The sequence below is a fragment of the Nicotiana tabacum genome, chromosome 13 (genome assembly GCF_000715075.1).
Source record: "Nicotiana tabacum cultivar K326 chromosome 13, ASM71507v2, whole genome shotgun sequence".
Lineage (NCBI taxonomy): Eukaryota > Viridiplantae > Streptophyta > Magnoliopsida > Solanales > Solanaceae > Nicotiana > Nicotiana tabacum.
The window spans coordinates 79750942-79823030 of NC_134092.1; the positions used below are offsets into that span (position 1 = coordinate 79750942).

At 39.0% G+C, this 72089-nt stretch overlaps 5 protein-coding genes across 11 annotated transcripts in view; 2 read left to right on the forward strand and 3 right to left on the reverse strand.

Moving 5' to 3' along the window:
• Nucleotides 1-4646, forward strand: part of LOC107766173 (ATPase GET3B-like) — an 8010-nt gene extending 3364 nt beyond the window's left edge. Inside the window, exons 8-14 of one of the 4 annotated variants that reach the window (XR_012698042.1) lie at nucleotides 347-424; nucleotides 511-609; nucleotides 1692-1826; nucleotides 2413-2584; nucleotides 2970-3093; nucleotides 3528-3624; nucleotides 3699-4646. Coding sequence is in view for 2 of the 4 variants with exons in the window: in XM_075228059.1 (XP_075084160.1) it covers nucleotides 347-424; nucleotides 511-609; nucleotides 1692-1826; nucleotides 2413-2550 (450 nt within the window). In the remaining 2 variants the exon portion in view is untranslated. Of the gene's footprint in view, nucleotides 1-346; nucleotides 425-510; nucleotides 610-1691; nucleotides 1827-2412; nucleotides 2585-2969; nucleotides 3418-3527; nucleotides 3625-3698 lie in introns of those variants that run through there. The other 3 variants (XR_012698043.1, XM_075228059.1, XM_075228060.1) reach the window with 3 other exon arrangements.
• A 1711-nt stretch (nucleotides 4647-6357) lies between these two features.
• LOC107766170 (pentatricopeptide repeat-containing protein At4g22760-like) lies at nucleotides 6358-8621 on the reverse strand. The gene has a single exon (XM_016584915.2). The coding sequence runs from the start codon at nucleotides 8562-8564 to the stop codon at nucleotides 6837-6839; it is 1728 nt and encodes a 575-aa protein (XP_016440401.1). The 5' UTR covers nucleotides 8565-8621; the 3' UTR covers nucleotides 6358-6836.
• Nucleotides 8622-16207: 7586 nt separating this feature from the next.
• On the reverse strand, nucleotides 16208-19006 carry LOC107766172 (uncharacterized). Its single transcript, XM_016584917.2, has 2 exons — nucleotides 18849-19006; nucleotides 16208-16890 (listed from the first exon to the last, which is right to left on the reverse strand). The coding sequence occupies exons 1-2, from the start codon at nucleotides 18922-18924 to the stop codon at nucleotides 16385-16387; spliced, it is 582 nt and encodes a 193-aa protein (XP_016440403.2). The 5' UTR covers nucleotides 18925-19006; the 3' UTR covers nucleotides 16208-16384.
• A 13810-nt stretch (nucleotides 19007-32816) lies between these two features.
• On the forward strand, nucleotides 32817-33725 carry LOC142168183 (uncharacterized). Its single transcript, XM_075228842.1, has one exon. It carries the CDS (start codon nucleotides 32817-32819, stop codon nucleotides 33723-33725), a length of 909 nt encoding a protein of 302 aa, XP_075084943.1.
• Nucleotides 33726-42105: 8380 nt separating this feature from the next.
• On the reverse strand, nucleotides 42106-54373 carry LOC107760789 (N6-adenosine-methyltransferase non-catalytic subunit MTB). 4 transcript variants are annotated; one of them, XM_075228065.1, is made up of 9 exons: nucleotides 54221-54348; nucleotides 53176-53622; nucleotides 50543-50597; nucleotides 47695-50343; nucleotides 47217-47300; nucleotides 46836-46940; nucleotides 46633-46741; nucleotides 43122-43273; nucleotides 42106-42619 (listed from the first exon to the last, which is right to left on the reverse strand). In XM_075228065.1, exons 4-9 carry the CDS (start codon nucleotides 50284-50286, stop codon nucleotides 42179-42181), a joined length of 3483 nt encoding a protein of 1160 aa, XP_075084166.1. In that variant the 5' UTR covers nucleotides 50287-50343; nucleotides 50543-50597; nucleotides 53176-53622; nucleotides 54221-54348; the 3' UTR covers nucleotides 42106-42178. The 4 variants fall into 4 exon arrangements, with proteins under 4 accessions (XP_075084166.1, XP_075084165.1, XP_075084163.1 ...); XM_075228064.1 differs by having other exon boundaries at nucleotides 47695-50435; XM_075228062.1 differs by lacking the exon at nucleotides 53176-53622 and having other exon boundaries at nucleotides 47695-50435; nucleotides 54221-54373.
• Between the last annotated feature and the right edge of the window lie 17716 nt (nucleotides 54374-72089).

Genomic DNA, 72089 nt, shown 5'->3' on the forward strand with positions numbered 1-72089 from the left:
AATGATGTGGGAAGCACCGCTCCTTAATCTCATGCTAGCAGCTCAAGTAATTAAAGACCTTGGAAGCAGAAAGAACTCTGCTATTGTGCTTATAGCTTCTCTTCCTATGTTTTCCGAGTTGACCAAATTACTTGGTTCCTTGGTGATGCTTTTTAAATTGTTTGCTGCTTAAAGTTTCTCTTCCTAATTAGAGGCAACTTTTTCATTTATGCTTCTCATTTGGACAGCTTATTTCTTTCTGCAATTGAATGAAGGCTCTAATTTTCTTTTGCTCTTCCAGCTGTCCTGTTATCATCATATTTAAAGTGCTACTGATCTGGTTCTACTCTGTAATCTCTCTTTTCAGTTGAGACAGAAGATAGCTTCAGCCACTTCAGCAATAAAGTCTGTCTTTGGCCAGGAAGGAACGCCCAAGCCAGATGCTGTAAGCTTTACATAGTTAGGAATATGTAGTGTAGGGAGTTAATACGTATAACTCCTGTCAATGTCACATTTTCCTTCCGTGTGCAGGCAGAAAAATTAGAGCGGTTAAGGGAGAGGATGATAAAAGTAAGAGAGCTTTTTCGTGACACAACCTCAACGGAATTTGTCATAGTAACAATCCCCACGGTAATGATGTAGTAATATTTGGTTTGTCTGGTGTTGTGCGTGTTTTCCTAAGAATTTGCCTGATTGAAATCTGTCCTGTACTCCTGTAGATTTCTAGCGTGTTATATATAGCTCTCATGTAAGTTAGTATAAGCCAATGTGTTAGTATAAGCCAATGTATCATTTTATTTTTTGAATATCCTTCTAGCAAAATCTTACTGTATAAGCGAGTAATTTGCTTTATATATCTTCTTTCTTTGAGCCAAAAAGTTAATATTTTTACCAAAAGCTAATCCACTTACAAGTGAACTCATGTAGCACAAGCATGGGGACTTCCTCTGGAATTGGACAGGTCGGCTGAAATGGATTTCTGGGTTTCCTGACCTTTTCTTGGGACTCCTGGAAAAACAATAGAAATGCTCTCAAACATCACACAACTTTTTTCTATAACGGTGGTGTCCGGGCCAGCTTGAGCGCACCTCGACTATTCCATTCCACTGGGTACCTGTTACTTCTCATCAACACAAGAATGGGATAACTTTGTTCACCAAGGCTTAGATAGATGAGGAGAAATCACCTAGCGTTTTTTGCTTCCGCTGGGATTTGAACCTTGGTCTCCAAAGTTTGCATCATGCAACTATTATATTTGGTCTCATAGATGAGCTTAAAATTAAAAATCAAAAAGAGCCGTAGTGTAATTCTTGAATCAGTCTCAATTAAATTTTGTAGCAAGTAATATTTTCTAATGGCATGTTGTAGAGTTCAATCATTTTTCTGAATCCAAAAGGATTTCAAGGCAAAGCAGGCAGTTTCCTGTACTGCCTAAAACAAACTAAACTCTAAATTACCCCACAGGAAACTAAAACTTGTTCTCCTGAATTATCTACCAACTACAACAAGTATTAAAGTTTTGAAAAATTGCCTAGACCTAACTTTTGGAATATGAAAAGTCTGAAATTAGAAAATGTTATAGAAATACACTTGGTGTAAACTCTTTAAAGTGCAAAATACCTTGGTTTTGTGGCCACATGAAAAAAAGTGATCTGCTTGTTGACTCATGATTCTCACTGTTTTTCCCATGGGCATCACTGTATGCCCTTTAGGTTATGGCAATTAGTGAATCGTCAAGGTTGTGTGCTTCCTTAAAGAAGGAAGATGTTCCTGTAAAGAGGCTTATTGTTAACCAGATTCTTCCGCCATCAGCCTCAGATTGCAAGTTCTGCGCAATGAAAAGAAAGGTATTCCATCTCAAGTTTTACTGTTTGCCTTTTCATGTTACTGTGGATGAGCTTGGGTCCAAACTTCTAGGTTGACTTGCAATACCATGTACAAGCAATTATGAACTCAAGCTATCTATTTTATCATATGAATTGTCATGCATCACAGCAGATTACTCATATAAATTAATATACATTGATATGTTGCCGAGATACCTATTCTACATATAGTTTTGAAACTGTCTCCGTATATGATGTCCAACGTGGTTAAAGCATTGACTTCGCTCCTCTTCAGGCATTCTCCCTGTTTTCTTTTCAATTCATAATTTGCAAATTCCAAGTCTCTTTCTTTTTGCTTTCTTTTTTCTTTTAGTTTATGCAGTTAATTTTCTCGTTTGAAAATTACATTCAAGTTTTCTGCTGAAAATTACAGCTGAAAGATTACTAATTAGCAACTTCCAGTTTAGTCTAATATGAAATGCTTACTGAGAATTTTCTCCATGCGGAAGATCACTTTATTTTTCTTTAATATGCATTTGAATTGACACCTTCCTGGACTCTTCGACATATTTCTAGCTAGGAAAAACTGATGGTTGAAGTATCACAGGACCAAAGTCGTGCTCTGGATATGATCCAGAACGACCAAGAGCTCTCTAGCCTGATGTTGGTCCAGGCACCCCTTGTTGATGTTGAGATAAGAGGTGTTCCAGCTCTTCAGTTTTTAGGGGATATCGTGTGGAAATGAAGAAAAAGAACTTCACACTGCATCAACTGATCAGGTACATTCTCCTATAGACTATCCATGTTATGCGATTTACCTGTTTATCCATTATGTTACTTGGACTCTAGAAGTTCTAGTGGTATCCAGAAATCCCTTCACTGACATTTTGATAATCTCCGCTGCTTTCTACCTTAGTTGCCTCTGGGGATTAACTGGTTCGACACAGAACTATTGCGTTGGATCTTGTCCTTTTCTTCTTTCTTTGGGATGACCGAGATGACATTTCTTTTATCGCATAGACAAAGTATTAACTAAATTATGATATTCTAGAATAGTGGAAATGTAAATGAACATATGCTACAACCATGATCATTTTCTTTTCCTAACGTCTTTTGGTGTAATCTGCACTTTGATTTATGCAAGCCTTTTTCTGAATGATACAGATGTTGCAGGTGGCATTTGTCAACGAACTGCGTTCATGGACTATGTTGTCTATCATCTTTTAATGCTCTTGCTCTAACATGTGAACAAAAAAATCATGCAATACAAGTGCTTTTTGCTGCTGAGGTACAGGTTAATACTATCTCGTCTACATTGGTATCAAGAAAATACACTAGGAGTTGCGGTTGTTCCAAATGACAAGCCAACAAAAAGAGAATGAAAAGAATAACTCTTTCATTTTAGTGAATTGATATTTGAAGTAAAAAAGAAATGTGGCAAAGCACTACTGTAACAAGTAAAATGGATGTTAGTTACCTGTTAGTACCAATGAAAACAAAAAGTTACCTGTTAGTAATATTTTTCTTTTTTTTCATACATATTGAACTTGCTTTGTGTATAAATGAGCTTTACCATGCTTTTTATTTTGTTGATTCCATAACTACAAAGAAATTGTCTTTGTGCGTGTATAAGTATGCCTTTGCTTTTATATTCTGTCAAACTTGGTTTACTAGATTCTTCCAATAACCGATAATATACTATAATGCTTGCCTTATTCCCAGATATCGTGCCCTCTGCCTCAACCTTTTGCAGAAATGTATTAATGATAGTTTGTTTGGTTGAAGGTGAGCTCTCGCTTGCATAAGCCGAATGGATACGGTAAGATTTATTCCAAAAGAATATAATAAAAATTGTATTCACCCATCCAATTTACGCGATTTTTTGCGGAACAGATTTTATATGCAACAAGGACAATCCCCAAGAACCAGATTTTATAAGTTTTCCCAGGTTATTAGTTGCAAGCAGAGGTAGTATAACCTTGGTCTATCTTTTTGAAGCAGAGGTACCAAAAAGTGTTTTCAAACTTTAAAAGAAACAGAAATATCTTCAAGATGAATGTGCAGCATATGCGATTTCTATCGACTGACATGAGACAGATCTCTCGTAATCTCCCAGGAGATAAAGTATGATGGAATTTGTACTGCTCTGCCCTGTAATAGGACAGAAGATTTATCGAGATGCATGCAGACCAATTTACTATGTCACCAGCGCGCTAACAGAGGCAGGGCAGATGAAATGGCCAAGGTCTGCTTCCACTAATACCAGACTTGGTAGGATCAGGAGAATGTTTTATAGCTCATCTATGACTTTTAATATGTTGTTGAAGTACAGGCAATTCAAGATCCATCTCATGGCATAGCCATCCGTGCAATATCAGATTTCAACTTTAGTCACTTAATCCACAGGGGTGGCAATATCACATCCCTCCCTTTGTTGTAACTTGTACCAATATCTGCGACACTGACATGGTAACTTCGGAGCTAGATACTCACTGTAGTTGTGATTCCATACCTGTTTGCGCACTCTGCCTTACATACAGATGCAAACTGCAGCATAGGCTCTTTTACAAGCTAGAGCAATAAAATACGCCTGCATTTGGCCATCAGATCAACATTTAATCGTGGTCTCTGCACTTTTTTTGGTTGAGGAATTGGTCTCTGCATAGTTTAAAGAGGTCATAAGTTCGGGAGTTCTTGCTTCACAAAGGCTTTTCCCACAGCCACAATTTGCCTTTGGAGGTGCATTTAGATTCCAAAATTTTGGTGTTATGCCAAAACTGTGTATCTGAATCACTTGAGATACTGTTTACGTTTCCCTGCTAATGCCATAGAAGGTTGAACTCATCTTAGCACAATTAATACAATCACTCATGTCCAGAACCTCGCAATCTATGACAAAATATAGAACAGTCAGTTGAGTTTGGGTATTGTAACTGTTAAAAAAGGTTTGGGTATTATAGCTGATTATGGCAACGAAAAGTTGTAATCGGCAGACACGGTTTATAGCTCTGTGAAGCATATGTAATGGCTAATATCATGTATTATCACATCAAACAGCTAGTTTTAAGTTTTGACACACTATCTTTCCAACAGAAAGCATTTTTTACCCATATTGGGCCCAACAAAGAACTTTTGCCCATGTGGCACTTTTTTCATAGTATGTAGTTAATATGGCACCAACGGAGACAAATTTATATTTAAGATTTCAGTGATGGCTTCTCTTTCAATAATGATTCACCAGTTAAAAAGAATTAGGTGTCTCCAAATCTTGAAATCAAAGAGTCCCATCTTTTACTCTTTTCAAGGGTACGAGGGAATGGCAGAGCACTGAAAACTATCCTAACCACTACGGAAGACAAACTTCCAGATAAGAACTGGAATTTTTGCCACCTAATCATTGATAAGTGCAGGTCTAAGTTTTTCAAGTTGAGAAGGACTAAGACAGAATTATTTGGAGTGCAAGTTCAGCAACGTTACCCAGGAAGCGGATATAGAGGTGAGGTTTGATACACAAGTCATCCCAAGAGAGGTAGTTTCAAATATCTTGGATCTATAATACAAGGTACCGGGGAGATTGATGAGGATGTCACGTACCGTATCGAAGCAGGATGGATGAAGTGAAGGCTCGCTTCCGGTGTCTTGTGTGATAAGAATATGCCGATGAGACTTAAAGGTAAGTTCTACAAGGTTGTAGTTAAACCGACTATGCTGTATGGAGCGGAATGTTGGCCTATCAAGAACATTCATCTCCAGAAGATAAAAGTAGCTGAGATGAGGATGTTAAGGTGGATGTGTGGGCATACCAGGTTAGATAAGATTAGAAATGAAGTTATTCGAGATAAGGTGAGAGTGACTCTTGTGGAAGATAAGATGTGGGAGGCGAGGTTGAGATGGTTTGAGCATATTAAGAGGAGAAGTATAGAAGCCCCAGTCAGAAGGTGCGAGAGGTTAGCCTCAGTAGGTATCAAGAGGGGTAGAGGTACGCCTAAGAAGTCTTGGGATGAGGTTATTAGGCGGGCCATGGTGCGGCTGGCCATAGATGGGAGGATGTGGAAGTCGAAGATTAGGGTAGAAGACAAGTAGGTAGTCGAGTGTTTCTCTTTATCTTACTCAGTTCGCTAGCATTAGTGTTAGTATGATATCTTTTTATTCGTAGATTGTTATTACTACCTATACTTTAACTATTTTCTTGACTTGGGTCTTATTTTATCTTGTTGTTATTCGTACTTGTTGCCATTACATTTTTTTCATCCGTTCTCCGGCCGAGGGTCTATCGGAAACTGCTTATCTGCCCGTCCAAGGTAGGGGTAAGGCTGCGTACATCTTACCCTCTCCAAACCCCACTTGTGGGAACTTACTGGGCTTCTTGTTGTTGTTGTTGTAATCAAAGATAAGTGCAGGTTAAACCAGTGAGTTCTATCAAATTCAGTGAAGCAGATCTATGAGGCAAAAGTATCACTAGACACTCATGTTATTTGAACTCCGCAAATTTGAGCTATTCTAGTTTGGACATCAAAAATGCAAATTCAAGATCTATATATCAGAAACATACCTCCAATTAACAGTCATCTCAATCAAGTTATTTCATGGTGGAAGGAAAGACATCTTAACCAGTCATTAACAGCCAAAATTATGAAGCTGGATATGATAGGCAGTCAGTAAGGGCCAAAATGAAGAGGCTGCATAAAAGCATTCATCTTGAATTTTTTTTTTTTTTGATAACCGTGGTGTCCGGACCAGCTTGCGCACACCTCGACTAATTCCACGGGATACCTGACACCTCCCACCAGCATCAGGTATCAGGTAACTCTATCCATCAAGGCTTGGATAGATGGGAAGAAATCATCTAGTATTTGCCTCCACTGGGATTTGAACCTGAGACCTCATGGCTCTCACCCACTTCATTGACCACTAGGCCACACCCTTGGGTGCAAAAGCATTCATCTTGAATTGAAACTGCAAAAGATGAAAACTGTTAACAGTATGAGCAAAGTACTACAGTTGGAATCATGTCCTTGCAAAGAAGACATTCTAAGCTTTTATTTCCATCCAACTGCAACCAGGCAGCTTGCCATATCCCTTCTCTTCAACCCCTTTTCTCAACCTCTCAGCATCATCCCACCTTCCCGAAGAAGCATAGATATTTGCTAGAAGAGAAAGATAGCCCGAACTCTCAGGTTCCAACTCAATACAATGCCTGGCTGCAGTCTCCCCAAGCTCTAAGTTGTTATGCAAACTGCAACCGAGAAGCAATGCTCCCCAGACACCAGCATGAGGCCGCATTGGCATGCTTTTGATCAACCCATGTGCTTCTTCTAACCGCCCTGCCCTACTTAAAAGGTCAACTACTATAGCGTAATGATCAACTGTGGGAGAAAGTCCATACTTTTGCAAGGAGATAAAGCAACGGTATGCTTCTTCTACCATACCAATGTGACTGTAGGCAGTCAATATCCCTGTGACTGTGACTATGTTTGGGTTAATTTCAGCATTCATCATCTCATCAAACAATTTGATAGCATCATTAGCCCTACCATTTATTCCACATCCCAGTATCATTGCAGTATATGCTACCAAATCCTTCTTTTTCAAGCCGTGAAAAAGCTTGTAAGCTTTATCGACACTTCCACATTTTGCATACAGGTCGATCAAACTGGTAACCAAGTAGTCATCCATTTGAATTCCAGTTTCATTCAAGAAAGACTCAATCCAAGAACCAAACTTTAGATCTCCCAGCTGAGAACAAGCAGAAAGTGCACTTGCCAAGGTCATTTTATCAGGTTGTAAATCTAACTGAAGCATTTCATTGAACAGCTGCAGAGCTTCTTTTGCCTGGCTGTTTTGAGCATAACAAGCTATCATGGCATTATATACGAGATGGTCTTTCTTCTTTAATCGTCCACAGAGTTCCTCAGCTGATTCAACATCTCCACGCTTTGAGTATCCAGAAATCAATATGATATATGAAACATTATTCTTTTGGTCCATTGCCTCAAAAAAACTGCGAGCTAATTCTACATTCCTACAATCTACATATCCGCTGATCATCGCATTCCATGAGGCAGGACTTCTCTCTGGCATCTCTCGAAATAATGCATATGCTTGCTCCATATTCCCCACCCTCGCATACCCAGAAATGATTATGTTCCAAGAAATGACATCTTTCTCTGGCATTTCATCAAAAACCCTTTGTGCCTTTGCTAAGTCACCAGATTTTACATATCCACCTAGTATTGAATTCCATGATACTATATTTTTCCCGACCATCTCCCTAAAGATATTATGGGCAAAGTCCATATTACCCACTTTTGAATAAAAATCTACTAGAGCTGTCTGCACATAGACAGCATTACAGAAGCCATACTTGTAAACTTGTGCATGAATAGATGTCCCACCAGACCTGTACAAAATCCTAGCACAAGCCTTTAAAGCAGATGATACAGCAAAAGTGTTGGGACTAACCCCACATCTCTGCAACTTTCCATATAAATCAATGGCGTCCCTGAACTGACAATGCCGAGAAAAGAAGCGGATGGTGGAAGCAACTGAGAAGACATCTAAATTTTGCACATGGTTGAGGATTAGCTTAATATACCGCGAGGTATTCCAAGAGTAATCGCTTGTAGAGTTAATTATGTGCTGAACTAGTGAGGACTCAAGATTCAACAGACCGTTAACAAGTATTGCAGCATGGATTTGCTTTGTTTGATTAACAGACAGAGGCTTAGCCAATAAGGTAGTAACTTTAGAGGCCAGCATTCAAGGGCGGCTCTAGGGTAAGGCAGGTGAAGTCCTTGCCTCTAAGATTCCCAAATATTTAAGCTTTGGTTTGAAGTACTACTATATTATTATATAATATATATTTATTAATAAAAATTCAAATTTTAATATTTTTTAAAAAGTTGGTAGAGATAGGATTGAGTTAGTTAATATGATAAATTTTTCTCTTTCATTAAATTAAACAATATATTTACCTTTCAATTCTATTTTTTCTTCCTCTAGGTATAACCTTTTTTTTATATTTCTCACGATTTTACTTTCTAATTTCAACTTAAGTTTTCTAAATTAGCAATTATTTTTTATCACATTTGATTGATTCATACATCAGAAAGAAAGTTTTATGTCTCTTATTTTTTAACTAAGAAATCCCTTAGTCAAGTGTCGAAGGTACAAAACTCAATGAATTACGGGCTCACCAATTTACCATTTTCACTTCGTATCATATTTTGTACAAGAGAGAGTTCAATATCATCACGTGTTCCTAACCCACGCATAATGCATTACGCTCTCACGACTAGATCAAGGCCATGTATGATTTTTAGTGTCTCATTATTATGTAAATTTTATAAAAGAAGTTTAAGGATCTTTTAATATATTTTAGTTTTTAGACCACAGGTTATGTTGAGACCACATGTTATGTTGAGACCACAGCCTCCCGAACGTGTTGTTCAACTAACTTCATTCACATTTGATAACTGAATGACACGTTCGCTATCTTTAATGTTCTTGTCATTTATTGTCTTATCTTATTTGAGATTCTAGAAAATTTGATTAAAAATATCATGGATGGATGGGTGGCTTAAGGGGGGAGCTAATAAAGCCTTGATTTAGGCCCTCAAAAAGTTGAAGTCCCAAAAATTTTTAATAGTGAATTTTATATTTTTCGCTTTGGTTTAGACAATATTAAAGTTTGCAGAAAAAATAAAAAAGTACAAAAATTTCTTAAAAAAAGAAAGAAAGAAAGATTGTATACTCTTCAACAATAAAAATATTTTATAACTTCGAATTAAACTACTTAAATCATCATATAAGTAAATAATATTTTTACAACAATATTATCACGACCTGATTTTTGACTGAGTCATAACCAACACTCAGTGCATTAACTTGACCAAGCGAACCTTCTAGTCTATTGTTTCTATTTTATTATGCTGGTAGAGACATTTAAATATAGAAAGCCTCTATTGTTTCTTCAAAAATAAAACAAACTTCTTTGAAAACATTCTTTATAAATGCAACGTAAAATTTCAAACATTTGATAAAACAATAAAACATCTAACTTTAAATTTTCACTCTGAAATGTCTACAAAACCTCTAAAGGATATGAGCGGATTGGGGGATATAACTCACTGGATAATCCTCAACTAAACAACAACAACAACAACAACAACAATAATGACCCAGTTGAATTCCACAAGTGGGATCTGGGAAGGGTAGTGTGTACGCAAACCTTACCCCTACTCCGGAGGAGTAGAGGAGTTATTTCCGATAGACCATCGGGTCACGACGATGGTAAAGGACAGTGGAGCAGTAACATCAAAGGAAGTCAGACAGATAACACTAACAACATGATAACCAGAAAGCAAAAAAAAAGTAATAACAATAATATAATCCTCAACTACAAATAATGAAATTAAATTAGAGGGCTGGAATCAAAGTAATGAACTCCATATCCTATAACTAAGCTCGCCAAAAGTCTGCTGGAATGGAAAGAGGTCTTAGCTCTTAGCATGCTTATCTGTAAAACCTGTGCCTACATTGACATACGCCAATATAGGTTCCAAAGAAAATAATGAAACGTTAGTACACTATAGCGGCACTCAATAAGTAAGACAATCCCCCCATTAAAGCTAGAATGAGACTCTGAAAGAATTATGCATGCATGATCATGTATTATTCTAAATAAAAACGTATTATCAACGGTTGAAGAAAACATCTCATGTTTCCTTTCTAAAACCTTCTTTAATTTTTTTTAATGAAAAAACTCTTCTTTCTTGCTTTTCTTTTTGGGGAATACCAAGGACTCTGACATAATTCTGATTCTTGAAGAAGTACCACCCAACCCGATTTTCTAGGCCCTATTCCTGTGGTGCCACACAACTTAAGTTTCTAGTATACTCGCGTTCTTGTGTCTTACCAGGGCTATTTTTATAGTTCCCAAACTAATGATGCACTAATAAACCTACTCAAGCCCGAATAGTGTCTTACCAGGGCTATTTTTAGGAATAATTACTACGTTAGCTAGCCAATCAGGATAATTTACCTCCCGAATTGAACATATATTCAGTAACTGTTACCTTTTCTTTAACAAACTTGTTCCTGACCTCAGCTATTAGCCATTTCTTCTGTTTTACCGGAGGGAAGTTAGGGTCCAAACTTAACTTGTGGAAAGCTACTTCCAACAGAATACTTGTCATATCTTTATGAAATCATGCAAAACAATAAATGTTAATTTTAAAAAAATCAATAATCTTAAGTCTTAGTTCGAGGTTGAACCCCATTCCCAAATGGAACTTTCTTTCCACGAATTCTGCGAACAAAGCAACTTATTCGAGCTCTTCTACGATTGACTTCGTCACATCCATTTCTTTCAGTACCTGGAAAGATCTAGGTACCTGATAAAAATCTGATTGTCCTCTTCCCCATCACCTTCAATCGGAATGGGAGCAGGCACCGAATCTTGTAGTTATTATTTACTTGTTCCTCCGCCTTGCTGCTGGATGGAGTTACTACATTAATTTTCCTTGTTGCAGGTTGATCACCTCTGATCTGCTTGATCCTCTCTGGCATTGGGAACTTTACCAACTGATGATATGTTGATGGCACAACCTTTATTTCATGAATTCATGGCCTACCAAGGATCCCGTTATATCCCATATCGTCATCCACCACCTTGAACAAGGTGGTATTCATCACGCCTTCGAGATGCGTGGGTAATAAAATCTCCCCCGAGTTATTACACTTGTTAAATTTAACCCGGCCAGAAGCTTTGTTGCTAGAATTATGTTCCTGGTTAACTTTTCTTGTTCCAAAACTCTCAACTGGATGATATTAGTTGAACTACCTGTATCAACCAACACACGCTTAATTTTAAAATATAAAATATTAAGTGATATTACCAGAGCATCATTGTATGGTAAAAGAAGGCCATCAACATCTTCTTCCGTAAAGGTGATTTCATCATATTCTGATGCTTCTCGTATCCTCTTGCCATGAGTTACAGATATCTTTATCTTCTTTGCTGCCGAAAATGTCACTCCATTTACTTCAACACCATCAATGATCATACTTATTATTAGACGAGGAGACCCTGTAGCCGGTTTGGCTGGTTCCACAGCACCTCGATTCCTCCCATAATTTTTCTTGGCCCGATTACTTAGAAATTATCTAAGATGACCATTCTTCACTAACGTTGCAACCTCTTCACGAAGATGCCGACAGTCTTCAGTCCTGTGGCCATGCGTCCTGTGGAATTCACACTATAGATTAGGATCCCTGTGACTAGGATCTGACCGAATTGGTTTCGGAAATCTTGCCTTCTTGATGTTTCTCATAGCGGAAACAAATTCTACCAAGATAATGTTGAACTTGTAATCCGACAACCGAGGATATCCTGAATCCCTAGACCCTAAAGGTTCCTTATCTTGCAAAGTTTTGTTACTCCAACCACGATCCACTCTTCTATCTGATACAAACATGTCCGATGACTGCAAACCTTTATTTCCACACCCATCCGTCCTTTCGTGAGGCTAAACACGACTCTTAGAAGACCTTTGGTCTACATCAAAATCAGTTTTGAAGTTTTCATGATTCCGATCATGATTGCGACCTTTGGAAGACACCGAGAACTCAATTAATCATCTTCAATTCTGATTTTAGATTCATAACGATTATGGACATCTGCCCATGTGGTTGCCCAAAACTCCAACAGGCTTTCCTTCAATTTTCTGGAGATATCGGAACTCCTGGATTGAGACCTTTGGTGAATGCTTCAGCTGCCCACTCATCCGGTACTGCCGGCAACAACATCCTCTCCTTTTGAAATCGGATTATGAACTCTCGCCATAATTTAGATTCTCCTTGAGCAATTCTGAATATGTCTGTTTTCCTAGCTTGGACTTTCCTCGCCCCAGCATGAGCTTTAATGAAAGAACCTACAAGTATTTCAAAAGAGTCAATCGAATGCTCAGATAAAAGAGAGTACCATGTTAAAGCACCCTTTGTTAGAGTTTCGCCAAATATTTTTAGTAGGACGGATTCAACTCATGGGGGGCCAAATCATTTCCCTTCACAGACGTAGTGTAAGTTGTGATATGCTCTTGTGGATCGGAAGTTCCATCATACTTCAGAATATCGGTAATCTTGAATCTTTTTGGAATCAACTCCGGGGCCGCACTTGGTTTGAACGGTAACTGTGTATATTTCTTTGAATCAGGCCCCTTTAATATATTGGTGGTGCTCCCGGGATCTGATCCATCCGAGCATAAAATTCTTTAGCATTTTGATCCATTCGTTTATTCATTTCCCTCATGAATATCACGAGCTCGATTTTGAAAGGATTATTTGTATTGTCATTTTTTTCGGATCCACTACCTGCACCACCTGCTTGATTTTCATTAAAACTAAACTCCTCCCTCGAGGTGACGTTATCGGTTCTTTGTGCTATTTGATTTGCAGGCATGCCGGGAGGGGCTCGAACCCCTCCATTGGAATTATTGGAAGCAACCAAAAGTGCTTGCTTCTGCTCCGTCATTACACGGTCTTGTTTTGAGAGATGATTCATGATTTTCCTTTGTTGCGCTCTCAAAACTTTTACCGTTTCAACGACAAGTTCATCATCCATCAGGAGTTGGACTTCTCACATGCCGAGGATTTCGTTCTTCGCATACCGGAGTTGTCTCATCTCCTTCGTTACGAGTTTCACTGGTTGAATCATGACGCTGGAATATATCCTCACGCTCGTTGTTTGTTCCAACATTGAAAGAGTTGTTCACATCGTTAGTTGCCATATCTGATTTTTCTTTGACTAAAGAAAAGTGTCAAAATCTGTTAGTAACAGATGAATGGATCAAAGTAATAACACAATTGTCTATGCCCCACGATGGGCGCCAAACTGTTTATCCGTAAAATGGTACAGTTAAATTTATAACGTGATTTATAGACACGTGAATTTGATCCAAGGATATAAATAACTAAGAACAGAAATAAATTAATTAAACAAACTTGAAGAAAATACAAGCCTGACTGTGGGCTCAGTTTCTCCGGTAGCAATAACAAGAGCAATATGAAGAACAAAAAGAGAGAATGTTGTTTAATAGAATAAGAGCAGATTTTGCATTTTGTGTACAGATGATTTTTCGTATCCAACAATGAATACAAATTCTCCTATTTATAGCTCAATTTAGGGAGATAAGATATCCAAATCAAGCTCCTCTTTAATATAAATAAAATCCCTCTTGATGGTTATTTAATGGTTGTGCGTTATTGCAAAAATTCTGTGTAACGGTTGCTCATTGAATATTATATTTTCCAACCGATATCTTCCTTTCACATCTTCGTCCCCTAGTGCCAATGCCTTCGAATTTATTCAATACCAGTCACATGTTTGTAATCGGTGTCAACTATTCACTGACTCATATCTTACTTATCTTTACTTTCACGTGTCAACTCGACAAGAGTTCATATGTAATTCATCAATTTTACCTCATACAAGGAATAACCAACTTTAAGCTGCCTGCAAAAGTCTTACTGAACCAGCAAAGAAAGCATGTCTCAAAAGGATATAATTTAATATAATATAATATAATTTAATATAATATAATATATCATACGATATGAAATATCTAGGATAAGTACAAACAAGAACCTATTTGTAAAAAGCTAGTACTAATAAATAAGCAATGGTGCACTTAGGAAACAATGGTTTCTATTCCATTCCATGAGCTAATCTTGTGGGTCGATAACCAATTGCTTCACATCACCAATAAAATCCCTCCAAGAAAATTTCGAGTTGGTTTCAATTATTCTTTTGGATACTCAAGCACATCATTCACCGGCATCGTTCCAAGAAATTACCAAGAAAGAAGAAAACGAAAAGATCCAAAAGAAAATCTTTAAAACAGTCTATTGGAATAAGGAGTTTGGAGGTATCGTCGTCAATTCCATGGAGAATAGTAGCAGGGTGGGTGATTCAGTATATTCAGTTTGAGGAATTTGGGGTCAAGACGAAGGCAGGAGCAACTCGACAATATTGGTGGCCTAAAGTCAAACGCCAATAAGTATTGACGCCTTAAATTTATTTAATGAAATTTAATATATTATTTTTATATTTATTTTTGTATGGATAGTATACCAACCATCTTGTACGTATATTGGTTATTCATTCATTTACCTACCAGTTCTCACCATTGCAAATATTTGGTAACTTGACTCACTAAAGCTTAGATAAATTTTTTTTTTGAGAAACATACATTGACGATTAAGATAATATTTTTATAAATTCTCACAATTTAAAAATCTCGAATTTGCATTATTAGATAGATGTGAGTATAATTTGCATACATTGTTCAAGTCTATTTTGAAGTGACAAATGGCTCAATCAGTTCTTTATAAGAAATAATCAATTCTAAAAGATACTATAAGAGACTTTGTTCTTCGATATCAAAATCGTCATCAAATTGCATATATTCATTTATTTGAATAACATTTATCACATTACAGAAAAAAGTATAAAATCTAGTATCTTTTATTAATAATTTAATATGTTATATATATTGAAAATTTTGGGGCTCTTCAATTCTTGGGAGTTTAAAGCAATTGTTTTAGCAGCTTCCCCGGTAGCCGGAACTGGATTAAGGTTATTATAGATTTTTGTCCTTAACCGCCAATCAGTACAACTTTTGTGGCTAATTTAAACTTTTGGTGAAGTAAATTGAAGCCCTTTATTAGGTGAAGTGAAAAATGTAGAAGTAATGGCCAATGCACCAGCCAGCCAATGTGATAGCAAACACGCTGTGCTCTAAGCTAAGCTGTTTAGCTGGTAGACCGGGGACACATAGAAAGTGTGCCATAATTTATGTAGAAGATTGACATTAGTTAAAAATCACTTCCTCCGTCTTTAATATGATAAGATCATGACGGACCTTCCTAATCGCGCATACACCAAGGTCACTTAGCTTAGAGCTCATTAGAATATTGAGATTAAATTTTTTCTACCATATAAAATTTTAAACTTTTCAACTACTACTTCCCTATTTCACTTGCTTTAGTAAATATTTTATCTTGTTTTAAATTCCATTCGTTTTTAATATAAATGATTATTAAGAAATAGAGTAAAAAAATATGACATTTGATACTCTCCCTCTGCTTCACTCAATATGGCAATACTAGACTGAGCATAATGTTAAGGGAAAAAATAAAAAAATTTAAAACTTGCGATCTAAATTATGCCATGACATTTGTGTAACTTTAAAAGTATCTCATTTGAAGAAAAAAAAAATATATCATTTGGTACTTATGTAAACTTAAAACCATGTGCTTTCCTCTCCTCCTCCCGCTGAACACAAAAATCGTAACAGTATCTTCCTACATATAGAGCAATCACCTGACCATAGAACTGAAACTGAAAGTCAATAAATTCTCCATTCTATTCCTTATAAATCGAAGTATAGACGAAATTTAAGCTTAAAGATGGGTTGCTCGACTTTATTACAGAATCAGCTTTCAATTCTAGCCATCTTTACACTGCCTAGTAATTACACAGTGCTTTCCAAACACACCCTAAATCTAAAATTTGGATTCTACTTCTCCCCAATTTCTTCCAGGTTCTTCCCCGCCAGATCTTCGGGTGTGAAACTTAATGTTTCAGCACAACCCTTTTTCACTACCTCTCCACGAGCAGCCAGGAAGTCTTCCACGCTACCAGGTTCTCCGAACCACCCCAGTCGATCAGCCATCAGGTGTAAGTTGTTACAACCATCACATCTCGCCACCACTACACCTTTCTCGTATGACTCACGGCAAGTTGTTTTCATTGTTCTGGTCTCGCATACTTTGCATGTGAAGACCATCACCATATCATGCCTTGGGGAGATTTTCAGATTAGATTGCACAGTATACTTGTTGTATGTGGTCTCATTCTTGATACTAGAGACAGCTGTAGCAGCAGAATCACAATTTTTACTAACTTCCCCTACTCCAACAGCCTGCTTGGTGGTTTCTGCAACTGTTTGAAAGCACCTTCTTGAACATATTTCGTCTGTGCCAAAAAATGACCTTGCAGGAGAAACAGAATGCCATCCTGATCCTGGAATAATTAAGAAACACGGTAGAACCTCAATAACAAACAACTTCTGATATAAGAGAAGTTTGTCCCAAAGCCATTGTAGTAAACTGCTTAATGCAAGTTTAGGGGGCCCTTCCCCCAAAAGAGGAATAGCCTGATGTTCTTCATAATATCAGAGCGAGAGAGAGAGAGCGTGAGAGAGAAACAGAAGTTTATATAAGAAAATACCAATACTTGGGTGATTCTTTGTAACTTGAAAAGAAAAGGCCATGTTACTCTAGTTACTATATCAATCATTAGAACAAACAGCAGTATTCACAACTATTTAAAAAAAGTAGGAAAGGCAAACTCTTTTAGAGAAAAAGTAGCTTTCCTCACTCTCCTTCAATGCTCATAGCCAGAACAGTTACCCCACTTCCTAAATAGCCCCGGGCCAAAAGAAGCATGTCCTTTCACCAGATAGCAGGGTGGTATTTCGTTTCACTGATTCACAATCATATACAACTTAGTGATGCTTTTTTTTTATAAGATATACAACTTAATGGCTTGTGAAACTTTATGATTGTCAATACTGCATTCTTTCAGATCCGTGAACACAAAATCTGACCAAGAGCAACTACAGCAATTACCATTCTGAGAAGAAAAAGAATAACGAAACTCCTCTCCCTTCACATATGACAACTATTAGACAATCTCACATAGCTGAAAAAAGGCCACATGGAATTCTCCAGATTATACGAGGCTACTTCCCTCGGAAATAACCCCAAAAATCATGAATTGAATGCACATGACATTTCAAACAACAGCTAATCAAAAAATCACCGCTAAATCATAGGTCACTCTCAAAGTTTCTTGACAGATTAACAGACCAACTATGGATAGAGAAACTCCCCAAGTTTAACATTGAGTTGCCTTCCCAAGTGCTTCCTATGTGTTATACTTTCTTAAAGCACATGTGCCTTATTTTGACTAGAACTAAATTTCAACAGATATTTCAAGTTCTCTAAGCAAGCGCAGAGGAAAAGCAATAAGGAAACTTTAATTTGGATGCTGGATGTATAACAAGATAGTCAAAACTCTTCAATATCTCAGGATATCTTCTCACAAAGCTCAGGTTTGATTTTACAGTGCGCATATCACACGAATTCATTTTATCTTGCATATGAGAAGAAGACTGAAGAATGGATACTTGTGGTAGTTGGGGAGTGTGATCGTATCTAGAAGGTTGGGTGAAGAATATCGATGCCTTCGAGCTTAACCCCTAGGCAATCTCAAGTACCCTGACTCTTCCGGATTGCTAAATCGACACTATCTCAAATTATTTGCAATTCAGAAATCATCCATAAAACTAAGTTCTACACTTCTCTTCAAATCCAAATCCCCGATGCTTTCACCAGTGTTATTAGAAACTATCACTTTGTCGCTTAAAGCAATGAAGCATGAAGCTACAGAGACGTGTGCGCTTTCAAACAATGATTCTTTAAATATCAGCTTTGATGAGTTGGATTAATATCAGTATTATTGTATACGGAATGCTGAGATAAATTGTTTTAATTACCATTTGGTTATTATAGTACTAAACGTATATATGTTTGGTAAATTTCCCTAAATTGTGCGCTTCACTTCTTCCCTTTTGCTTCAAGACCCATGAACCTTGGGTTCTTTTAAAGGGCTTTTAATAACATTGGTTTTCAGTTTCAGACATCCAAAACCTCAATCATAGAATAATTAAGACATCAAAGCATGAATTCAAACGATACCTCAAATTGATTGCCCTTTGCATCTATACCTCCCTAGCTCAGGCTATCATGTCATATTCAAAAATATAAAGAAAAAAATATAATCTTTCTGGGCGTATATTAATTGCGAAGAATATTGGAGTAAAGAATGAGAAGATATATGCAAATTATTACAGGTTCCCAAACTATGCTATAGTCCAAGAATTGGGGCTCTGTGTAAAATATAGAGGGGACGCATACCTTTAGAGATGTAGGTTTGAGGTTGCTTAGTAGCGAGAAGACTCAGAATTCGCCTCTGCATTTGCCGAGCCGCCATCGCAATTTCTTTCCTTTGTTCAGGGTTTTCTAGATTTCTTAATTTACAAGTCAAGTCACTGCATACAATTAAAATTGGGTGTCAATTTTTTACGGCAGTAATATGTGTACTGTAAACTTTTCATATAAGGGTTATAATAGTGGGTGTAATCTAAGTTGGGTCAATTTGGACTGAATACTCATTAGAGAGTTTTGAAAAAATACAAGGAAAAAGAATGTATAAATATTTATAACGCATGATATAATTTTATTTCAAGTATATAAACACATTATATTTTAGCAATTCACATTACACAAAGAAGAAAAAAGAAAATGATGTTTTAGTTTGGAGAGGGTTGGGTTATGACCACTCCTTAACCCATCTTGATTCTTGATCCATTCCATTTTGATCAAAGGAGACGATAAAGTTATTTTTCCCTAGAATTTAAGCAATAAGACGTTTGCGGTTCGTTAATACAAATTAAGCCCGAGATGTCATCTTCCTAGAGGTCTAGATTGGTGCCACATGTCAAATGACGTGGCACACCAAGTCAAACCGAAGAGCCAATAGGATCATGCCACGTGTCAAAATGACAAGACATGCCAAGTCAAATTAAAAGGCCAATGAAACTGTGCCACATGTGCACGTGACATGTTTTGGCTAATTAAATGCGGTCTTGTCACATTTCAATCTGATTGGTTGGAAAGAGTCTATTCTTATCACAACTCTTCTCTTCCACAATTATAAATAGGGGTCTTTATAATTCAGAAAAGACACCAGAAGTTATAACATGAATCAAGAAAGAGCTCGTGGATCAAACGCCGCAAATTTCTCTACAAGTTTTAAGCAATCAAGTTCAAGTTCAAGAAATCAAGTCCAAGCTCAATAACGAAGAACAAATCAAGGTTTAAGGAGTACGAGTTCAAATCAAAGTTCGAGCTAGTTGAATTCAAGATCATCGTTTGTGACAACAAACATAGATTCAAGATCAAGCTCAAAGGCCCTTGAATTTATTTACTTTTGTAATCAGAGGAATCATAAAGATTATAACACTCAAACTATTTGAAATCAAATATTATGATTGTTGCAATATTTTTCGATCTCGATTATTTTTTTGACGCAAATTTATTGTTTACAAATTCTGGAATGCCTAGTGGGATGGTGCGGCTACTTTGTTGAGACACACCACAGAATCAAGAGCTCCAAGTGGGCCATTTTTAATAAGCAGAACTGGCGATACGGGATGAACCGAAAGCCGGGTTACGGTGCCAAATTGCGCGCTTACCTAGATCCCACAAAGGGTGTTGGTCGATTAAGATAGTAGGTCGGTGGTCATGGAAGTCGAAATCCGCTAAGGAGTGTGTAACAACTCACCTGCCGAATCAATTAGCCCAAAAAATGGATGGAGTTTAAGCGCGCGACCAACACCCGGCCGTCGGGCCAAGTGCCAGGCCCCGATGAGTATAAGGGCTTGGCGGTCACTGCAAAATCTTGGGCGTGAGCCTAGGTGGAGCAGCCGTCGGTGCAGATCTTGGTGGTAGTAGCAAATATTCAAATGAGAACTTTGAAGGCCTAAGAGGGGAAAGGTTCCATGTGAACGGTACTTGCACATGGGTTAGTCGATCCTAAGGGCAGGGGAACCCTGACAGATAGCATATTTCGCGCGTACTCCTAAATGGAATCGGGTTAATATTCCTGAATCGGAACGTGGCGGTTAACAACAATGTTACGAAGTTCGGAGACGTCGGTGGGGACCTCGGGACGAGGTATCTTTTCTGTTTAACAACCTGGCCCACCCTAGAAATAAGTCAGTCGGAGGTAGGGTCCAGTGGCTGGAAGGCTGCCATCCATGCCCCATCGTACTCATAACAGCATCAGGTCTCCAAGGTGAACAACCTCTAGTCGATGGAACAATGTAGGCAAAGGAAGTCAACAAAGCAGTCGCACCATCACCTTGCAGTCAGGAATGGTCGTCTTGTTAAGCAATCTCAAAGGCACTTTTGGCCAGACTTGATTCCCATGATTGAAAGTGAAGTTAACAAACTCAAGAAATGGTGAAAAATGCTTCATCTATGGAGGAGCAGTTGGCAAACTTGACAGAAGCAATTGCTGGCTTGACCAAGTGCATGCAAAGTCAAGATGCTAGAATTGACAAGTTGACAAATAGAGTGAGAATCTTGATGGAAGAAGAGTCCAACCATACACCTGGCAAGCTTCCATAAGTTCCAGAGAATGACCCTCCCCCAAGACACGTAGCATCCTCTAAGGCTATCCCTGTCTCATCTGAAGGGATGATCCCAATCGATCAACTAAAGGAGTTCATTGAAGGGACTATCAAAAATAAGTATAAAGTTGCTTCCCAGTCCTCCCTTGTATACGCAAAGCCGTACACTGCAAGGATCTATATGTTGAAGATGCTTGTTGGCTATCAACCTCCAAAGTTCCAACAGTTTGATGGCGAAGGCAATCCAAAGTAACATGTGGCACACTTCGTTGAGACATGCAATAATATTGGGACTTATGGAGGTTACCTCGTCAAGTAGTTTGTCTGCTTGCTAAAAAGAAATGTTTTTTATCGGTATACAGACCTCGAGGCCAAATCAATTGATAGATGGGATCAACTAGAGCAAGAGTTCCACAATCGCTTTTATAGCACAAAGCGCATTGTGATCATGGTGGAACTTACAAATACTCGGCAACAAAAGGGTGAACTTACTTTGATCGACTTCATCAATCGTTGGAGGAATACAAGCTTCAACTACAAAGACAGGCTTAGTGAATCTTCTGGCATAGAGATGTGCATCCAAGGCATGCATTGGGGATTACACTACATCTTGCAAGGTATCAAGTATAACACATTTGAAGAACTTGCAACTCGTGCCCATGACATGGAATTGAGCATGGCCTCCGCTGGAAATGAAAGGTTGCCCATCTATGAGCCTCGCAAAGGGAATGACAACCAAGAAGTCAGGAAATGGAGCAAGTTTGTACCCAATTATGAAAGGAAAGAAGCTATGAATGCCAACATGTCACCTGTGAAGTTCGCAATGAAGGTGAGCAAGAAGCAGAGTACGAAATCCACTTTTTTTCAAGATAAGCCAAGTGGAAAGTTGACTCTAAAAGAAATGCAAGAGAAGGAGTACATGTTTATGGATTCTAATGTGCCTGCAATTTTTGAAGAACTCCTCAAGTTAAAGCTCATTGAGATTCCGAAAATGAAGTAGACAAACGAAGCTGGGAAAACAAATAACCCAAATTACTGTAAATTTCATCGACTTGTGAGTCACCTCTTGAGAAGTGCTTCATTTTTAAGAACAAAGTTATGGACTTGGCTCGTGAAAAGAAGATTGTGCTTAAAGATGAGAAGGCAAGTACAAACCAAGTCTCTATCACCTTTGGCTCATTCAGTCCAGATGAGCTATGCAGTTTAAAAAAAATCAAAGATGAAGAATTATTGGAGAATTACAAAGTCGACGTAGATCAGCCTGATGATGACGAAGGTTGGACGTTGGAGGCTCGTCGTAGGCGCCACAAAATAAGCCCACAAAAAGAATCAATAGAACAACCAACAAGGAAAATGATGGTAAAACGACCAAGGAAACAGAATCCAGTTAAGCATTTGAAGAAAGAAAATATGGAGGTGCACCATCCTCAAAAGTCACGACATCCAGTGACCTTGGAGGAGTTCTTGCCAAGTTGGTTCCGCACGAAGATTTCCCATGATGGTATTGAGGCCGCTTATTGCAATGCTGATAAAGAGGAAGAAAAGAGTGATGAACTACTGTTGGCACCATATTCAGAAAAGCTCATCGAGTCCATTCCTCAAGAATTTAATGCTTTCCAGGAAAAGGTTACGTTCACAAATGACAATCTTCTACTAGGTGACACTCCCCATTATACTAGATTGGTTATATGCGTGATGAAAGGGTAAACCGAATTTTGGTTGACAGAGGATCCTCAGTGAACATCTTGCCTATTTGAACTATGAAAGAACTTGGCATTCCTTTGAACGAACTCTCGAAAAGTCATTTGATGATTCAAGGATTCAACCAAGGGGGGAAAATAGCCATAGGTGCGAGCAGGTTGGGAATCACCATTGAAGATATGTAATCAAGTGCATGGCTGCATGTGATCGATGTGAAGACTTCATACAACGTCTTGCTTGGGAGGCCTTGGATATATGAGAATAAAGTGGTTCTATATACCTACCATCAATGCTTGAAGTGCTACGAGGGTGAAGTCGAGAAGAAGATAGTTGCTGATGACAAGCCATTCACCGAGGTTGAGTCACACTTCGCCGATGCAAATTTCTACTTGAATAACCACATTGTGAAGGAGCTAAAATCTGATGATGTCATAAAGAGCAAAAATGACGAGTCCATGACTAAAAGAGCAGAGGTGACTGCTGGTAAAGCCAAAGTTGTTGCTGAGGAGGTACACCCTAACTCGAATAAATCTTATAGAGGGGATATTGTGTCTTATGGCAAGAAAGTAACTTATGTGCTCCACTATGTCCCTAAAAAGAAGAAATAGGAAGTTGAATCATCCAATCTCCAAACAAACATGCTAAATGGGTTAACTCTTCCGATCAAACAGATTGAGGCGCCAAAGTTGTCCTCAAAGCTACTTAGAAAGTCTGTGTCTCAGAATTTTCCATAAGATATAGCACTCATTACGAAGCATACGGGTGAAGGTTTTGATCCCAATGTTTACAAGTTATTTACAAAGGATGGATACAATCCCAATGAGCCGTCAAAGTTAGGGAAGCTCCCATCAAAAGCTACTATGAGTCAACCACATGAAGGTTTGGGATATAAACAACCCTCACCAGTGTGCATCTACGTAAAAAGGGCAAGCAAAAATTATATCATTATAGAAGATGAATCTACCGCTTCTACCAGACATTTTGTCTTTGATCAACTTGGAAAATCAACTGTGAGGACTTCCGTATTTGAGAGATTGGTTCCATTAAAGAAGGAAAACAATTTTTAGAGAAATTTTCGAAATACAAGAACACCCATTTCGCCTAGAATCAAGAAGATCTCTAAGGATTTCCAAAGTCTGGTTCCTTCTAGGATGAGGCGACAGAAAAAACTCGTGGTTTCATGTGATGAGGTACTGAAGGTAAAGCCATATACTATGGTCTACAGTAAGGAACGTGATGAAGATGAAGAAAGTGTGGGTTCTTCATATTATGTTATTGCACAAGGCGAGCATGGTGTTTCATCTCTAATGGAGGATGACGAGAAATTGGAGAACGTTTCACCGTGTTATCATATATCCTTCAACGAGGGGGACCCTCAAGAAAATGAAGATACAAAGGATGATCCACCTGAACTTGAAGAAGGGGTAAAGACAACAGTTGATGCTTTGAAATAAGTAAACCTTGGCACTGACGAAGAACCGAGGCCCACTTATCTAAGTGCTTTACCAGCAGTCGATGAAGAAAGCAATTATATTGAGTTACTCAAGGAGTATAGGGATGTATTTTCTTGGAGTTATAAAGAGATGCCTGTCTTGGATACCAAAGTAGCAGTCCATCACCTTGTAGTTAGGAATGGTGATTGTCTTGTTAAGCAATCTCAAAGGCGCTTTAGGTCGGACTTGGTTCCCATGATTGAAAGTGAAGTTAAAAAACTCTTTTAATCTAGCTTTATTCGTGAAGTTAAATACCCAATATGGGTTTCAAGCATTGCTCCCGTAAGAAAGAAGAATGGCCAAATTCGAGTGTGTGTTGACTTTAGGGATCTCAACAATACATGCCCTAAGGATGAATTCCCTCTTCTTATTCCAGAGCTCATGACTGAAGCTACCACTATGTACGAGGAAATGTCATTCATGGATGGTTCATCAGGCTATATCCAAATTCATAGCACACCAAAAGATGAAGAGCTTATTGCATTCTGCACCCCAAAGGGTATTTATTGCTACAAGGTAATGCCTTTTGGCTTAAAAAACGCTGGTGCTACTTACCAAAAGGCTATGCATAATATTTTTGATGACCTTCTCCACAACAATATTGAATGCTATGTTGACGACTTAGTGGTAAAATCAAGAAAGAGGAGCGACCACTTGAAAGGCTTGAGAATGGTATTTGAGTTGCTCCGGAGGTACCAACTTAGGATGAATCCATTGAAATGTATTTTTGAAGTTACTTTTGGAAAGTTTCTTGGTTTCATTGTCCGTCATCAAGGGATCAAAATTAATCAAGCCAAAGTTGATGCAATTTTGAAAATGTTTGAGCCTCGAGATATTCATGAATTGAAAAGTTTGCAAGGAATGCAAGCTTATCTTAGGAGATTCATCTTGAATCTATCTAGGAGATGCCAACCATTTAGTCGACTTATGAAGAAAGGTGTCCCTTTCAAGTGGGACCAAGCGTGTAGCAATGCCTTTGAGAGCATTAAATCCTACTTGATGAAGCCTCCAGTTTTAGCAGCCCCTATATCTAGAAAGACATTGATATTATACATTGCAACACAAGAAAGGTCTTTTGGAGCACTGTTGGCCCAAGAAAATAGTGAGGGGAAAGAAAACTCTCTTTACTACTTGAGCAGGATGATGATACCAAGCGAGCTGAATTATTCGCCAATTAAAACGTTGTGTTTGGCAATAGTTTTCTCAATTCAAAAGTTAAAGCACTACTTTCAAGCTCATATTATTCGTCTTGTTTCTAAAGCAAATCCCCTCAAGTTTTTGATGTCAAAACCTGTTCTTAGTGATCAACTATCGAGATGGTACCTCTAATTTCAACAATTTGAGATTGTGTACGTTCCTTAAGAGGCTGTAAAAGGACAAGCATTGGTAAACTTCTTGGCAAATCATCCAATACCTGATGATTGGAAAGTAACTGATGAACTACCTGACGAACACACAATGGTCGTTGAAGTACAACCTCCATGGAAGATGTACTTTGATGGTGCTGCACATCGCGGAGGAGCTGGTGTTGGCGTAGTATTTATCACTTCTCAAAAGGAATTTCTTCCTTAATCCTTTACGTTGACATAATTCTGCTCCAACAATGTTGCTGAGTATCAGGCATTAATACTTAGGCTTGAGACAGTTATCAAAATGAAGAAGTTACAAGTGACTCCAAGTTAGTGATTAATCAGCTTTTAGGTAGTTACGAAGTCAAGAAATCTGAACTACGCCCATATCACGATTATGCTAAAAGATTAATAGGGTGGGTCGATGATGTGACTATTCAACATGTGCTTAGGAAAGAAACAAGAAGGCTGGTGTTTTAGCTGCTCTAGCTTCATCGTTAACTCTGCCTGATCAAGCGCAAGTTACTATTTGCCAAAAATGGGTAGTACCGCCGCCGAATGACCATGAAAGTAAAGAAAATGAGCTCGAACAACTTGTTGCTATTTCTGAAGCTGAGAGGGAAGAATGGAGACAACCCATTATCGACTACTTGAGTTATGGGATACTTCCAGAAAATCTAAGAAGAATGACCGAGATCCGCTGTCGCGCGCCACATTTCCTTTACTACAAGAATACCCTATATAGAAGATCATTCGAGGGAGTACTCTTACGATACTTAGGGGAATATGAAGCACTCTAAGCTTTGAAAAAAGCACATTCTGGGGTATGTGGATCAAATCAGTCTGAACCAAATCTCCACTTACATATAAAAAAGACGAGATATTATTGGCCAATGATGGTAAAAGATTACTTGGACTACACTCAAAGATGCAAGGCTTGCCATTTCCACGCAAATTTTATTCATCAACCTCCTGAAGTGCTACATCTGACTGTTACATCATGGCCATTTGACTCTTGGGGATTAGATATCTTTGGACCGCTATCAAAATCTTCTGCAAACATTTGTATATCTTGGCTGCAATCGATTACTTCTCAAAATAGGCAGAAGTTGTTGCTCTCAAGGAAGCAAAGAAGGAGAATGTTGCAAACTTCATCCGAGTAAATATCATTTATCGCTTTGGCATTCCTCGTTACATAATAACAGATAATGGAAATCCATTCGATAATAAGTTGATGAACAAGTATTGTGATCTCTTTGGCTTCAAGCAACGTAACTCTTCTATGTACAATGTTGTCGCCAATGGTCTAGCTGGGGCATTCAATAAAACTCTATGTAACTTATTGAAGAAAGTCGTCTCCAAGTCCAAACGAGATTGGCATGATCGTATGGAAGAAGCTATGTGGGCATATAGAATAACTCACCACACACCAACACAAGCAACCCCTAATTCACTTGTCTTTGGAGTCGAATCCGTTTTGCCACTCGAGCGTCAAATACCTTCATTACAATTAGCTATTCAAGAAAGGATCACTGATGAAGAAAATGTTCGACTCTGACTAGCAGAGTTTGAGGCTCTTGATGAGAAGAGGCTGGAAGCCCAAAAGAGTCTTGAATGTTATCAAGCTCGATTGTCTTGCGCCTTCAATAAAAGATTTTTCCCAAGATCCTTTCAAGTAGGAGATCAAGTCCTTGCCATACGAAAACCCATTATTACTTCCCATAAACTTGTAGGGAAGTTCACTTCAAAATGGGATGGGCCATATGTCATGCAAGAAGTTTATTCAAGTGGGGCTTGTAAGTTGGTTGATGCAGATGGCATGAAAATCAGCCCTATCAATGGCAAGTTTTTGAAGAAGTATTGTCCTTGAAGTTGCTACGCTCCTGGACGCACGAGCCTAAACTGCATGTTATGAAGCTCTTCAAATTTGAGAAAAATCATCATGTTGTAAAACTCCTCAAAATACGAGCATAAATTTCAAGTCGTTATGCTCCTTAACGCAAGGGCATAAATTGCATGTTACTCATGGCCCACAAGAGTATAAAATATGTACGGCCCAAAAAAGAAATCAAAAAAGCTTGCTAGGTTAAAAACCTCGAGAGAGGCGGCTTAGGCAAAAGTTAGGACATTAAAAAAAAACTCACTCATTCCGAACTACGGTATGATTTGATCCTCTTCACCGAGGTACGTAGGCAACTTAGAGTTTCATTCTAAGTTCAGTCGCATGAGTTCAAAAGATATATAGTGCCCCAATCGTCATTCGAGTGAAGTATGATGGAATGTATTCCATTCAATCAACACTTGAAAATCTAGCTGAAACACCATTCTTCTGTTGAACTTTAGATCCCATTTGATTTAAAAGGGGCAAGCCTCTATGGTAAATTGGTATCTTCAATGGGATGATTCTAAATGTGTTTGATTCCAAATTTTAGATATTTCTTAAATTTTGAAGTCTAGTTTCCAAAAAATCGAACGCTTCGTAATTTTGACGTTTCTACACCAAGATACGAATTTTTTGATGAGACTGTGCAAATATGAAATTATTAACGTAGTGCAATATAAAGTTGGTTTCTCGGACGATTCTAAAGATGTTTGATTTTGAATTTTGGATGTGTCTTAGATTTTAAAGTTTAGTTTTCGAGAAATCAAACGGTTCATATTTTTGACGTTCTCACATTGAGATATATATTTTTTGCCACAAAGGTGCAATGTTGATGAATAATATTATCTTCAAAGATAAATGAGGATGTATATTGATATACAGAGAACTTCGAAACATGCACGACAACAATGTTTAAAAGAAAGCAAAGTTCTATTATACAGACGTCAATACATCATGCTAAGCAAGCAACTATTGATATTGAACCGCAAGAACAATAAAAACATCAATGAGAATGTGATAAAGTAAAATAGATAGAGTTTTCATTTCTACGAATATCTGCTAGTTAATCAAATGCAAGAAAAAAAAAAGACAAATAAAATACTCTATATAGGCTAATCTAAATACAACTTGTAATTAACTAAGTCTTAAAGGGTAGACTCTAAGTGTTGTTTATTCTTCTCCACATCGACCAAATCATTAGCAATCGCTAAGTAAACATCTGAATATTTACGGTACTCCTCTTCAGCAGATGAAACTTTGGATTCAATTTCTTCGACTTCTTTCTTAGCGGCATCTCACAGAGCTCTTAACTTCTTTACCTTCTCCTTCACCTCTTTAAGATATTGACTGGTGGTAGACAGTTCCTTGAGCTTCTCCCTATTTTCAGTTAAGACAAGATCAATATATTTCTTGGCTTTCAAAACTGACTTTGATTGTTCAACGTCCAAAACCTTATCGAAAAGTGTTGATCGTACCTGGTCGTATGAAGTAGCAAGATGAAAGAAAGACTTAAATAGGTCTTTCAAATGGGAAATATCTACACCTTTTCCATCCATCTCCTCAAGAATTACTTGGACCTCGAATTGAAGAGTAGAAGCACGGTATGCAATAAGGTCAGAGAGTTTAGCATGAATATTTACCCAAACATCCAAGATGAAATTCTTGTGAAGAGTCAAGACAACCTTTCTTCCATAAAAGATATACATGTTGATGCTAATCATTTGTGAAAATTGGGCCATAGTTTTGCTTTAGCTTCACCATGAGTAATGGAAGTCGCCTCGAGATCGGACTTAGATATTAGAAGTGATTTCCTCGAGTCTGGCTCCGCCGTTGATTCACTACTACCTTGTGGCTCACTTTAGTGTGACGCTATTGAAATGTCAACACCATTTGGCTGCGTGGGAAAGATAAATAGTTAGTAAAGTCACTGGGGCATCATGTGATAACAAGAAAGTTTTGATCATTACCTCGTTAATGACCGTCAAAGTACTTGAAGCACTGCTAATTTTGTCAGCAATCTCAACTACAACCAAATCAGTGTCTCTTTGTTTGTTAAATAGGGCTTCACCCGATTGAAGTTTTGATCTCCATGACTGCTACCACTATCATTTTGAGATGATCGTTTGTTGGAGGTAGAGACAGTGAACCCTAATGGAAGGGAACCCCTATTAATTTGGTGAGCCAGAGCAGGGGTATTTTTCTTTTGAACTTCTTTATGTGGAGGTTCCTTGATTTTGCATAGCGCAACCACCTTAGATTTTAATGTAGGGGGCTTATCTTCTTTGTTGTGCTCTCGAGATATGTCCTTCAAAGGGGTAATAAAGTTTGGCCCAGCATTATCCACCAAAGTTTGTAGATTATCCTCATGAAACTTCCCATGCATTGTTTCCCACCAAGATGTGTAATTTGTGGAGACAAGCTTCTTTGGTGAAGCTCATGTTGGGGGAAACGTTTTCCGTGACATAGATCGATGCAATGTACAAATCCACCAAAATTTGAGTCCTTCATCCAAAGAGGAACTGCGGATATCATTTTCCAAAGAACCAGGGATGTTTTGGTTAAATCCAAACTGACGCCCAAACCGATACGGACTATAGGGCTCGATAATGAAAGAGTTACCATACCTCAAAGGGAGATAGTTAAAATGTAAGCTCATGAAGTAATTTGACTCCAACTCTGGTGCAAGCTCGTTGTCCACATAATAATAGGGATGCGACTTAGTTAATATGGTTGCGGTCCAAACTATATTTTCCCTATCATGGATGTGTTTTCTTGCTTCAATCTTGTCACAGTATCTCGCTGCACCCTCTCCCGAGTATGCCACCATCAATGGAACAGATGGACCATTGGGTAGTGTATAGTGGGTTTTGAAGAAATAGGCAAGCCAATTGTAAACATAATTGATAGGAAAACATACTTTGACTTGATCAAGGTGTGAAGAACATGAAATCTTATTCAAACCATTATATATGCTTGCCAAAATTGGAACTACAAGACTAAACTGTCGTCTGATTACCATCATACTTGCCATTTTAAAAGTCTCTGGGCGAATAAAGTCTTCTGCCTCATGGGGAAATACGAAAATGTACAACCAACATGATAAGAAAGTAGCGAGATATGTGTCATCTTTCTTTTCAGACTTTACCCTAAGCTTGGAAAATATCATTTCTTCATCACCGGACCATCCAGTCGTCTTGAGTATGGCCCCATTGGGATTATGTGTTGACCTTAAGCGCGCGGTTTTCTTTTTCTTCCTAGGTGGAGCAGGTCTATATCTTAAAGCTTTCTTATACCAAAATTTTACCCACTTGCTCAAGGAAGCCTTTTGGTTAGCACCCGTACCTTGTTTAAGATGGTGAAAGGCAGCAAATAAGTTTTTGCAAGACTGAGGAATGAATCTCAATTTCTTTTCATTTTCACCGGTGAGCTCCTTGGCTTCAGGTATTACTTCCTTGTAGGTGAACCCTCGATAGGTAAGCCTCCAAGGGTATGTAAGTCCCAAAGAGAGATAAATAGTTTATCGGCTGATGTAAGGTGTGTGTTCGTCTTGGGATACCAAGCTTCGAAAAATGCTTGTAGAATATTTGAATTTCGATCTTAAGTGAAAAGCAAGGCATAGACGGCATCATAAATCTTTGTTATATTCAAGGTTGTTGGCTTCTACCAAGTATGTCTTCAGCCTTCCCAATACCCTGGAATGTGATGATACTCACCCTCGATTATTACAGTATTTTCCTAACGTATTTTTTCCTTAGATTATGCGACGTCCTAAGCTCGAAAGGGTGCTAGCAATATTTACATGATGGATCAGCATTTGGAGGGACCATGTCTTAGATGATCAGCCGGAATTTGGTTTATGCTCCAAAGTTCAATTGTCTACATGAAGCATATTCCTCAAGGAAGGACACAAGCTAGCATATTGTCCGACTTGTGAAGTATGAGTCAAAAGCTTGGTTTGTTCTATGCCATCTTCAGCCTCAACTATAAGATATCTAAGTTTGGAGGAAGAGGAAATGTAATCTCTGAAATTTACCATCTTTTCGAGCTGCAAGGTACCCAAAAAAAAAGTCATCAGAGTCCAAATCATGAATATAGGAATGAGTACGAAGATCTAAACGGATGAGCATGTTGCCCATCTTTGGATGGGGATGAGTTACCATCCATGTGTGCCCAAAGATTATCCCACCGATTTTTGGAAGGGGATGAGTTGCCATCTCTTTGTGCCCGAAGATCATCCCACTGATTTTCGGATGGAGATGAATTGCCATCCCTTTGCACCCAAAGATTGTCCCACCAATTTTCGGACGGGGATGAGTTGCATTCCTTTGCGTCCAAAGATTATTCCACCGATATTCAGGCGGGGATGAGTATCCATCTCTTTACATCCTAAGATTAGCCGTCTTCGTGCGTGGATTATCTCGTTAGACAAGAATATATCCTTCTTCTTTGACCTACAAAAAAAGATGATAGAATAAAGAAAGGATAAGAAAAGACGAAGAAATTAATTTCGCATCAATGCTTCCAAGTCGTCAAAAGTATACTCAAAAGTGGTTTGCAAAAGCTGAAAGTGATGCTAAGAGAATAAACAATATACGGTATTTATAGGTGTCAAAAGGCAGCTATCAAGAATCTATATTTCGATGTAGGATGATTATTGTAGTCGGATTCCTAGAGGAACTTAATTTGTTAAGGGCGGTGGAATTTCTAAGTCCATATTGGAATTGGAATAGGTTGCAGCGTCTAGTTGTGCTTGTATCTGATTAGGTTGGCTATGAAATAACGACACTATATGCCCAAAGTCACTAATTTGACTATGAAATCTCTTGCATGGGTTTAATCCAATTCCTTGCAAACAAAATTCCATTTGACCAAGTCTTTAAAGATAATGACATACAGCCAAAAGTTGATATCTTGAAGGCTATTCAGAAAGGCTACATGTAGCCTATGGTTACTTTTGTGATAAAAGATAGGTACCTATGTATAATTAGTAAGACTTAGAGGATAAAATTGTAGTATATTAGAAGAAGGGAAGTTAGGTTGTTAAAAAGGTTGTTAGTGCTCTAATAGTGTTAACAGAAAATAATGAAATGAACACGAGTTCTTCTCTCCCTTCTCTCTAACTTTCTCTCTCTACAAATCACATGCAAATTACTGTCAATTGGTAATTTCTCTTCTTAGATAGTGCAAATTCACATAGTATCAGAGCAACAATCGCTGTAATTGTGTAGATCTGCAGCTCGTTTCTGAGAATTTGTAGCTCAACAATGGCGGACACTGAGGTTGATCAATTGCCTCATAACCATCCTCTATTCCTTCGAGATTCTGACATGCCTGGAGCAGCACTGATATCGCTAAAGCTCACAGGGCCAGAGAACTATACGCTATGGAGTAGGGCGATGAAAGTTGCACTCTTGGTGAAAAACAAGCTAGGGTTTGTGGATGACACTTGCCTTAAGAGCTCTTATAGAGGCGAGTTAGCTGCACAATGGGATAAGTATAACGCGGTAGTATTATCATGGCTCATTAGCACAGTATCAAGCGAATTGGTACCGAGTATTATGTATGTTGCGAGTGCAAGGAAAGTTTGGGATGGGTTCAAGAAGAGGTTCGACAAAGATAATTTGACCAGGATCTATCAACTTTGGACTGAAATTGCAACACTTAGGCAAGGTACAAACTCAGTTACTTCCTATTTTTCAAAGATGAAAGATTCGTGGGATGAATTAGACATACTATCACTTTTATCCTCGTGTGATTGTGAGGAGTCAAGGCCATATGTCGATCATATGGTGAGACAGAGGCTACTGCGGTTCCTTATGGGGATGAATGAGAGTTATGGCCAGATAAGAAGCAACATTTTGCAGAGAAGGCCAGTACCTACTGTAAATCAGGCATATTCAGCTGCAGTACAAGAGGAAAGTCAAAGAGCATTAGGAGTTGTTGAAACAAATAAGGATCCTCTGACTATGTTAGCAAGCAAAGGACAGATGTTCAAAGGAAATAAACCAGGCCTAATTTGCAAACATTGTGGGTATAAAGGCCATCTAAAGGAAAATTGTTACAAAATAATAGGGTATCCAGATTATTTTAAGAGTAAACCTTATGCCAATAGTGTGAATGCAGAAGGAGGAACAGATGTCAAAGTGCAGTTTCCAGGAAGCTTCATGACATAGAAGCACTACAAAGACTTAGTCAATTTGTTGACCAAGTCCTCTATAGAAGAAAGATCTGTTGCTGCAACAAGTTCATCAAACATGGCAGGTATAGTGTCATTGCTATCTAATGTGTCCAATGGTAGGGTATATGATTGGATAATAAATACAGGTGCAACACACCGCATAACATTCTGCAAAGAAGTGTTAGAAAGTCTTAAAGAAATTGAAGGAGAAAACAACTATGGAGTAGAGATACCTACAAGAGACAAGTCAAAGATCACACACTCAGGAGATGCATTCATTCTGGGAAAACAAAAGATAACAAATGTGTTACATGTGCCAGATTTTAAGTTCAATCTGCTTTCAGTATCCAAGCTAACTAAATAATTGTGTTGCTTAGCTACCTTCTACCCTGATTTCTGTGTGTTTCAGGGGCTCTAAAATGGCAAGGTGTTGGGGATTGGTAAGAAAGACAGTGGATTCTACATAATAAGAAGGGAAGGAGTGGTAGCAACTGGAACTTTTAAAGGGGAGACAGTAGATACTACATTGTGGCATCAAAGATTAGGACATGCACCACTAAGCACTTTACAACAACTGGAGGAGCTGAAGAATAAAATTGATGCAAGCTTGCACAAAACATGTAAAGTTTGTCCACTAGCTAAAAAAAATAGACTTAAATTTCCAAATAGTAGCAGTAAGTCTAGTAGTATCTTTCAACTTGTGCATGCTGGTGTGTGGGGCCCATATAAGGTTCCAACTTATGACATGAAGCGTTATTTTGTGACAATAGTTGATGACTTTAGTCAATATACTTGGATTTGCTTGTTGCATTCAAAGAGTGAAGTAATAGTGGTGTTAAAAGACTTCTTTACCTTGGTTAAGAACCAGTTTAACAATATGATTAAAACTATAAGATCAGATAATGACACAGAGTTCTTCAATACTCAGTGCAATGATCTGTTTGCATCACTTGGTATTGTGCACCAAAGCAGTTGTCCATATACTCCACAACAAAATAGTGTTGTGGAGAGGAACCATAGATACATTCTGGAGATGGCAAGGGCTTTAAGATTTCAAAGTGGTATGCCAGTGAAGTTCTGGGGAGACTGTGTGAAGACTGTTGTGTACTTGATCAATAAGTTGCCTTCAGAGGTTTTGGAAGGCAAATCCCCCTTTGAAATGATGTATAAGAAGCTACCAAAAATTGATCATTTAAGGGTGTTTAGTTGTTTGTGCTATGTAAGCACACTACCTAGAGGTGACAAGTTTGCCCCAAGAGCAAGAAGGAATGTCTTCATAGGGTACTCAGAGACTCAAAAAGGCTACAAGTTTTTTGATTTATATACTAACACCTTCCTTGTTAGTAGATATGTCAGCTTTAGAGAAAACATATTTCCTTTCAAGACTGATCATATGGAACAGAAGGATCTGTTTCTTCTTAAAACCACATACACTATCAATTCTAGTATTCAGCATGGTGATACCACAGACAAAGCTGGAATGATAGAAGGAAATAACATGGTTATGCCACCTGAGTCACCTGATTATGCTAGTGACCACAATACTGATCAAGCTGAACCATCCCAGGAATATGAAGTCATTCTAGAAATTGGAAATTCAGCTCTTGAATCAGGGGAGATGACAGAACATGAGACACATGATCAAATGCATCATGCACTGCCAGAGTCTGTTGTAGATCCTTCAGTAACTCAGACCAATGATCAGATGCATCAACCAGAACCTGGTGCAGAACCTTCTGTGATGCAAATTGCACCACCAACTGGACTTAGAAGATCAGCTAGAGGGGTCAAACCTGCTATCTGGCTAAAGGGTTATGTTACTACTAGGAAACCATCAGGACATAGTTCCTATCCCATCTCCCAATATGTGTCATACGATTATCTTCCAACCCATTATCAAGCCTATTTAACAGACTTTTCAACAGAATTAGAACCAGTTTCCTTTTTAGAAGCTTCATAAGATACTAGGTAGGTTGAAGCTATGCAGAACGAGATCAAGGCCCTAGAAGATAACAACACTTGGGAAATAGTAAACTTACCCTGTGGTAAGAAAGCTATTAGCTCTAAGTGGATGTACAAAATCAAATACAAGGCAAATGGAGAGATAGAAAGGTTTAAAGCAAGACTTATGGCTAAGGGCTATACACAACAGGAAGGTCTAGATTACCATGAGACCTTCTCACCAGTGGCAAAAATGGTAACAGTTAGAACTGTAATTAGTCTGGCAGCCTCAAAGAATTGGCACCTCTTTCAAATGGATGTCAATAATGCCTTTATGTAGGGAGACCTATATGAGGAAGTTTACATGCATCTGCCCCAAGGTTTTCATAGGAAGGGGGAGTCCAAAGTTTGTAAATTGTCAAAATCACTTTATGGTCTTAAACAAGCATCTGCGCAATGGAATATTAAGCTGACTGATGCCTTCACAAAAGCAGGATATTTGCAAAGTGCCTATGACCATTCACTCTTCACAAAGAAGAATGGTGCAGATGTGGTGATTATATTGGTGTATGTTCATGACTTACTGATCACAAGGAATTTTGCATTTGAACTTCAAAGTTAAGGATCTAGGGGAGTTAAAATACTTCTTAGGTATAGAGATCATGAGGTCACAAAAGGGAATTCTTCTCAATCAGAGGAAGTATGCACTCAGTCTGATTTCTGAAGTTGGATTGAGTGGGGCAAAACCTGCAGGTTCTCCCCTTGAACAAAACCAAAAGCTGACAAAAGTAGACTATGACAAGTATAGCTTATAGGAAAACTAATATATCTGACCATAACTAGACCAGACATATGCTTTGTTGTTCAGATGCTAAGTCAATTTATGCAGCATCCAAAACAGTCCCACCTAGAGGCAGCATTGAGAGTTGTAAGATACATAAAGGGGCGTCGAAGAAGAGGAGTAATGCTGAAAAGGGAACCCTTGGAACAAATCACAGCCTTCTGTGATTTAGACTGAGCAGCATGCCTAAATACAAGAAGATATGTTACAGGGTACATAGTAAAGATGGGAGATTTCTTGATCTCATGGAAAGCTAAAAAATAGTGGACTGTGAGCAGAAGTCTACAGAAGTTGAGTATATGAGTATGGCAGTTGTGGTATCTGAAATAGTTTGGCTTACAGGGTTGATGAAAGATCTTGGGATTGAAGTTCAAACACATGTGAAGTTGTTTTGTGATAGTAAAGCAGCTTTGCAGATTGCTGTTGATCCAATCTAACATGAAAGAACTAAACACATAGAAATAGATTGCCATTTTGTGAGGGAAAGGATCAAAGGTGGCCTGATTGCACCAGAACACATCTCAACAAAAGAACAAGTTGCAGACATGATGACCAAAGCCTTAGGTACTACACATCACCAGATTCTTGTGCCCAAGCTGGGAGTGTTAGATGTTTTTCACTCTCCAGTTTGAGGGGGAGTTTTGTGATAAAAGACTCTACTAAGAAGATAGGGACCTATGTGTAATTGGTAAGACTTAGAGGATAAAATTGTAGTATAGCAGAAGAAGGGAAGTTAGGTTGTTAAAGGGTTGTTAGTGCTTTAACAGTTTTAACAGAAAATAATGAAATGAACACGAGTTCTTTTCTCCCTTCTCTCTAACTTTCTCTCTCTACAAATCACATGCAAATTACTGTTAATTGGTAATTTCTCTTCTTAGATTGTGCAAATTCATAGTTACTTTATCCAACATATAGGAGTTTGATAAGTATTACTTTTTTATGGTAAATTAAATTGAGGAATAATATGGACAATAACTCAATGATTTTCCAAGTTCATGAAAGCCACGTAATAGTTGCTAAAATAATGGAAAGCTATTTTACCCATTTGATAATTTAAATTATAAATTAGTTGGATGAAATCATGTCAGATGAGCTTGAGATTTCGTCCTTATCGAGTCATTATGTATTGAGATGGACAATAAAATCTCCCTCATGAATGCATCTGAATAAGTTCATTAATGAAGTAATTTGTCAAGAAGAAACGAAAATGGACTTCATGGTACTTCAAGCCTTGCCTCTATACTCAGACTAGCCTTGAAGTAGGGGACATTTGTAAGTAATTAAAATTATTGAATGTAAATTTATAAAATAATTTGGATTATAGATTAATTCAAAATATATTAGTCAAATTAAATATTATGCGCTAATATAATTGAATTAATTATATAAGTTCAATATATATGGATTAAATAAATAAGGCCGAATCCATAGGGCTAACCTACTTAATTGGGCTACAAGTGATGAGCTTACTTCATTAAGCCCAAGATGTCATCTTCCTAGAGGCCCAGTTTGATGCCACGTGTCAAATGACATTGCGTCAAGTCAAGCGGAAGAGCCGATATGATCGTGCCATGTGTCAAAATGACAAGGCATGCCAAGTCAAATTAAAAGGCCAATGAAACTGTGTCACATGTGCAAGTGATATATTTTGGCCAACCAAATGTGGCCTTGTCGCGCTTCAATCTAATTGGTCGGAAAGAGTCTGTTCTCATCACAACTCTTCTCTTCCACAACTATAAATAGGGGTCTTCATAAATCAGAAAAAATACCATAAGTTATAACAGGAAACAAGAGAGAGCTCGTGGATCAAATGCCGCAAATTTCTCTACAAGTTTCAAGCTTCAAGCAATCAAGTTCAAGTTCAAGAAATCAAGTCCACGATCAATAATGAAGAACAAATCAAGGTTCAAGGAGTACGAGTTCAAATCAAAGTTCGAACTAGTTGAATTCAAGATCATCGTTCATGGCAACAAACATAGATTCAAGATCAAGCTCAAAGGCCCTTAATTTATTTACTATTAGAAAGAAGAGTCATAGAGATTGTAACACTCAAACTATTTAAAATCAAATACTACGATTGTTGCAATATTTTTCGGTCTCGATTATTTTCTTGACGCAAATTTATTGTTTACAAATACATTTGAATATATATAATTGTGATATAGTACATTGATGTTTTCATCTAGTATTAGTTTGGTCATGAGGTTTCCGTCTTATCTTAGCACTCGTACCCTATATTTGTGCCACCTTTTAACATGTACCCTATTTTTAAAAATTATTGATTTGGTAGCCAGTTGATAAAAAATCCGTAATAATATGACAATTACACCCCTGATAGTATTAGCATTAGTATGCTACTTTGGAGATGACCTCATTCGTATTAGCATACTGTAAAACAAGCCCTGATAAACGTAGCAGCATGCTAACATTTGGACTTTGGAGATGACGTTGTTTTATAGTACCATGGGTTATTCATTAGCATGTGAGATGGTGTAAAACTTCAGCCAATTACAGTAGCAGCTGAAGTTGTTTTACATTGAAGCTAAAACTTCATGCGAATGCATGCTGAAGTTATTTATCCTGCAGTCAACAGTTTTGTCATGAGTTTTATCCAAAACTTCAGTCTAAACATGCTGAAGTTATTTAGTTCATTTGCTAAAACTTCAGACTAAATATGCTGAAGTTATTTAGTTCATTTGCTATAACTTCAGTTTAAACATGCTGAAGTTATTTAGTTCATTTGCGAAAACTTCAGATTAAACATGCTTAAGTTTTTGTCTTGCAATATGTAATTTTCTAATGAATTTTTGCTAATGCATGCTGAAGTTATTTAGTTCATTTGCTAAAATTTCAGACTAAACATGCTTAAGTTATTTAGTTCATTTGCTAAAACTTCAGACTAAATATGCTTAAGTTATTTAGTTCATTTGCTAAAATTTCAGACTAAACATGCTGAAGTTATTTAGTTCATTTGCGAAAACTTTAGACTAAACATGATTAAGTTTTTTTCTTGCAATACAGACTAAACATGCTTAAGTTATTTAGTTCATTTGCTAAAATTTCAGACTAAACATGTTGAAGTTATTTAGTTCATTTGTAAAAACTTCAGACTAAACATGCTTAAGTTTTTATCTTGCAATATGTAATTTTCTAATGAGTTTTTGCTAATGCATGCTGAAGTTATTTAGTTTATTTGCTAAAACTTCAGACTAAACATGTTTAAGTTATTTAGTTCATTTGCTAAAACTTCAGACTTATCATGCTTAAGTTATTTAGTTCATTTGCTAAAACTTCAGACTAAACATGCTTAAGTTAATTAGTTCATTTGCTAAAACTTCATGCCAAAACATGCTGAAGTGTTGTCATGCAGTCTACAGTTTTTTCAATAGTCCTGAAGGGTAAAATCGTCTGTTTAAAACGCTTTTAACAACACAAAAAATGGGTACGGATACAAACAGAAAAACAAAACGGGTATAAGTTAAAAGGGAGTGACCAAATAGGGCACCCCATGCAATTTTTACGCTTGGTCATTCTCATCAGTGTTTTCATCCATTTTGCTACAAATAAATATAAGGAAAAGGTTCGAGTTGTCAACTATATTATCCGAAATTGCTCAATATTACTCCTCCATTATATTTTGGGTCCACTCATACCTTGTCATCTGCAAATTGTCTCATATTTGTTCTTGTCATTTATGAAACTTCGGGTGAAATTGTGAATATCATATGTCAAGTCACGTTAAATAAAATTGAAATTTATCCATCTACTTTTGACAAAAATTTAAAAGTACTTTCCATTAGGGGGTCTAAGTCTCATCTATGATTGCTACTAAGATATGCTTCACCATACTCTAGTCTCACTAATTTCTCGTTGTCAAGTTTGCCACCATCCAATTCACTATCTTATTACTATTATTTCTTAGTACTTATTATGAAGTAATAAAAATACAAGAAAAGGGATACGACCAAAGAATCTGGAGAGAGAGATATTTTTTTTGAATGTACAAAATAAATTAATTTAGCTCCCTATTTATAGAAGAAATGAAGTTGATGCAAGGCTTTTCAAGGAACAACTTATAAGTTGCCTGCATAAGCTACTGCTTGATTGCAAGCCTCTTCAGGAAGTTGCTGCTCTTCAGGAAGTTGCTGCAAGGCTTTCCATTGCAAGCCTCTTCAAGAAGTTGTTGCTCTACAGGAAGTTACTGCAAGGCTTTCCAGAGCAGCTTTTAAGCTGATTGCATGAGCTACTTGCTTAATTGCAAGCCTCTTCAGAGAGCTGTTGCACGGCTTCGCATGAGCTACCTGCATAAGCTACTTGCAAGCTACTTTCATGAGTTAGTTGCAAGCTACATGTTTGATTGCAAGCTTGTTTAAAAAGTCGTAGGAATAGTGAATAAATATCCACAACTTAGTGTATTCATAACATTATCGTAATTTTTATGTTACCTTTTTCCTTCTTTTTGGTTAAACCTGCATCAATATCTGGATCTAAGATGAGACAATTATAACATAATTTCTAATCTATATGTCACTAGAACTTGAAGCATCACATGATCACCGATAGGGATGGCAAACAGTGTGGTGTGGTGCGGTTGCGGGGCAAATCCGCGAAGACTTCAACCCGCCCCGCCTCATATAGCATAATTTACTATTTTCAACCTGCACCGCCCCGCACCGCCCCGCACCATGTAACTATTTTTTTATTGTTTTCTTTTAAATATATGATACTTAATTGTGAAATTTATAAAATTATTTGTTTGAAGTTCAATTCATCTGTTTTCTGTGTACGAGTTTCTGATGCAGATAGATATTTATTTGATTTTATTTTTTATTTCTATTGAATGGTCGTTCCATTTATTGGGTGGGTCATTCTTTGATAGATTCATTTCTTCTATTTGGATTAGCTTATATTTTTTCTTTATGCTATTCAAGATAATTACTAAAAAAGTGAAATTTACACGAAAAAATCGACAGCCATAACTAGGTACACAAAAATTGCTAAGAAAAGAAGAAAATCAAACCCGGATTTCTTATTAAGTTGTCTACTAAATATGGTGCTAAAATAAAGATATTGATGCATATATGTGATATATCTGCTAAATGATTCAAATAAATTAAATTGAGAACTGATCTTTAATATGTATCGAAGAACTTGTTCAATGTTTTCGTCAATCAGTTCTTTAATTGGTGTTAATGTATTGTTTGACAATAAATATGAAGAAGTTTAAAATGACATGGGATAGATAACAAAGATACCAAAGATAATTAACGATTGATATGACTTTAAAAAAAGAATATAAAAAAACTTGTCTAACCCCGCATAGACCCGCAACATCAATTTTTTAGAAAATGGCTTAAAACCGCCCCGCACCCACCCTGCATCGCAAAGTCTTAAACCCGCACCACCCCGCATAGCCTTAAACCGTACCGCCCCGCACCCGCACCGCCACATTTGCCATCCCTAACCGCCGACTCTTCACGTCCAAATTTTGAAAGATTAGCTACCCGAGTACCCCTTAAAGACTTCATGTACCGTCGGTGAATGATCTCCTGTTCTTCATGTTTCTGTGATCAATGTATTTGGCTAAAGAGAAGAAATGAAGGCATCTTCATGCCATTTATATTGTAATCATATAAAAATAATAATACAATTACATGGTTTCCTCGCTACAAAATATTCATTCCTCTGTGAGATTCATAATCCAAGTATTCGGCATTAGGCTGTCCAAAGGCCGCATTGTTGTATCCAAACATATCAAAAACCCTATCATCTGGAATCATGTGTGTGCCACTCTCTCTCCCTTTAAAACTATCCATTGGAGAAGCCCAAGGGCCCGGATTCGAGCTAGAGGCTTCTTGGTTCATGTTTTGTGCGTTATGGCCATGGGGTGAGTTCCCAACTGCCCTCTTGTTGGAGGAGTTGGCAGTCAGAGATATCGACGCTGATTGTTGCTGCATTTGCTGCTGATTCTTCATTGGTGATTTGGGCCGAAGCACCTCTATATCAGGAGTTGTAACAACAAGATGTGGTGCTTCTGGAGGTGGATTTCTTCCTCCCCCACCCTGCCAAACTTTCCCATCCTTATCGGCAAAATTCCTTACGTAGGCCTGAAATATTTCCAAATTGTACAGTGAGCATAAATAAGAAACAGATAATGTAGCAGCGACTCGGTACAAAGCATAACCCCCTCTAAAATATCCAAATGCCTGCAACTTAAGTTGACTGAACAATCTGAAGGAAGCAAGTCAGAGCTAAAATATATGATTGTCACCATAAGTGATTAGCCAAAAGATGACCAAAATCTCTTCCTGATGGAGAGAGCAAAGGTTTGAAGCATATGATAGACAGAAGGTAACAGTAACTCAGTAAGTGGAAATTAGAAAAGAAAAAGGGCATCTGATGAATGATAGGGGTTCAAGGTTTTGCTACCTTTTAGACAGCGGAAAGTAAATTTAATGGGAAAATGCAACCCAACAAATATAATATTTCCTTTCTCTCGCTTTTTGTTTTTTCCAAATTTGAGATATTCCAGGAGCAATAAATCCTCCAATATAGATATTGACGAGTATCAGCTCAAAATAAAATTAGCAGGCCAGCTGACATTTTTACCTCAGCATTAAAGTTCGATGAAGATAATCCTTTCCCAAGAGTCAACCAGCCAGATCGAATATTATGGTCTTCACCAAAGAGCTCAAGCCTTCTACGGCCAAGTGCAAAATGCTCAACAATACGGTACATATCTTCAGGTTTTGCAGTTGATCCTGCATTGAGGTGGCCAACAGTGATTTCAGATGAGCTCAGTTACTGGGCATAACCAATACAGAGAGACAATGCAGCTAAACAAGTCTCATGATTCACATAATCGAATAGTTGTAGAATTTTTCTCAACAAATGCTGATAGGATGCCACAACCTATGTTGCTCGGACTCTCCAAAAGTGTTGCCGCACCCGTGTCGGATCCTTCAAAAATGCACTAAATTTGGAGGATCCGACACACACCCAACAACATTTTTGAAGAGTCCGAGCAACATAGGCCACACGATACAACATCGCATGAATTTTATGTATTGCAGGGTGTCACACCCCATTTTTCACCTCACTAAACCCTCTTAAAATAAATAAAAAGATTTTGTAAAGATGAAAAAGGGTTTTCAATTTTGAAAAGTGACAAAGAATTGTGTTCAAAAGGATTTTCAGAGTTGCCACCTGCCATTTCGTTTCGGTGTGCCAGGTCACCCTTTTTTTAAAAAAATAATATTTTTCCTTCAAAACACATTTGACTCTAAAACTGACTGCACCAGAAATTCCGAGTAAGGGGTTCATTTGACTCGGGGAGAAGGTGTTAGGCATTCCCCAAGTCCCGTGAAGGTCACGGTTGCGTACTTGATCTAATTGGCTTTAAAGGATACTTAAACTGAGGCAAAAACACACGAAAGAAAATAAACACACAAGAGGCTCGAGGTAGTCCTCACCTAAATAAAAGAAAATAAAATAAGAGAAAAATACTAAAAGTCTATACTATGCCCACTCCACGATGTCCGTCACAGCCTCCAATTACATTCACTACGGGGCATACCCCGGATAAAAATATATACAAAATCCACGGGGCATTTCACCAAGTATAAACTAAAGGGAACGACCTCTCACCTCAAATAAAAATGAAATAAAAGACCTAAGGTTTGCCTACCCATGCGTGGTCGGCCTAAGCATGCGATAAGCAACAAATAAAAGTAATAAAAACATTTCAAATCCAAATTGTCATTTACGTTTAAGCCTGAATCCTTCAATCTAATCCTACGGTTCACTAAATATTTAAAGCAATTCAAGCTCAATCCCCACAACCCTTTTCAAAACAAATTCCATAAACTATAATCTCATGTCCAATGTCTGCTCACAAATATATTCCACACAAAAACTTACAGACAACTGGCACTACAATTCCAATCAAGTGACTCAAAATAATGTCAAGCCCGAATAACGATGATTAAAGAGAAGTGGGATAAACATGATGTTAGCCCACTAAATCTAAAACTAACTGCATATTCTAAAAGGTAATTAATCTTATGAAACCGGATCTGTTATTAATTCTATTCAATTGCGTCTATTACATATATGACTAAACTAATTTTATACCTTAACACCAATTAACATTAAAATATTAACTAAAAATAAAAATTCCAAGTTCAACATAATTGATTCTACGTCTCCAGACTTGTTAACTTAAAGACTATTTCTTATATTTATGAAACAAAAGAGAAGTTATTCACTTAGAATGTAGGATGCCAGATTTTGAATCTTATCGCAAAGTTTAACTAATAATCCAAACTTCAGTCAATAGCACAAAATCAAGCACATTAGGTCTAAAGGAAATTGCAACACATTCTAAGATCTACTGACAATCAACAGAGAAATGAGAACTCACTCAAACCAATTTCCCATCAGAAATCTAGCAAAACCATAGTCTAGGCTCAAGCCATATTAAAATCGACATTAGAATAGAATGAGAGAGGAAAGAATTGAACCTGAAGTTGCTTTCAATTAATAAAAATTCCAGCAGTTACACGGACAGATACAAAGGGGCGGTTGCGAACGGAACTCGACACGACAATCAAACTTCGAACAGAAACGCGAACCGAACCACGAACGACACCTCGAATTCAGTCGAACTTCATGTTTTTGGAACCATATCCGAAATCAGAAGCAAGAAGCAGAGGAGGTTTTTTTTTTCTTCTTTCTCAAACTAAGTAGCCCGAACAATCAGATTTTTGTATGTGTTTACGGCGAGTTAATGGTGGAGAAAAGAGCTGGGGGTGCGGCTCTAGAATAGTAAGAATGAGGGGGTTTCGGCTCATCTAGGGTTCTTGAAATTAGGAAGATGATGTTTTTATATGGCTGTGAAAAATGACCTTGGCCATTAGATGGAGATGGAGTGCATGGCTTGGATTAATTCCTCCAAAAGGGCTGTTGAGTCAAGGGATTGGGCTCAGGTGGAAGATTCGAATTTGGGCTCAATTATGGACAAGAAAAACTTAAAATTCATTAACAAAGCCAACTTTGTTCCAAATTAATATAAAATGCTTGTAAAACCTAAAATCACCCCTAATTGGTTAAAATAAAACTAAAAATTAAAAATGAAACTCTATATATTTTTTTGTATTTTCAAGTGTTATAATAAAGTAAAAAAATAGAGAAAATAGGCAAAGTCATGATAAAAATTAAAATACTATAAACATAAATATACTAATTGACCTTAAACTAAAGATGAAAATATTTTTGTGTTTTTAAATTGTAATTTGAAGTAAGAATTGGCTAAAACTCCATAAAAATTAAAGTTAAGTTAAATAAATATTTTAAACATTAAAAATAGCTCAAAAACGTGACGGGTCAAAAATTACGTGCTTACATAGGGTAGTGTCTGAAATAGTTTACTTTATAGTACAAGCAAATATTGTTGAGTACTGACGTGACAGAGCCATCAACAACCAACTAACTTGAACCACAGGAAATAAATAAGGTTTTGTTCAAAACTTGTTAATAAGAATACTGGTAAAAAGCCGGGTCTCTTATTCAGCTTTAGCCACAGGCAAGCCTGGAGGTACACCTTAAAGCCAAAAAGAAAATTACAGTGAAGAGTATTGAGAAGAGAGCAGCATTGTCTACTCCCCCCCATCCCTCAGCCTTCACCAAACCACAGGCAAAGGTGAACATTTTTCTGAGTAAACCAAATGACAATAAAATCCTAAAAGGGAAAATAGAAGAGAGCACCATAGAGTTATGAAGCTAGAGAGAAGGCCCCACCCAAATAAGAACAGCCTTTTCTTATGAGCTAGCAAGATGAGAAGAAGAGAAAAAACAGAATACTCTTATTATTTTCCCTGTCAAGTATTGGTGTCCAGTGTCCACAGCTTGTAAAAGTATATAATTACTCAAAAAGAAAAGGCTGTAACTCCCATTAAGTGCTAGTACTCTCAGCTTAGTTTCATCAAAAAGGCAAACATATGAATGGAGGGTTGATAAGAAAAAAGCATACAGTAAGTTCTGCAACTATATATTTCATGACTAGTATCTAGTTTTGCAGAGGAAATAGAAGCTACATATATAGAGTGGTATAGACAAATACCATAAGGAGGTTCCTCAGCTATAATCACATCAGTGTCGATGTTTGCATGAATAATATGACCATCAGTACTACGACGAACAGTTCCCTTTATGCCCATAAGGCAGTGCTCCTATATCACGATGAGTAGCGGCAGAAAAGTCAATTAATGGTTGTAATGAACAAATTACACCTTGGGAAAGAAAGAGCTGACATAATTTATGAACCTTTGAACGCTGAAACAAAGTATGTGAATCATGTCGTAATCCAGGAGTGGCGTTGGATTTGTTTGTCTTCACCCAACATATGTCTTCGCACCTGCGAAATCCCCACTGCATATAACAAACAGCATTTATGCACCATGAATCGAACATGTTACTGGTCTTTGACCATAGTGTTTTCTTTTTGTGTCCGTCTGTGTGTGTGTGTGTGTGTGTGTAGAGAGAGAGAGAGAGAGAGAGAGAGAGAGAGAGAGAGAGAGAGTTATTTTATGTCGGTGGGGGGGGGGGGTGTTGGGGTGGGTGGGTGGGGGGATTAGAATTAGAGATAGCAAGGAAACAAGCAAATATGTGACCATATTAAGCTTTCTCATTGCTTCAATTATGTACCTTCTTCAGACATTGACGCCCTTGCTCAAGCCCTACGCCATCACCAACCCAAAGGAAAATGAACGATGGAGTGTCAGCAATTGCCTGTGTGACACAAAGACAGCTCAATGATCATAACATATTCAGAACCAGAAAGGATGAAGCTAACAGGAAAGTGAAAAGCCAAAGATTACCAAGTCATTTCCAAATGTTAAAAAAGCTAAAGTGTTTTTGTGTGCGTGTATGTGTTTGTGTACGTACGTATGTATGTATGTATGTGTGTGTGTGTGTGTGCGCGCGCTAAAAATGCATGCTGTGGTTGTCACTGAATGTAATTTCAACACGATGCCGGGAAGACTTGGAAGAGTATAATAGTGAAATAAACAGGAGATGAGGGGAATATTTTCACAGCTAAGGTTGTCTACTTTGTGCTCTGCATCATAAAGCAGCAGATATGTATTATATTAAAGAACTGGGATCAATATGCAAAAAGCCATACCTCGATCTTCAAATTCATTATTTCCTCAAACATCCAGTATTCCATATGGTCTGTGATACCAGGAGCTCGATGAACATATTCCTCCCATGGGGGGTCTATAAGAATGACATCAAATTTGGTTCCAAAAAATTCTGGGGACAGCTCCTGCTCACGCAGGTCACATTTATAATACATTGGTGGTGAAGCAGCTTTGGCAACAATCTCATCCTTCTTTTGTATAAGTTCCCGAAGCTTGGGATAGTCCTCGACGACACTGGTAAGCTCAAGTTCCCTGATGAAATTTTGAGGCCTCATGCCAGTGTCTACAAAATTTTGGGAGTAATCATTCTGCTCGCCTCTCGAAGGAGCTTTGCCGGGTGGTGCATTAGTTCTAGGAGGCACCCAACCTGCAGGACCCTTATCTTGAACCTGTCCCCGACCTGCCGGCATTAAGGTATTAAAATTAGGACCAGAAAAATTAGGCGGTACTCCTCTTCCGGGGCCTGGTTGATTAAAATACAACGCAGGATTTGGTAGGTTCCCCATATTAGGGGGAAATCTGGGTCCAGAAGGCCCAGGCGGAACAGGAAGTCCAGGTGCACCAAGCATATTCATATCGACCCCTCGAGCTCCTGGCCAAACCACAGGAGGTGAAAATGGTGGAATGAAAACGCCAGGGGAGATGGGAGGACAAGGAGCAGGTGACATGTTAGGAGCCAAAGATTGCATTGTCCCAGGTGGTGGCATACCCAAGGGTCCAAAGGCTGATCCCATTATTGGCATTGGAAGTCCCAATTGGTGGCTGTCCCTCCCTGTAGGCCTCCCTCTTCCTCCTCTCCCAATTCTACTTCCTTTAGCGCCAGGTGGAACAACCCTACTAAAGGAAGACTGCTCCTGGTTTCCATGTGGAGGTTGTGAACCATTACTTGAAGTTTGGCCACCAGCAGCACGACCGGATGCATCTTCTTTCTGGCCTCTTGTTTTATCTGCCAGAGATTCAACATCATCCCTGTATGATCCATCAACTGTTGTATCCTTCAAATCGTGACCAGATTGGCCTGAACTGGACATAATTCTTGCTCTATCATTCCTTGAAAATGCATTCCTCTCATCAGCTGGAGCCAATCTTGCATCAGTATTCTGATTAAATTCATTTGTTCTTGCTAAGACAGGTCTGACCTCATCTCTACCGTAGTCAAATGGCCTGGTCTGGATCTCTATGACATCATAATTCTCATTTGAAATTCCATATTTTGATGAAGTTTTTACAGCTTCTGTCCTGTTTCCATCTTTTCTACCACCAGAACGAGGCCTTTCATTGTCAATCCAACCACATCTGGGTAATTCCCACTCTCTGCCATGTTCATAAGGTGTATCACCTTCTTTCATTTCCTTGTCAGCAAAATTCCCTTGCCTTCTTTTCCACCCATCTCTGGAATCATCGCGATCCCTATTTCTCTCACTCCAGCCATCATCCCTTCCTTTTGATTTATCATCTCTGTAGCCATCTTTTTCTTGTTCTTTCCTCCTGAAAGTATCTCTTTTTTCATATTCCATCTCAAGGCATTCTGAATCGTAATGACGGCGCCCACTCCTCTCAGGTGTCCTGGACCTGTTGGAGGAGTCAGTTTCTCTCCGGCTCCTTTCTCTTACCCATGAACTATCATCATCTACAACTCTTTCACGGCTGGCAACTATGTCACGACTCATGGGATCTCGTGCCTGCCTATGCTCCTCAAATCTATCCTTACCCAATCTATCTTCCCGTATCGGAAAAGCTCCTTTACTGTCTTCATCTATAGCTTCTGATCGGACTCTGCTACTCCTATCAGAATCAGCTCTTCTTTCATCCCTGTCCTGATATTTATCAGCTTTATCTCCATCTGGATCTTTGAGGCTCTCCAACTTTATATCACCTGGTTTTCCACTCCTTACATCAAGCTTTTCCGCATATTCACTTTCTTCAACTTTCCTGGAAGAATCTGATTCATCCCACCTTCTCCTTGAGATTCTGGCCTGCTCAGATCCATGAGCCTTTTCTCTGCTACTCTCCTTTCTTTCCACATATCTACAATCTTTTTCCACCACATTTTCAAAGTCTCCACCGGTTAACTTTTCACCTTTGCCTTTATTTCTTTTCTCTGAACCATCACCATCAGAAAACTTTGCAGTTGATTTCCATTTATCACTTTCATCAGCTCGAGTAAATCCTCTACCCCCATTTTTTTCTCCATTATCATACTTGCTCTCGAGTTCTCCATCTTGATACCAATTGCTCAATTTCTCCAATGTATTCTCCTCCAGTTTCTTCTTCATCAACTTAGATCGAGATTCCTTTTTGGTTTCATAGTCATCCTTGTCACCATCAGCTCTGCTTGATCCACCTGACCTCTTACGACTCTCAGTTCTCTCCGCAGTACTTCTCCTCCTTCCACTATCTAAACCTTCAGCATCTTTACCGTTGTCAGACCTTCTTGACTTGCTTGACCTGTATTTTCTCTTATCCTCCCCTTCCCAGTCATCATCATTATCTCTGAACTTATCACCTGTTAACTCTGTGTCATCTTGTGTATTCTGTTTCACATAACTCCTTGCTCGTTCAGGGGAAGCCATTAAAATGGAACCCTCAAAAGTTTCTTCTCAGCAGTTCAATCAATAAATGGCATGCATCTTGCAGAAGTAAAGAGCAATTGAAAAAAAAAAGAGAAATAAGAGCCTCCTTTCATTAATTTCACCTACATACAGTAAGCTTGCAGAAGAACCTATGACATAAGAGGAATCCCAAAATCATAAGTTTTATAATAACAAAACCCCATTAATTGGACAAATTGTGGGCAGATTGACAATCGAACTAGAAATGATACATCACCTTGGTCTTTCCCTCATAACCAAGTGTCCGCTTTTCTTCTTTGTTTGTACATATCCTGCCAAGAAAAAAATTCCATTTCTTAAAAGGATACAACTACTACTACTACAACTCAATCTCAAACAAGTTGGGGTCGACTATATGAATCTTTAATGACCATGTTACTCATCTCATGCCAATACTATACAAATAAAAATAGAAATACTTACAAAAAGAAGAAAAAAATAAGAAGTACCAGAAATTCTTAATATATATTCTACTGAGGTATAAAGCTCTAAAAGGCTAAACAACTCCTAAAAAGCATAGGACATAGAGTAAAAGTGCTAACATGAGGTATTGCCTATATAGATCTTTTCCTTCCATTGTGCCCTACCTTTCTCTAAGTTTGCATGGATCCTAAGAGATTGAAGGTCCTTCGGACAACTTTTTTCCAAGTGATTTTAGGCCTACCTCGTCTCCTTTTAATACCTTCACTCACCATAGTTTACATCTACAAACCGGTGCATATGGAGGTCGACACAGAACATGACCAAACATCTCAAGCAGCCTTCTCTCATTTTAACCTCTGATGTGTGCTATTTGAACCTCTTAAGAGAGGTTCTACGGAGATGTTTGGAGGCCTAAGTTGTCGGACACGGGTGCAGGTGTCCGACACGGGTGGGCATCTAGAGGTCGGATCCTTTGAGATGTAAATTCTAAGATCCGGGGATACGGATCCTAGTAAGGATACGGGTGCGGGGATCCGACTAAAAATAATTCAAAAAAATAAAAATATAAAAAATATCTCTAATTTATGAGAAATTTTGTGGATACTTATGTATAGCTTGTAAAGCGTGGATTTCTTTTTTATTCTCAAGTTGTAGATAGGTAAAGGATTGATATCCTAGATAAGGTATGTTATTTTCTTGAAATTTACCCTAGTTTTGGTTTTGATTTCGGGAATTAAATTGTATATCGTCTCAAATTTTTTCGTCCGTCGTGGTCAAAGTACCCAAAATTGTTTGACCAGATCCGGTACGGATCCCATACCCACACCCATACTAGTGTCATGTCGACACGGGTGTGGCACCTAAATTGTCACGTCGGAGCAACTTAGTTGGAGGCTAGAGGTGTACCTGCAGCGTACACTAGTGTGATTAAGGACTTGTATGATGGAGCTAAGACCCAGGTAAGAACAGTCGGAAGAGACTTGGATCACTTCTCGATTGTGATGGGGTTACAATTTACACCACAGATCAGCCCTTAGCTCGTTCTTATTTGCCCCGGTGATGGATAAATTGACGCGATACATCCAAGGGAGGTGCCATGGTACATGTTATTTGCAGATGACATAGTACTGATTGATGAGACGCGAGACGGTGTTAACACTAGGCTGGAGGTTTAGAGACAGACCCAAGAGTCTAAGGGTTTCGGGTTAAGCAAGAGTAAGGGAGAGTACTTGGAGTGCAAGTGCAGTGACGTTACACATGCAGTGGCGGTGGAAATGAGGCTTGATACACAAGTCATCACGAAGAGGTAAAGTTTCAAGTATCTTGGGTCTATAATCCAAGGTAATGGAGAGATTGACGATGATGTCACACATCGTATTGGAGTGGGGTGGATGAAATAGAGGCTTGCATCCGGTGTCTTGAGTGATAAGAATGTGCCAACAAAACTTAAAGGTAAGTTCTATAGAGTGGTTGTTAGGCCGACTATGTTATATGGGGCAGAGTGTTGGCCAGTCAAGAGCTCTCATGTCCAGAAGTTGAAAGTAGCGGAAATAAGGATGATGAGATGGATGTGTGGGCATACTAGAAGAGATAAGAACAAGATGCGGAAAGCAAGGCTGAGATGGTTAGAGCATGTGAACAGCAGATGCTCAGATGCCCTAGTGAGAAGGTGTGAAAGGTTAGCCCTGGTTGGTTTGAGGAGAGGTAGAAGTAGGCCAAAGAAGTATTAGGGAGAAGTGATAAGGCGGGACATGGCATGCCTGCAGCTTACCAAGGACATGACCCTTGATAGGAGGGTATGGAAGTCGAGAATTAGGGTAGAAGGCTAGTAGGTAGTCGAGCGTATCTCTTTTTCATACCTATAGTATCAATATTATTCTCTTACTTTCTTATACTTAGATTTCTAGTACTACCGGTTTTTTTCTTTTGCTTCGATTACCTTATTATCTTGTTGTTGTTAATGCCCCTTGTCACTGCTTCTTTTTCATTACTGTATCTATTACTATGTTTCTTTTTAATAATGTTGTGACTGCTTTTATTGAGTCGAGGGTCTATCGGAAACAACATCTCTACCTTCCCAAGGTAAGGGTAAGGTCTGTGTGCACACTATCCTCCCCAGGCTTCACCTGTGGGATCACACTGGGTTTTTTGTTGTTGTGTACTATTTGAACCTTCTAAGTGGTCATTTCTAATTTTGTCTAATCTGGTATAACCGCACCGGCGCACATACAATATACAACTAATTTTTAAAGGGATATTTCCAAATATACAACTGCTTTTTGAAAGGGATATTTCCAAATATACAACTGCTTTTTGAAAGGGATATTTCCAAATATACAACAACTCAACTATGCATAACTATATCCATGATGAATCCCTCCTAGACTGAAATATCAAATTTAATCAATCAAAAGATGCCCATCCAACCTGATTAGGGAAGATAGTAAATCCACCCGCTACCAAGAACTCTTATCATGGAGTCATCATACAGTCAAAGTTGGCAATTAAAACCAGAATCAGAAGTTCCATCCAAAACCAATCCCGTCCTCCAGCCTCAGCAAGAACCCCAGAAAGTAACAATAATATCTCCTAATTTTTAGAGGCTCGGCTAAGGAAAAATCCTAGTACTCATCACACACATAATAATTATGACTATAGGCCTAAGAAAGGATGTCTATGACCCACAAGAAGATTACGAGGGTGTTTGGCTAAGCTTATAAGCTGGTCAAACTGGCTTATAAGCACCTTTATATTCTTTGTTCTAACACTAGTATAGTAGCATAGAATCAAAAGAGTGCAAAAGTAATATTTGACAGAGAACAACTCATCTAAAAGCCATTATTATAGACTGCATGATTGAGCCCTTACTCCATCCTGTATAAAAGAAAAAGTTAGGTGGGAAAGAGCAAAAGAAGATTTTAAAAATCCAACTCTATAGTCTTTGTTACATTACATTAACTCTTCATTTTCCTTCCCATACCCGTGTGATACTACTAGGTACTGGTACTTCGTGCAAATCCGTCAAAATACTAGCTAAAAATTCAAACACACGCATAACCAATAGGTGACTGATCCGTATTACCCAAGTCCATAAAGCATACTCTCTTTAGTTCAATGAGAGTATCCTTGACTTTGAGGCCAAAAAATAAATTGAAAATAAAATTCAATTGAATTCTTTTTTTCCACAGTTTATTATAGTCCAAACCTAAAAAATGACTATCAAACGGGCATCATAGTTCATTAAATAACAAAAATTCTATCTTTCATGCCCTTATTATCTTTCCTTCCAAAAATTATCAGAAGATAAACTAACATGGGAAGCGAAAAGAATTCAAAAAGTCATAATGAAAACTATACATAGTTCCATATGCCAATTCACAACTTCCTACTTTACCATTAAATTATTGGGAACAAAAGTGATTAGGGTTTATGTCTGGTGAGAACGGAAGAGTTAGAGAGTAGAGGAACTTACAAGATTCAGATTAGGCCGGAGAATGGGAGAGAGTGGAGTTGAGAGGAGCAAAGTCTCAAATTTCGGAATTCGATTTGCCCTAATCTCAATTTTTTCAAATTATGAATTCGGGCATACTCCTTCCCCTCAATCGGGTCCAAATATCTTTCCTTATCATATTTTTTTATACTAGTCTCAGGGTACGCGCTTTACGCGTGTACCCTATATCAATGAATATATAATTTAAAAGATTACAAAAAAATATTAAATAATGTGAGTTATTGAATAAAATAAAATAACAAGTATAAGTTCTTAAATATGATGAACATTGATCCCTTTTAGCTAGTTAGCTCGATAAATAAATAATAATATAAAATCTTAAAAAATACTCTAATATTAGAGTTAATAGTTTATAAAAAATAACGTAAATATATGGAGCTCTCATTTATTAGAATAGTTATAAAAAGAGAGAAAAATAATAATGATATTATTTTTAATACCTTTTGTCTTATGTTGTTAAGTTCTTAAATATGACGACCATTGATCCCTTTTAGCTAGTTAGCTTGATAAATAAATAATAATATAAAATCTTAAAAAATACTCTAATATTAGAGTTAATAGTTTATAAAAAAAAATAACGTAAATATAAGGAGTTGTCACTTATTTGAATGGTTATAAAAAGAGAGAGAAATAATAATGATAATATTTTTAATACCTTTTGTCTTATGTTGTTATATTTCATTGCATTATGTTTGCATTTTTAGCACTTTGACCTTTAATGCTATATTGTAACTAATTTTGCTCTATTTTCTTATTTCTTTTAGGCAAAATACATAAAGACCCCATTAGACTTGTCCAGAAAATTGGATTGAACACTTAAACTAAACGGGCGTGTCACGACCCAATTCCATATCAGGTCGTGATGACGTCCAACACCGCTGCTAGACAAGCCAACAATGAATAACCTAATGATTTCCCATTTTAACGATCTTTTTTTTCCACGTCGTGATCTTTTCTTTTACTTAAAAAATTTAATGAAAATCGATTTAAATTATTAAATGAAAACAACGAGAAGCATTAATAACTGTAAGAACAAAACCCAAAATCACAAGTCTACTATTACGTGCCAAGATTCAATGTCACAAGTATATGGGCAACTTAGTAGAATATACAAAAGATATCTATCCTACTGCCTGAAAAGGAATAGACAGAAACAAGATAAAATGGGGACTCCGGCATGCTGCTGAACGACTTGGGAGGGCAGCTCACAGTGGAATCTCGAACCCAAATCAAGAATGCGCGCCGGGTGGATATCCAGATGCACCTGCCTTAGATCCTGCACAGTTAAGTGCAGAAGTGTAGCGTGAGTACATAAAACAACATGTACCCAATAAGTGTCCCGCTTAACCTCAAAGAAGTAGTATCGAGGAGTCGACTTGACACTTGCTAAGGATAATGATAATGAATTTAAAATTATAGCTAAGCATAGATTACAATAAATATACTAAAACTAAACAGTAAGTGATGGCAAATACCTTTTTTCACAATTATAAATCCCAAATTTATCTTCCATTTAAACATTGGAGCAATATCAGTTATGAGTATAAAATTCCAAAATATTCATGCGCAAATAATGACGAGGACGTACGGCCTGAAATAACATAACATTATTTAAATTGTGCACTGTCGAGGGTCGAACGGTGCGAACCATAGATGCATCTATTTAAACTGCCGAGGCGCTCGGCCCGCTCCACTAATAGAAAATACTTAAAGAAACACAAGTTTTTCAATAGCAGTCAAGTGTTCTATCCATACCCTCAATTAAGTGAAACTTATCCCTTTGGGATCCTCTTACAATTATGGAAATTATGATTTAAGCAATTCAATTGACAAGTAAAGGAGCAATTATTTCAAGTATGGCATGATGGGGTCCTAGACTACCCGGACTTTAGCATAAGTAGTAACTACGCACGAACTCTCGTCACTTCGTACGTACGTAGCCCCCCACAAATAGTCACATATATTAATTAATTCACCTATGGAGAAATTTTTCTCTTACAATGTTAGAAAGGAGACTTACCTCGTCTCAAAGCCCACTTCCCGATTCAATAACTTGCTAAAACCTCCAAATTTGGTACCAAACGACTCGAAACTAGTCAAACATTATATAAATCAATCAATTTAAGCTCAAAAGTTCATACCCCCGCCATTAAAGCAATTACCCAACCCTAAATGCAAGATTTCTAAAATTTACCCCCGGACCCACGTGCCCGAATTTCGGAAATATTTTAAGAAAGTTGTTACCCATAACCTTAGGAACATAATATATAATTTTTACTAAGTTCCATAATCATTTTCGTGGTAAAATCACATTTTAATCAAAACCTAGGTTTTTCATATAACCCATGATTTTTATAAATTTTTATGTTAAGATCTACCCATAATCTATTTATTAAACTCATATTAAGTAAAAACTACTTACCTCTCAAAGCTAGGTCGAAATCCCGTCCTTCAAAGCTCTCAAATCGCCCAAGAGTGAGAGAAAATATGATAAAAATGGCCTAAGTCCGTATTAAATGAACCCTTACTGCCCAACGACTTTCGCACCTGCGGTGCCTTGGCCGCATCTGTGGTCTCGCACTTGCGGCAAATGCCTCACAGGTGTGCTTTTCCCTCACCTAGCCAGTCTCCGCATTTGCAGACAGAAGGGGCCGCTTCTGCGGGCCTAGTCGCACCTGCGACCAAAGTTCTCTCACCTGTGGTCGCGCAAGTGCGTACAATCTTCCGCATCTGCGGTTCCTGGACTTCCCTTGATCTCCCGCTTCTACGGCTCGTGGCTCGCACCTGCCAGCCCGCACCTGCGGCTGGCCAAGTGCAGGTGCGATTATGACAGATCTGGGAGCTTCAGCTGTGGCTCCATGCTCCCAACTTGGTCTGAGCCTCGTCCGATCGACACTCGGGGCCCCCGGAGCCCCGTCCAAATATACCAACAAGTTTAGAATCATAAAACGGACTCGCTCGAACTCTCGGAATGTCCGAAACGACATTAAAACTAAGAATCACACCCCAAAACCAATCGAATCAAACTTAAGAACTTCAAGTTCTTCAATTTACTTCCAATGCGCCAAAACATACTTAAACTACTCGGAATGATACCAAATTTTATGTGCAAGTCTTAATTGACATTACTGAACTATTTCAGATCTCAGAATTCCGTTTAGACCTCGATATCACCAAAACCCGCTCCCAACCAAATTTAAAGAACATATAAAACCTTCGAGAACCAACTTTCACTATTAGGCACCAAAACACTCCTGGGTCATCCAAAACCCGATCCGAACATACGTACAAGTCCGAAATTATCATACGAACCTATTGGAACCGTCAAATCCCAATTTCGAGGTTGTTTACTTAAAATGTTGACCAAAGTCAAACTTGGCCTTTTAAGCCAACCTTAAGGAACCAAGTGTTCCGATTTCAACCCGAACTCTTTCAAATCCCGAACCGACCATCCCCGCAAGTCATAAAATAGTAAAAGCACGTACGTGAAGCCTTATTTAGGGGAACGTGGTTCTAGAAGTAATATGACCGGTCGGGTCATTACATTCTCCACCTCTTAAACAAACGTTCGTTCTCGAATGGGTTTAGAATTATACCTGAAGTGCTGAATAAGTGTGGATATCTACTCTGCATGTCTTCCTCGGACTCCCAGGTCGCCTCCTTGACTAATTGGCCCCTCTATTGAACCTTTACCGCGAAAATCCTCTTGGATCTTAACTGGCGATCCTGCCTAGCAATAATGGCAACTGACTCATCCTCATAACCCAAGCTCTCATCTAGATGAATAATGCTGAAGTCTAACACATGTGACAAGTTGGTGTGATACCTCTAGAGCATAGACACGTGAAAAACCGGATGAACCCCTGATAGGCTGGGAGGTAAAGCAAGATCATAAGCTACCTCCCCAAACCGCCTCAACGCCTCAAATGGGCCTATAAACCTTGGGCTCAACTTGCCCTTCTTCCCAAATCTCATGATCCCCTTCATCGGCGAGACTTTCAAGAAAACATTCTCGCCTACCATAAATGACACATCACGCGCCTTCTGATCCGCGTAACTCTTCTGTCTGCGAAGTCGCTCCTGAATCAACTTTACCTTTTCCAAAGCATCCTTCACCAAATCAGTACCATATAACTTAGCCTCGCCGGGCTCAAACCACCCGATAGGAGAACGACATTGCCGACCATATAAAGCCTCAAATGGAGCCATCTCAATGCTGGATTGATAACTGTTGTTGTAAGCAAACTCGGGCCAAAGGCAAGAACTGATCCAACTGTCCCCCAAAGTCAATCACACATGCTCTGAGCATGTCCTCCAAGATCTGGACTGTCCGCTCTGACTGCCCATCGGTCTGTGGATGAAACGCAGTACTGAGCTCTACACGGGTCCCCAACTCACTCTTTACGGCTCTCCAAAAATGCGAAGTGAACTGAGGGCCTCTGTCTGATTTGATGGAAACAGGCACACCGTGCAACCGAACTATCTCCCGAATATATATCTGGGCCAACCTCTCTGAAGTATAAGTAGTTGCAACTAGAATGAAGTGTGCTGACTTGGTCAATCTGTCTACAATGACCCAAACTGCATCAAACCTCCGCAAGGTCTGTGGCAACCCAACTACGAAGTCCATTGTGATGTGCCCCCACTTCCACTCGGGTATAGTCATTTGCTGGAGTAGGCCTCCTGGCCTTTGGTGCTCATACTTAACCTGCTGGCAATTCAAGCATCTAGCTACATACTCAACTATGTCTTTCTTCATCCGCCGCCACCAAAAATATTGCTTTTAGTTCGCGATACATCTTCGTAGCACTTGGGCGAATGAAATATCGAGAACCGTGCACCTCCTCTAGAATCCTCTCCCTCACGTCAACGACATTAGGAACACATAGATGACCCTAGAGTCGCAGAACACCATCCTCGCCAATAGAAACCTCCTTGGCACTACCCCTGTAGTACCGTCTCTCTGAGAAATGCCAAGTGTGGATCATCAAACTGTCGAGCCTTGATCTGCTCCAATAGTGAAGACTGGGCAACAACACATGTAAGAACTCGGCTGGGCTCTGAAATATCATACCTCACAAGTTTGTTAGCCAAGACCGAATGTCCAAGGCTAGTGGTCTCTCCTCTGCTGAAATAAATGCCAAGCTACCCATACTCTCTGCCTTTCTACTCAAGGCATCCGCGACCACATTCGCCTTGCCCGGATGATAAAGAATAGTGATGTCATAATCCTTCAGTAACTCAAGCCATCTGCGCTACCTCAAATTAAGATCCCTTTGCTTGAACAAATGCTGCAATCTGTGATTATCAGTGTAAACCTCATAGGACACCCCATAAAGCTTATGCCTCCAGATCTTAAGAGTATGAACAATCGCGACCAACTCCAAATCGTGCACAAGATAATTATTCTCATGGGGCTTCAGTTAACGTGAATCATATGCAATAACGCGCCTCTCCTACATCAATACACAACCCAAGCCAACGCGTGAAACGTCGCAATACACTGTATACATCCCCGAATCGGAAGGCAACACTAGAACTGGTGTTGTAGTCAAAGCTGTCTTGAGCTTCTGAAAGCTCGCCTCACAATCATCGGTCCAACGGAATGGAGCACCCTTCTGGGTCAATCTAGTCAAAGGTGTTGCAATGGATGAGAAGCCCTCCACAAATCGGCAATAATAACCTGCTAGCCCCAAGAAACTCCTGATCTCAGTCACCGAAGTAGGACGAGGCCAACTCTGAACTACCTCGATCTTCTTGGGATCCACCTTAATGCCCCCGCCTGATACCACATGCCCCAAGAATGCCACAGAATCTAACCAAAACTCACATTTGGAGAACTAAGCATATAGCTTCTGTTCCTGCAAGGTCTGAAGCACCACCCTCAAATGCTACTCGTGCTCCTCTATGCTACGTGAGTAAATCAAGATGTCATCAATGAAGACAATAACAAAGGAATCAATATGAGGCCTGAACACCCTGTTCATCAAATCCATAAACGTCGTTGGGGCATTGCTCAAGTCGAAGGACATCACTAGAAACTCATAATGGCCATATCTAGTACGGAAGGCAGTCTTCGGAACATCTGAGTCCCGAATCTTCAACTGATGATACCCCGATCTCAAGTCGATCTTAGAAAACACCCTAGCACCCTGCAACTGGTCAAACAAATCATCAATACGTGGCAACGGGTACTTGTTCTTAATGGTGACTTTGTTCAACTGGCGGTAATCAATGCACATCCGCATAGTCCCATCTTTCTTCTTTACAAATAATACTGGTGCACCCCAAGGTGATACACTCGTTCTGACAAACCCTTTTGCTAACAACTCTTCAAGTTGATTCTTCAACTCCTTCGAATCCATACGGTACGGTGGGATACATATAGGCTGGGTACCTGGAGCCAAGTCAATATAGAAATCAATATCACGATCTGGAGGCATGCCTGGAAGGTTAGAAGGAAACACATCGGCGAACTCCCGGACTACTGCACTGAATCAATCGTCGGAGACTTTGCGGTGGTATCCCGAACATAGGCTAGATAAGCCAAACAACCCTTCTCGACCATATGTCGAGCCTTCAGAAAAGAGATAACCCGACTAGACGTACTAATAGACGAACCCTTCCATTCCAATCTAGGCAACTCTGCAATGCTAAGGTAACAGTCTTGGCATGACAATGAAGGATGGCGTGATATGGGGATAACTAATCCATGCCTAGGATAACCTCAAAGTCGGTCATATCAAGTAACAGAAGGTTTGCTCTAGTCTCATAACCACAGAATGTGACCACACAGGACCGATAGATCCGATCCACAACCACAAAATCGCCCATAGGAGTGGACACATAAATAGGAGTACCCAAGGACTCACGATGAATATCCAGAAAATGAGCAAACATGGATGACACATACGAATAGGTAGATCCTGGATCAAATAATACTGAAGCATCCCTACCGCAGACAGAGATAATACCTGTGATCATGGCATCTGAGGCCATTGCATCTGGTCTGGCCGGAAAAGCATAAAATCTGGCTGGAGCACCCCCCGACTAGCCTTCGCCTGCCTGACCTCCACCTCTGGGATGACCTCTACACACCTGCCCTCCGCCTCTGGGTGGTCAAACGACTAGCGCAGCTACTGGAGCTGTAATCATGGGCTGCTGGCCTTGCTGCACTGCCTTGCCCCGAAGCCTGGGGAAAAATCTCCACACATGACTAAGATCCCCGCACTCAAAATAACCTCCCAGCGCAGTGATCTGCTGCCCTGAAGTCTGACCCTGATGGACTGAATATCCACCGAAAGAACCCTGAATAGCTGGTGGGCGATAAGATCTCTCTGGCATAGCACTGAAGTAAGCACTAGAAGAACCTGATAACCGGAGTACCCATTAGAAGGACCCTGAATAGCTGATGGGCGATATAAACTCTCTGGCATGGCACTGAAGTAGGGTCGTACTGGAGCACCCCGTGGAGGCGGCGATGCTGGATATGGGGGCCTACTGGGCTGACCCTTCCTGAACTGACCTCTGGCCCCAGCTGGGGCACCTCTGAACTCCCCGGAGTAACAAACCCTCTTGTCCTGCTACATCTGCTCCCTACCCCTTTGGCGATAGCCCTCGATCCTCCAATCAATCTCTACTACTAGCTGGTAGGAAGTCCACATCTCTACCTCTCGGGCCATACTAGCATGAATACCTGAGTGCAACCTTGCAACAAACCTCCGCACCCGCTCCACCTTAGTAGGGAGTATCATGAGTGCATGGCGAGATAGCTAAGAGAATCTCGCCTCATAATCGGTCACGGACATCTGACCCTGCTGGAGCTGATCAAACTGGAATCACAACTCTTCCCTCTGAGAGGGTGGAATATACTTGTCCAAGAATAGGCATGTGAACTGGCCCCAAGTCATGGGAGGAGAATCTGCTGGTCTACCAAGAAGATAAGACTGCCACCACCTACATGCTCTGCTCTCCAACTGGAAGGTAGTGAAATCCACCCTGTGAGACTCCAATATCCTCATATTATGCAGTCTGTCCCTGCACCTATCAATAAAGTCCTGAGAATCCTCATGTCGCTCACCCCCAAAGACCGGAGGGTGAAGTCTAGTCCATTTGTCCAAATATTTTTGCGGCTCGCCGACCACAACTAGTCTAGGCTCAGGTACAACTGCTGCGACTGGCTGGGCTCCGCCCATGGGGAGAGTTCCTTAGGTATGATATATAGTTATTTCATGCCTAGGAGCCTGATCGGTAGGGGTCTGTGCTCCCCCTCCCGCCTGAAATGTGGTCGGGTCTGCTGGAAGTAAACCGGCCTGGATCATAGAATCCATGAACCTAGCATATGGCCCATGACCTCCTGGAAGCCCGGTGCTATCATGAAATCGACCAGGGCTAGCTTTGCTGCGGGCACCCCGCCCTGCTTCTCAACTATGAGATCCTCTACTGGATCGGCTGGTGGTGCAACTGGGGCAACTTTGGGATGTCCTCACCCCTACCTCGAGCCAGTGCCCTCCCCCGGCCTCTACCTCGGCCTCTAGCAATAGAGGGAGCAGCCCCTCCCGGGTCTGGAACGTTTGTTGCGCGCGTTCTCACCATATGTGAGAGAATAAGAGGAAGAAACTTAGTATACCATCAATTGCACGATAGGAAATGAATAAGGAGTGGTTTTCCTAACATTCTATAGCCTCTCGAAGATAAGTACGGACGTCTCCGCACCGATACACAAGGCTCTATTAGACCTGCCCATAACTTGTAAGACCTACGCGAACCTAGTGCTCTAATACCATATTGTCACGACCCAATTCAATATCAGGCTATGATGGCATCCAACACCATTGCTAGACAAGCCAACAATGAATAACCTAATGATTTCCCATTTTAACGATTTTTGTTTCCACGTAGTGATCTTTTCTTTTACTTAAAAGACTTAATGAAAATCGATTTAAATTATTAAATGAAAACAGCGAGAAACATTAATAACCAAAAGAACAAAACCCAAAATCACAAGTCTACTATTACGTGCCAAGATCTAGTGTCACAAGTATATGAGCAACTTAGTAGAATATACAAAAGATATCTATCCTACTGCCTGAAAAGGAATAGACAGAAACAAGATAAAATGGGGAGTCCGGCATGTTGCTGAACGGCTCGGGAGGGTAGCTCACCGTGGAATCTCGAACCCAGATCAAGAATGCGCGCCGGATGTATATCCAGATGCACTGCCTCAGATCCTGCACAGTTAAGTGCAGAAGTGTAACGTGAGTACATAAAACAACATGTACCCAGTAAGTCTCCTGCCTAACCACGAAGAAGTAGTGATGAGGGGTCGACTTGACACTTACTAAGGCAAATGATAATGAATTTAAAATTATAGCTGAGCATAGATTACAATAAATATACTAAAACTCAACAGTAAGTTATGGAAAATACCTTTTTTCACAATTATAAATCCCAAATTTATCTTCCATTTAAACATTGGAGCAATATCAGTTATGAGTATAAAATACCAAAATATTCATGCGCAAATAATGCCGAGGACGTACGGCCCGAACCAACATAATGATATTTAAACTGTGCATTGTCGAGAGTCGAACAACGCGAATTATAGATGTATCGATTTAATCTGCCGAGACGCTCGGCCCGCTCCACTAATAGAAAACACTTAAAGAAACACAAGTTTTTCAATAGCAGTCAAGTGTTCTATCCATACCCTCAATTAAGTGAAACTTATCCCTTTGGAATCCTCTTACAATTATGGAAATTATGTTTTAAGCAATTCAATTGACAAGTAAAGGCGCAATTATTTCAAGTATGGCATGATGGGGTCCTAGACTACCTGGACTTTAGCATAAGTAGTAGCTACACACGTACTCTCATCACTTCGTACGTACGTAGCTCTCCACAAATAGTCACATATATTAGTTAATTTGCCTATGGGAAAATTTTCCTCTTACAAGGTTGGAAAGGAGACTTACCTCGTCTCAAAGCCCACTTCCCGATTCAATAACATGCTCAAACCTCCAAATTTGGTGCCAAACGACTCGAAACTAGTCAAACATTATATAAATCAATCAATTTATGCTCAAACGTTCATACCCTCATTATTAAAGCAATTATCCAACCCTAAATGCAAGATTCCTAAAATTCACCCCCGGGCGTACGTGCCCGGATTCCGGAAATATTTGATGAAAGTTGTTACCCATAACCTTAGGAACATAATATATAATTTTTACTAAGTTTCATAATTATTTTCGTGGTAAAATCCCATTTTAATCAAAACATAGGTTTTTCATCTAACCCATGATTTCTACAAACTTTCATGTTAAGATCTACCCATAATCTATGTATTAAACTCACATTAAGTAAAAATTACTTACCTCTCAAAGCTAGGTCGAAATCCCCTCCTTCAAAGCTCTCAAATCGCCCAAGAGTGAGAGAAAATATGATAAAAATGGCCTAAGTCCGTATTAAATGAACCCTCACTGCCCAACGACTTTGGCACCTGCGGTGCCTTGGTCGCATCTGCAATCTTGCACCTGCGGCAAATGCCTTACAGGTGCGATTTTCCCTCACCTGGCCAGTCTCCGCATCTGCGACCAAAGTTCTTGCACCTGCGGTAGTGCTGGTGCACCTAATCTTCCACATCTGCGGTTCCTGGGTTGCCCTTGATCTCCCGCTTCTACGGCTCGTGGCTCGCTCTTGCGGTTTGCCAAGCGCAAGTGCGATTATGACAGATCCAGGAGCTTCAGATGTGTCTTCATGCTCCCAACTTGGTCCGAGCCTTGTCCGATCGACACTCGGGGACCCCGGGGCTCCGCCCGAACATACCAACAAGTTTAGAATCATAAAACGGACTCGCTCAAACTCTCGGAATGCCTGAAACGATATTAAAACTAAGAATCACACCCCAAAACCAATGGAATCAAACTTAAGAACTTCAAGTTCTTCAATTTACTTCCAATGCGCCGAAACGTACTTAAACTACTCGGAATGACACCAAATTTTACGTGTAAGTCTTAAATGACATTACAGAACTATTCCAGATCTCGAAATTCTGTTTGGACCTCGATATCACCAAAACCCGCTCCCAACCAAATTTAAAGAACTTCTAAAACCTTCGAGAACCAACTTTCACTATTAGGCGCCAAAACGCTCCCGGATCATCCAAAACCCGATCCGAACATACACCCAAGTCCGAAATCATCATACGAACCTATCAGAATCATCAAATCCTGATTCTGAGGTCGTTTACTCAAAATGTTGACCGAACTCAAACTTGGCCTTTTAAGCCAACCTTAAGGAACCAAGTGTTCCGATTTTAACCCGAACCCTTTCGAATCCTGAACCGACCATCCCCGCAAGTCATAAAATAGTAAAAGCATGTATGAGAAGCCTTATTTAGGAGAACGGGATTCTAGAAGCAAAATGACCGGTCGGGTCGTTACAGGGTGTTCCTTTATCCCCCCTAAACACATTTCAAGTGAATTATTTTCCCTCCTGAAACACTTATATCACTCTCACAACATGAGATGCTTTACACGCGCACCACGTAATTGCCACATCATTGCCATGTCAGTGCCATGCCAATGCCATATCAGAAAAAGCATGATTTATATGCACTAAGTCATCTTTCTCGGGCAAGGCTTCACGATTGTGTTTCAAAATTAAAAAGCATGAAAAGCAGAATTTCTTTCTTCTTTCCCTCTTAATATTCGATCTTTGTGATGATTAAAGCATGTTCTTTCTTCTTTTTTACGCTATTTTCTGTCACTTTAAAGGCCATGAAAAACCGAGAACTTAAAATCAAAAAATCAAATTTGTTGGGTTTATTGTTGGTTCGAATCCGGTATGCTTGAGCAATAGCTACTAAAATTCATTTGTTAATATTGGTTGAAGGTTGAAAACGTGATTACACACTCATGGTGGTGAAGAATCCAGCAAACACCATTATCGATAAATGGAGCTACGAAATTTTAAACTTAAATCTAAGATTTTGGAGTCTATTTCGAGTGGGTGTTGCTGAATTTTGTTAGGTCCAATTTGTGGAGTCTATATCTAAAATTTGGGGATATTTGGTAAAGGATTTTTGTGGTTTCGAGTTGATGTTTTTGGGAAAATCTGTTGTTGCCCTATCTGTGAGGAAGGATAAAGGGCGAGGTAGAAGGAGAAAGAAGATGTCACGACCCAAAATTTCCACATTCGGACCGTTTTGGCGCCTAACATTTTCCTTGCTAGGCAAGCCAACGTTAGAATAATATTATCCATTTTTAAAATAGTTTTTAAATTTATTAATAACAAAGAACAATTGTGGAAGTAAAGTCTGAAATATAATGAATAACCCATAAAAAAAATAACGGTGTCTAAATACCTTCCCAGAATTGGTGTCACAAGTACACGAGCTTCTAGAATAAATATAAATAAAGGTCTTAATAAAATAAAGCTGTCTGAAAACAAACACACAGCTAAAGTAAAGTAGATAGGGACTTCAGAACTGTGAACGCCGTGCAGTTATACCTCAAGTCTCCTCTGAGTAGCTGAAATCCGAGCAAGTCTATGGTACGCCGCTGGGACCAACTCCAAAATCTGCACAAGAAGTGCAGAGTGTAGTATCAGTACAACCGACCCCATGTACTGGTAAGTGCTGAGCCTAACCTCGACGAAGTAGTGACGAGACTAAGGCGGGTCACTTACATTTCCTGTATGCAATATTAGTAACAACAACAATAATAGAAATAAATCGGGTAACTCGTTTATAATAATTGAAGCCAACTCAGCAGTCATAACCAATTATTATTTCCATCAATTCTGTTGCAGTGTGCAACCCGCTCTCACAATATATTCACATTCAATTCTGCTGCAGCGTGTAACCCGCTCTCACAATATATTCATATTTAGTTCTGTTGCAGCGTGCAACCCGCTCTCATAATATATTCACATTCAGTTCTGTTTCAACGTGCAACCTGCTCTCACAATATATTCACATTCAGTTCTGTTGCAGCGTGCAACCCGCTCTCACAATATATTCACATTCAGTTCTATTGCAGCGTGCAACCCGCTCTCACAATATATTCATTTTAATCAAGTCTGTTGCGGCGTGCAACCCGATCCTCCAATATTGACTTTTAATAAGTCTGTTGCGGCGTGCAACCCGATCCTCCAATATTGACTTTTAATAAGTCTGTTGCGGCGTGCAACCCGATCCTCCAATATTGACTTTTAATAAGTCTGTTGCGGCGTGCAACCCGATCCTCCAATATAGACTTTTAATAAGTCTGTTGCGGCGTGCAACCCGATCCTCCAATATGTACTTTTAATAAGTCTGTTGCGGCGTGCAACCCGATCCTCCATTATATTCTTTATAATCAATCCTGTTGCGGCATGCAACCCGCTCCTCCAACATATTCATTTACCAATTCTTATAGAAGAATTTTCCTAATAAATGCAATAATTAATATAAAATTATAAGACAACAAGCATACAATAATTATGATTTAATTACGAAACAAACAAAGGCAAATAGCAAATTATTATAGAAATCAGAGAGAAAATATGCAGTTTAATATTTAATATGCTAAATGTCAAATGACAATTAAGGCACATAATTCAAATTGCATGTAACAATTAATGCAGGAATTCAAGAATTAATATTTGACAAAGAATAGGAGAGAAACAATTATTATAATAATTAATTCATGATTTAAAATAATTTATGATTTTTCAAGTAAGCAGGCAAACAATTTATTTGACGACGTATAGACACTCGTCACCTCGCCTATACGTCGTTCACATGCAATTCACATAACAATTAATTTAAGGATTCTATTCCCTCAAGTCAAGGTTAACCACGGCACTTACCTCGCTTTGCAAATTCCAATTACTCAACCATAGCTTTTCCTTTTAAATTTGTCTCCGAAAGCTTCAAATCTATTCACAAACAATTCAATATACTCAATACGAATCATAGGCGTTAATTCCATATGAATTTACTAATTTTTTGGATAAAATCCGAAATTCATTAAAATATTCGGTAGTGGGACTCACGTCTCAAATCTCGGAAAAACTTACGAAATCCGAACACCCATTCGGAGACGAGTTCGGATATATAATTAGTTTTGGAATCCGACCTCGATTCGAGGTCTAAATTCCCAAATTTCAAAATTCCTAAGTTCTACTTAAAAATCCTAATTTCACCATAACAATTCTAGATTCTAGGTTGAAATCTTGTTATAAGATGTAAAAGATTGAAAGAGACTAGTTTAGAATCACTTACCTATGATTTGGGGAAGGAATGGTCTTTGGAAAATCGCCTCTTGTGTTTTAGGTTTTGAAGATTTGGGAAATGAATCAAAAATCCAGTTCAAAAGTCATTTTGATCAGCTGCAGATGTCGCATTTGCGACCTGGGCTTCGCAAATGCGAGAAAAGTATCGCAAATGCGAACTCCTCGCATCTCTACTGCCTTCGCAAATGCGAACCTTTTGTTCGCAATTGCGAACATTGAACCATCGCAAATGCGATGAAAATCTCGCAAATGCGAGAATCCCAGTCCCAGCCCATCTTCGCAAATGCGGACAACCGTTTGCAAATGCGGCCTGTGATGATCGCAATTGCGATCCTGAACTTCGTAAATGTGAAGGTCCCCTTCCAACCCCACTGCTCGCAATTGCGATGCTCGAATTTGCGAGCCAGACCTCGCAATTGCAAAGTCTGCAGTCCTGAAGCACAACATCTATGATTTCTATATTCAATTCACTCCATAGCCTATTCGAAACTCACCCGCGCCCTCTGGGCTTTAAACCAAAGGTGCACACAAGTCTAAAAATATCATACTGACCTGCTCGCATGATCAAATCGCCAAAATAACACCTAGAACTCTGAATTTAGCATCGAATCAAATGAAATTCTCAAGAACACTTTAAAATTTCTATTTTCTCAACTGGACGTCCGAATCACGTCAAATCAACTCCATTTCTCACCAAATTTCACAGACAAGTCTTAAATATCATAATGGACATGTACCGGGCTCCGGAACCAAAATACGGACCCGACACTAACAATGCCAAACATCAATAACTTCTTAAAAATAATTAATTTTTCAGACTTTTAATTTTTATCAAAAATTTATAACTTGAGTTAGGGACCTCCGAATTCGATTCCGGGCTTACGCTCAAGTCCCATAATTCGATACAGACCCACTGGGACCGTCAAAATACGGATCTAGGCCCATTTACCAAAAATGTTGACCAAAGTCAACTAAAATTAACTTTTAAGGCATAAATTCTTACTTTCATCAATTTTTAACATAAAAGCTTTCCGAAAACCTGTCCGGACTGTGCACGCAAATCGAGGAGGGTAAAAATGAGATTTTTAAGGCTTAAGAGCGCAGATTCGAGTTCTAAAACATAAGATGACATTTTGGGTCATCACATTCTCCACCTCTAAAACAACCGTTCATCCTCGAACGGATATATAAAAGTACCTGGGCTGGTGAAAAGGTGGGGATATCTAATCTGCATATCGGACTGGGACTCCCAAGTGGCTGCCTCAGTAGGCTGACCTCTCCACTGCACTCGAACTAAAGGGTAACTCTTTGATCTCAACTGGCAAACTTGCCGGGCTAGAATTGCCACTGGCTCCTCCTCATAAGTCAAATCCTTGTCCAGCTGGACAGAGCTGAAATCTTACACATGGGATGGATCACCGTCATACTTTCAAGCATGGACACATGGAATAACGAATAACTGCTAAACTAGGTGGCAACGCAAGCCTGTAAGCTACCTCCCCCACTCTCTCGAGGATCTCAAATGGCCCGATATACCTAAGGCTCAACTTGCCCTTCTTCCCAAATCTCATAACACCCTTCATGGGCGATAAGGTAATACCCTCTCTCTGACCAGGAATGCCACATCACGAACTCTACGGTCGGCATAACTCTTTTGCATGGACTGAGCTGTACGAAGTCGATCCTGTATAATCTTGACCCTGTCCAAGGCCTCCCGAACTAAATCTGTACCCAATAACCGAGCCTCCCCCGGATCAAACCACCCAACTTGCGACCTACACCGTCTACCATATAATGCCTCGTAGGGAGCCATCTGAATGCTCGTCTGGTAGCTGTTATTGTAGGCAAACTCCGCTAATGGCAAGAACTAATCCCAAGAACCTCCAAAGTCAATAACACAGGCGCAGAGCATATCCTCCAAGATCTGAATAGTACGCTCGGACTGCCCGTCCGTCTGAGGATGGAATGATGTGTTCAACTCAACCCGCGTACCCAATTCACATTGTACTGCCCTCCAAAAGTGCGAGGTAAACTGCGTACCTCGATAAAAAATAATAGACACGGGCACACCTTGAAGGTGGACAATCTCACGAATGTAAATTTAGCTAACCTCACTGAAGAATAGGTAACTGTCACTGGAATGAAATGTGCTGACTTGGTCATCCTGTCCACATTGACCCAAATTGCGTCACATTTTCTCTGAGTTCGTGGGAGCCCAACAACAAAATCCATAGTGATACGCTCCCACTTCCACTCAGGAATTTCTAACTTCTGAAGCAAACCACCAGGTCTTTGATGCTCGTACTTAACTTGCTGACAATTCAGACACCGAGCTACATATGCAACTATATCCTTTTTCATTCTCCTCCACCAATAATGTTTCCGCAAATCTTGATACATTTTGGGAGTACCTGGGTGAATAGAATACCTGGAACTGTGTGCCTCTTCAAGAATTAATTCACGAAGCCCATCCATATTAGGCACACAAATACGATCCTGCATTCGCAGAACTCCATCTCCCCCCACAGCAACATATTTGGCATCACCGTGCCGCATCGTGTCCTTAAGGACAAGTAAATGAAGATAATCATACCGCCTCTCTCTGATGCGCTCATATAAGGAAGACCGAGCGACTGTGCAAGCTAGAACCCGACTGGGTTCCAAAACATCTAACCTCACGAACTGATTAGCCAAAGTCTGAACATCTGCAGCTAATGGCCTCTCACCAACCGGAATATACGCAAGACTGCCCATACTCACAGCCTTACTACTCAAAGCATCGGCCACCACATTGGCCTTTCCGGGGTGATACAAAATAGTGATATCATAGTCTTTCAGAAACTCCAACCATATTCTCTGCCTCAAATTAAGATCTTTTTGTTTGAACAGGTACTGAAGGCTACGATGATTAGTAAATACCTCACACGAGACACCGTAGAGGTAATGCCTCCAAATCTTCAGCGCATGAACAATGGCTGCCAGTTCTAAGTCATGAACATGATAATTCTTCTCATGATCTTTCAACTTCCATGACACATATGCAATCACCCTGCCATCTTGCATTAATACTGCACCAAGCCCAATGTGAGTTGCATCACAATACACCGTATAAGATCCTGAACCTGTGGGTAATACCAACACTAGCGTTGTAGTCAAAGAGGTTTTGAGCTTCTGAAAGCTCAACTCACACTCGTCTGACCATCTAAATGGGGCACCCTTCTGGGTCAATCTGGTCTTAATAGTTGTTCATAATCAATTACGAAATCGTCAATTAACTTCATGTTAACAAAAATCTCATTTCAAACCTTCACAATACTAATAACAGGATGTGAGGCATGAAGACCTCATAATTATTTACCCGAATTAACGAGTCACATTTAACGCTACCTGGGCGGGCACCTACCTCGTAGGTTACAACTCAATATTACAACACGAATTTGGCAAGTATGCACAGAGAATTTCATACAAATATTTTTAAATAAGCCTAGCAGGCATGACTCCCTATTAGTACTATAGTACAAATTTAATTTCACAAGGGAGAATTTAAACA

Excerpts from the sequence above, each read along its gene's own strand:
- LOC107766172 (XM_016584917.2), bottom strand. The coding sequence starts at position 18,924 with ATGGCGGCTCGGCAAATGCAGAGGCGAATTCTGAGTCTTCTCGCTACT. Across the intron at positions 16,891-18,848 it reads TCAAACCTACATCTCTAAAG|GATCAGGATGGCATTCTGTT; the intron begins GTATGCGTCCCC and ends TAATTATTCCAG.
- LOC142168183 (XM_075228842.1), top strand. The coding sequence starts at position 32,817 with ATGGCGGACACTGAGGTTGATCAATTGCCTCATAACCATCCTCTATTC.
- LOC107760789 (XM_075228062.1), bottom strand. The coding sequence starts at position 50,286 with ATGGCTTCCCCTGAACGAGCAAGGAGTTATGTGAAACAGAATACACAA. Across the intron at positions 47,301-47,694 it reads TAATGAATTTGAAGATCGAG|GCAATTGCTGACACTCCATC; the intron begins GTATGGCTTTTT and ends TGTGTCACACAG. Across the intron at positions 43,274-46,632 it reads AGCTGAGGAACCTCCTTATG|GATCAACTGCAAAACCTGAA; the intron begins GTATTTGTCTAT and ends ACCTCAATGCAG.
- LOC107766170 (XM_016584915.2), bottom strand. The coding sequence starts at position 8,564 with ATGCTGGCCTCTAAAGTTACTACCTTATTGGCTAAGCCTCTGTCTGTT.